The 71,597-nt window shown below is 43.9% G+C and overlaps 4 protein-coding genes across 6 annotated transcripts in view; 1 reads left to right on the top strand and 3 right to left on the bottom strand.

Annotated features, from left to right (window-relative positions):
- Window positions 1-20,631, top strand: part of LOC111965363 (protein FAM13B) — an 83,184-nt gene extending 62,553 nt beyond the window's left edge. The window contains exons 8-21 of one of the 2 annotated variants that reach the window (XM_023989513.2): window positions 7,386-7,427; window positions 8,416-8,511; window positions 8,776-8,929; window positions 9,908-10,017; window positions 10,534-10,585; window positions 10,702-10,816; window positions 12,815-13,031; window positions 13,306-13,447; window positions 13,550-13,631; window positions 14,051-14,203; window positions 14,890-15,095; window positions 15,255-15,793; window positions 16,343-16,444; window positions 16,697-20,631. In XM_023989513.2, the coding sequence (XP_023845281.1) occupies window positions 7,386-7,427; window positions 8,416-8,511; window positions 8,776-8,929; window positions 9,908-10,017; window positions 10,534-10,585; window positions 10,702-10,816; window positions 12,815-13,031; window positions 13,306-13,447; window positions 13,550-13,631; window positions 14,051-14,203; window positions 14,890-15,095; window positions 15,255-15,793; window positions 16,343-16,444; window positions 16,697-16,820 (2,134 nt within the window). In that variant the 3' untranslated portion in view covers window positions 16,821-20,631. The remainder of the gene's footprint in view (window positions 1-7,385; window positions 7,428-8,415; window positions 8,512-8,775; window positions 8,930-9,907; window positions 10,018-10,533; window positions 10,586-10,701; window positions 10,817-12,814; window positions 13,032-13,305; window positions 13,448-13,549; window positions 13,632-14,050; window positions 14,204-14,889; window positions 15,096-15,254; window positions 15,794-16,342; window positions 16,445-16,696) is intronic. The other variant, XM_023989515.2, reaches the window with a different exon arrangement.
- Window positions 20,632-23,169: 2,538 nt separating this feature from the next.
- On the bottom strand, window positions 23,170-51,311 carry klhl3 (kelch-like family member 3). The gene is made up of 15 exons (XM_023989512.1): window positions 50,945-51,311; window positions 46,938-47,060; window positions 45,363-45,469; window positions 45,027-45,148; window positions 43,664-43,826; window positions 42,327-42,436; window positions 41,539-41,655; window positions 41,153-41,302; window positions 40,881-40,998; window positions 31,851-32,048; window positions 31,414-31,515; window positions 31,045-31,173; window positions 25,114-25,254; window positions 24,857-25,000; window positions 23,170-24,745 (listed from the first exon to the last, which is right to left on the bottom strand). Exons 1-15 carry the CDS (start codon window positions 50,962-50,964, stop codon window positions 24,717-24,719), a joined length of 1,773 nt encoding a protein of 590 aa, XP_023845280.1. The 5' UTR covers window positions 50,965-51,311; the 3' UTR covers window positions 23,170-24,716.
- An 8,051-nt stretch (window positions 51,312-59,362) lies between these two features.
- LOC111965361 (heterogeneous nuclear ribonucleoprotein A0) lies at window positions 59,363-60,990 on the bottom strand. Its single transcript, XM_023989511.2, has one exon. It carries the CDS (start codon window positions 60,904-60,906, stop codon window positions 60,007-60,009), a length of 900 nt encoding a protein of 299 aa, XP_023845279.1. The 5' UTR covers window positions 60,907-60,990; the 3' UTR covers window positions 59,363-60,006.
- A 1,637-nt stretch (window positions 60,991-62,627) lies between these two features.
- Window positions 62,628-65,635, bottom strand: LOC111965360 (heterogeneous nuclear ribonucleoprotein A0). Of its 2 annotated transcripts, none has more exons than XM_023989508.2 (2): window positions 64,483-65,635; window positions 62,628-63,223 (listed from the first exon to the last, which is right to left on the bottom strand). In XM_023989508.2, exon 1 carries the CDS (start codon window positions 65,557-65,559, stop codon window positions 64,630-64,632), a length of 930 nt encoding a protein of 309 aa, XP_023845276.1. In that variant the 5' UTR covers window positions 65,560-65,635; the 3' UTR covers window positions 62,628-63,223; window positions 64,483-64,629. The 2 variants fall into 2 exon arrangements, with proteins under 2 accessions (XP_023845276.1, XP_070300204.1); XM_070444103.1 differs by having other exon boundaries at window positions 62,628-63,219.
- Between the last annotated feature and the right edge of the window lie 5,962 nt (window positions 65,636-71,597).

The raw sequence follows: 71,597 nt of genomic DNA, 5'->3' as shown, positions 1-71,597 counted from the left end.
TGCTTATTAAATCATGAAGGTAGTCATTGATCAACAATAACACTTGACTGGTCATGTACGATGTGTTTCGGTCATTGATATGGTTGCAAAGTTACCAGAATCTGTTGTAATTTTGGTTTATACTTGAATAAAAGTATTCATATACAGTACCAGTCAAAAGTTTGGACATACCTACTCACTAAGAATCATATAGTAACCAAAAAAGTTTTTTTTGTATTTTTTTTWATCGAAATATATTTGATATTCTTCATAGTAGAATATAGTAGAATCTTCCTTTGCCTTGAAGACAGCTTTGCACACTCTTGGCATTCTCTCAACCAGCTTCACCTGGAATGCTTTTCCAACAGTCTTGAAGGAGTTCCCACATATGCTGAGCACTTGTTGGCTGCTTTTTCTTCACTCCAAGTCATCCCCAACCATCTCAATGGGGTTAAGGTCGGGGGATTGTGATCATCTGGTCATCTGATGCAGCACTTCTTCACTCTCCTTCTTGGTCAAATAGCCCTTATATAGCCTGAAGGTGTGTTAGGTCATTGTCCTGTTGAAAAACAAATGATAGTCCCACTAAGCACAAACCAGATGGGATGGCGTATTGCTGCAGAATGCTGTGGTAGCCATGATGGTTAAGTATGCCGTGAAGTCTCAATAGATCGCTGACGGTGTCACCAGCAAAGCACCGTCACACCACCACCTCCATGCTTCACGGTGGGAACCACACATGCAGCGATCTGTTCAAGCTACTCTGCGTCTCACAAAGACACGGCGGTTGGAACCAAAAATCTCAAATTTGGACTCATCAGACCAAAGGACAGATTTTCACTGGTCTAATGTCCATTGCTCATGTTTCTTGGCCCAAGCAAGTCTCTTATTATTATTGGTGTCCTTTAGTAAGGGTTTCTTTGCAGCAATTCGACCATGAAGGCCTGATTCACACAGTCTCCTCTGAACAGTTGATGTTGAGATGTCTGTTTCTTGAACTCTGTGAAGCATTTATTTGGGTTGCATTTTCTAAGGCTGGTAACGAATTAGCTTATCCTCTGCAGCAGAGGTAAAGTTGGGTCTTCCTTTCCTTTGGCGGTCCTCATGACAGTCAGTTTCATCATGGTGCTTGATGGTTTTTGCAACTGCACTTGAAGAAATGTTCAAAGTTGACTGACCTTCATGTCTTAAAGTAATGGACTGTTGTTTCTCTTTACTTATTTGAGCTATCTTTTGTATACCACCCCTACCTTGTCACAACCCAACTGATTGCATTAAGAAGGAATGGAATTCCACAAATTAGCTTTTAACAAGGCACACCTGTTAATTAAAATACATTCCAGGTGACTACCTCATGAAGCTGGTTGAGAGAATGCCAAGAGTGTGCAAAGCTGTCATCAAGGCCAGGGGTGGCTACTTTGAAGAATCTCAAATATAAAATATATTTTGATTTGTTCAACACTTTTTTGGTTACTAAATGGTTCCATATGTGTTAATTCATATTTTTGATGTCTTCACTATTATTCTACAATGTAGAAAATAGTAAAAATAAAAAAGCATTGAATGAGTAGGTGTGTCAACTTTTGATTGGTACTGTATTTAAGGATAATTTGCTTAAACCCTCATGTTAAACACCAATGCTATTCACTAAGTTGATGGTTTATATTTAGAATAATGTTTTGCAGCTTTTTCATGTTATTTAATTGTAATATATTTTACATAATGCCACACAGGGCTAGAGATAATTAGACACCTGTGATAATCTGAAGTTCCCAAAAGGGCTACTAGATGTAAAATCAAATTGTATTTATCACATGCGCTGAATACAACGGGTGTAGACCTTACCGTGAAATGCTTACTTAAAAGCCCTTACCAACAATGCAGTTCAAGAAATTAAGAAAATATTTACTGAATAAACTAAAGTAAAAAATAAAAAGTAGCACAATAAAGTAACAATAACGAGGCTATACAGAGGGTGTACCGAGTCAATGTGCGGGGGTACAGGTTAGTTGAGGTAATTTGTACATGTAGGTAGGGGTAAAGTGTGACTGCATAGATAATAAACAGCGAGTAGCAGCAGTGTGAAAATGAAAGGAGGGGGGGTGCAATGTAAATTGTCCAGATGGCCATTTAATAATTGTTCAGCAGTCTCGGGGTTAGAAGCTGTTCAGGAGCATTTTGGACCTAGACTTTATTACATAACATCTTTGGAAAGATACTACAATTTTGGTAGTTTACTGGTGAACTTCTAAAGTTTCCAGTAATCGATCCTCCCTTTGCAACCCTAGTCAGAGGGAGAAAGTGCAGGCTTTGCTGACTTGTTTGTGCAGAGCCTTGATAGCCATTAAGCCTGCCAGCGACAGCTCCCATCAAATCTAAATATAAGCCTGTTGGACCGTCCATCATACATCCTGTTCCCTGCTCCATGGAAATTCTCTTTCATGGGGTACAAAAATAAACTCCAGTGATGAAGACTAGCGTCCTAGAGACACGCAGTTTGGCGAGGTTTGAGACAGGGGAATGTGTGAACAGGTGTTTGTGCCATAATGACTGTCTGAGGGAGGTAGCAGGGTCACAGACCTCCCTCCTCCTACCCTCCACCTGTCCTCCTTCTCTCACCCTTTCACCTCTCCAACTCATGAGTGTCAGCCTGCGTGCCTTCCCTCACAACACCACCAGGCAGGCCTGTAAACCTAGCCAGTGGCTATGTCCCAAATGTCACCCTTTTCCCTAGAGTGCACACATTTTGACCAGACCCCGTAAGGACCAGGGACCACTATATAGGGACTAGGGTGCCATTTGGGACTGCGTCAGAACCAGAGGATCAACAGCCCCTGTGTCCAACCTGTTCTCCTTGTCATAGTCCATCTTCTCCAGCCAGACCTGTCCTGAGGAGCCTGTGGACATTATTTATGAGGGCCACTGCATGCCACAGAAACCCGCCGCTCTTATATGTGTCAACGGAACTCTTGCTGTCTCTTTCATGACGGCGGTTGAGTGATAGCCCAGTACTCATCATGGATACACAGCCAGATGTTTACATGGTTAACGGCACCCTACAAGGTGGACACCTGCTCCTGTCGTGGCCTGTGCCCATCAAAACAAGTGCCTCCTACTACTTCTATCCCATATACCCACACCTGGTATTGGGATCTACTCCTTGCTTTATTTTGAGTAGCTGATCATTTTATGTCCACTGCTCTCAGCTACCTTGCATCCCCTTCGCATCTTAGTTACTTCTTATTGCCCCCTCGCGACCTTATTACCTCATCTCACTACCTGATTTGTCAAGGCTATAGGCACTGGCACCATATACTGTATTTAGCATATATTGCTCTGATAGGCAGGTACTACACTGCTTGGAGTATGATGTCCATGCGGCCTAGATAACAAACATAACATATATTAGCAGTACTCAGCCACAGTACATGGACAGGCTTCTCATCTTACATTCCTAGGAGTTCTGACACACTTTCCACCCAGGAAAGATTACTTTTATCGCAACTTAACTGTGGCAATGATAAATGGGTCAAGCGAGATAGGATTAAGAGCAAACCTGACCCGCTTCCTGCTTGTGGACACAGTGAAGCATTCTCAGAACACATGGCACTCACGGAACTGTCATCGTCGGTTCAGACAGTCCTGTGACCTTACTCAGGATGTATGTGATGTGTAAGTGTGTGTGTGTGTGTGTGTGTGTTCACTCAGAGACAAACATAGATATGAGCGAGCAGAAGTAAACTGCTAAAGAGGGCTTGTGATTCAGTGTGTGGGTGTGGCCTGTCCCCCTAGGTGAGCTCCAGTCAGAGCTATTAAAGAGCTAGCCCTGTCAGTGAGCCAGCCCAGCCATTGGGCTATGATTGAATAGGATGTCAGTGGGTACCAAGCGTACATAGGGGTGATGTGCAGGTTATATAAAAGCCAGTGGATGACAGGTGGGTGGGGGGGGCTGCTGTGTTGTAGTCAGTTTTTACTGGCCATTGGTTGGGGAAGCCTGCCCCCCTCGGGTCAGGTGATTGGCCAGCGGTGTTGGTTGCCTGGTTGCGTCAAGCAGCCCTGTATTTGAGCAGGGTTCTGGATTGTTTACTGCAGCACTTTTCAGCAGAGAGTCCCGAGCCCAACACGACGCAGCAAGCCAGCTGAGGACAGAGCTCTCCACAATATGTACCCAGGGAGTCAGGTTTTGCTCTTCGACCTTCTCATACAGACTTTATCGCCAATAAGCGCTCAGTCTGGATAACCAGAGAGCCCACCAAAAAAACGTCAGGCTTGATAAACAGAACAACACGACTAACCAAGCTGAACCGACAACCGGTGAAAATGGCGTGTGAAATTCTGCTGCTCAGGTAAAGCCGTGGGGGGGGGGGGTGAGGGGGATTGTAACAAGTTCGTGTACATTGTCATGTTACATTTTTGAGATGTATTCAGTATGTGGGGATGCGGGGCTATTTGTGGCGTATGATGTTTTATAACTTAATGCGCCCCATGGTCTCTGATGGGTCATGACCAGTTAACCTTTATGGATGAACTGTTAAGGGTTCGTATTACATCGGAGGGGGGGGGGGGGGGGTTTAAGATTGGACTGGACTAATTCTACAAATCTCATGGGAGGATGCTGGTCTGCGTAACCGACACGTGTAGTTTTAATACACAGAGATAGTGTATCAAGGGGAAAACGGGTGTTTACGAGCTGAAGAGTGATGCCTGGTAGAGAGTGTGTGGGCTTTTCTTGAAGTACCTGCTGAAACTGTGATGTATGGCAAGCACACTGCGGCGCTACTCTCTGCCAGAACCAGTACATAACCTACAGACGCAGTGCTGAGCAGAGCAACTCTGCTGAATCACAACTACCTGGCTACCTCTTCTACTGCTGCGACTCAGCCACTCATACTAATAGCAGGACTGTGTGTGTGTGTGTTTACAGTATGTGTTCATATGACAGCTGACTATGGGATGATGAAGCTAAATTGCAGAGTTGGAGGAAGCTCATTGTTTCCTGGAGCTTTGCCTCTGGTGATCTTTTAGTTGGGTAGCAGATCACTCACTGACCTCTCATGAGAACAGCAATAGACATCAGTAGGTCTTCAGCTAGCTACCTTACTGAACTCCTGTCGGTGTTACCAGTCAGGCTGTGGTATCCTAGGACGTCTCCTCATCCGGCACTGTTAAGTAACCTTATTAGTGGAAGGAAATACGGACTGTTAAGTAACCGCCTTAGTCAGTGGACCAGAAGTTCACAATAGGCATCAGCAGTTCCCTTAAGATTCATCTTACTGCAATTCTATTCCTATCTGTCATACCCATGGTTCTCCATGACGTGACTAGGCCAGACGCTGTTAAGCTACCTCTATTTTGAAAGGAAAACACTGGTCTGACCTACCACTAGAGCCCTTTGCCCTGAGGTCAGGTCAACATACTACAAAGAGCTATGTGGCAGATTATATGACATTCCTCCTTATCCAAATCACTTTGGCAAAGCTGGTACGGTTATTCCACCTCATTAGGTTAGCCGATTGCGTGAGGCACTCCAGGGCTTTTTAAAAGCTGGTAAAGCTTTTTTGTCTCTGACTCCAAAAACCTTGGCTGGTGTTCCGTTTAGTCACACAAACTGATTTCTCCACAGCCTGGGAATCAGGCCTGATCTGAGTGAGTCTGATCTGATTCAGAACAAGTAATAGAATAATGCAGAGTGTTTGAGAGGGAGATATGCAGTAACAGATATCTCTGTGCTCTGCTCGCTGGCCTGTGTGTGGCCACATCCAACAGTGCGCTCTCATTCTTTCCAAGGCAGAGCGAGAAGGTTCGATTTACAGAACATTGCTGACTCTAAAATGACTACTACCTTGGAGTCGGTGAGATGGAATGGTGCTACGTCATCTAAGATTGGTAGACAAATAGTCAACTCTCTTTCTCTATTGATTCAATCTGGCAATTTCACTGGCTAAAGTCCAAATGCAGGCATCAATGTGGAGGTGTGCTGGAACTTTTACGTGACTCTTCTCACAGGGTCGAGCTGTATGTTTAACTTAACAGTCAGAACAGGAGGTGTGATGGTGGGCGTCTGGCCTGTGTGTTGTCTGACAGCCTGAGGCTTCAGTGTTTAATGCCTCTTACTGCACTATCTCACTGTACGGCTCTGTACAGCTCTTCAAGGACGCCATGTCAGTCAGTGCGGAATCCGAGCGCTGCCTTTTTCTCAGTAAACAAGAAGAGGGGGAGGGGTGACTGTGTAAATTATTAAGGTGCTATTGATGTGATTTGAGCTGCTGGGCAGATGCAGAGACTGAGGTGTGAGCCAAAGGGATGTATCTTTAACACTAGAGAGAGAGCACTCTGAATCCTATTGGCATATGTAGGTCCTGTTGGGTCTTGGCTGTGAAAAGCGATACTGGAGATGGGCCACACGTTCTAACATTCTGTGGCGGGTCTGAGTCTAAGAATCCCTACTGTCAGTGGTTTCAAAGCTGTAGCCTAACTAAGGGCCCAGTGGGATAGCATAAGATAGGGCAGGCTAGACTGTCTCTAGGTAGCAGCCACCTCCCAGGTTTAGCTTGTTAATAGATAGAATCATCCTAACTATACACTGGTGGATGGAACTGTTGACAGGAATAGGCCAACACCATCCTACAGTTAAACTTTGTGCCTGTTTGTTTGTGTTGCTTGCGTGAGGAGTTGACCCACCTTGTCAATATCAACCTTTAGAGCGCCAGTCCCCCCGAGGTGCCCTGTTAGTTGCCCTCCCCCCCAAAGGAGACCGCTAAACCCAACACGGGCGTTAACAGCGGCGGGATAACCAGCAGGGCCAGTGCGTTATGCAAGCACAGATTCCTGGCATTGTTTATGAGGCGGGCGAGCGCAGACTGCTGAATCAACCGGCCCCTTCTTCCTGTCACAAGCAACGGCACTGCCTGATGAGAGGCAGGCTGTGTCCTGTTTGACATTTGCCCACATCAATGGAATGGTCCCTTTTTATTGTGTGGCGGGTACAGAAAGGGGACGCTATTTACAGTAAATGGGCCTCTGCCTACCCGCCAGCCCATCCTGTGTGCCCGCCCACTGCACACCCTTGGCGGCGCCTGGGAGTAGCTATTGAGAGGCGTGAATTGAATGACATAAGGAAAGAACATGCGTGTGTGCTTGCTCTAATGCAGTGCTCTCCAGAGGTGTGTGAACTCCCTTGATACCCGGCCCTTTGGATGTACTTTCCCTCCCTAGGTAGAACTGCTGCATAACGGGCCCAGATTAGGACCCAGCTGAACTGAGGCCATGACCTGTTGGGTCACTCCACTGCTCACAGAGTTTCCAATGGAATACACTCAGAGAAGGGAAGGTCCTGGTTGAACAGGGAGGACGAAGGCATGTAGGTGGTACATGATGTTCTAATGTTGCTTTCTGTTTCCTCTCAGTTCACACATCTCCCCCATCAGCGTTCTTCCAGGATCTGCAGAGTAAGTACTTCTTCTGAATCACCACGTACCCCTTTTTAACAGCAGGCGCTTCAACCCTATAGCCATTTGAATGATTTAGTGCAAATGTTTTGCTTTTAGCTACAACGTCCCCCAAAAAATACAATTTCTGCCATACCTTAATGCACTAAATCAAGTGTGAAATCAAAGGATCCCAAAAAGTGTAAACCGCTTTCTGGTTAGACTAGGTTTTTCAAAGACATAGATAAAACTGATTGCTAATCCACTGAGAAGGAGTTGAAGGGAACGGGAGGGGGAGGAGCAAGCCATGTCAACCCATCACCAAACCGTTTGCGTCACAAAACATTGATACTTGAGCACATCATCACATGACATGCCTTCTCTGGTTCCTCTGTGGGTGTAGAGAAGGGGCGAGTGATGCTGTTGACTGGTCGCCACTGTACAGTAGCTTCAGGAGGCTTGCGCAATGTGCATCAGCTGGTGGCTAGCTCCAGGAGTAGTAGCCTAATGCTTTAGCTGGTGGCTAACTTCAGGGCTAGTAATCCATTAGCTATAGCTGGTGGCTAGCTTCAGGCATAGTAAACATTATGCATTAGCTATAGCTGGTGGCTAGCTTCAGGGCTAGTAATGCATTCGCTAGGCTATAGCTTCCAGCTAGATTTGACAGACTACACAGTCCCGTGTTTGTTCACTAAAGCTAAGCCTTTATCCGTGGGTTTAAACTTCAGAAGCCAAAGAATACAGTAGAGTTCAGTACAGCTAAATGAGAAGGGAGTTTTGGTGCTTAGTTCAGATAGTGCTGGATTTATGTATCTCAGGACTCTAGAGCACAGGACTGTTCCCTTTTTTAGTCAGAGTTCCCTGCTTGACCTTATTAAATGTGCCAGAGAGCAGGAAATGGGTCGCCGAGCGGTTTAACTCCGCTGCTAATGTTTCTTATTAGATGGATTCAGRGGGTTCTTACTTTGGCAACAGAAGTTAATACGTTCTGCTTGTGTTGTTTCCGCAGCATTATAGAGCGGACCATCCGCGCTGCGGTGGAACAGCACTTCTTTGACCTCAAGAGCTCCATCGACCAGGAGATCAGCAGCTATGAGAGCCAAGGGTGAGCAGTGAACACACACACTTGTGCTCAATCTCACACTACACGCACATAATGCCCATACATGATGCAAATATTTTCACACGTACAGAACGACATGTATCCATGTTCATACGAACATACTCACTTAAGCCACACACTCTAACATGCATTCCCTTGTCGCCCATACTGTTGCCTAACACTGGGTGGCAGGCAGCTCCAGAAATTTCATGTTACAGCGAGCAATGCTGATAGTTGCTTAGTTAATGACTTGTTTGGTTTCCACAGCGCGGGCCCCAGTGAAAAGCAGGTGACGGGGCCAGGGCCATTTGATGGCCATGGAGAGGAGGGCCCGTGTACGAGTAAGGAGGGCCCCGCAAGCAGTCCTGTGTCAGCCCCAGAGACAGAGAGCCACTCTGAACACAGCCCACAGGCCCAACAGGTCCGTTATACAGTCAGTCAGTCAGTCACTCCAGGTCACTGGAGAGCGACACACACACATCCCAGACAAACAACTCCACAAGCGCTGGCCGTAAACAGAATATTGAACATTTACCATACCGAGCCCTGTCGCTGAATAGCGGCTATCACTTTATTACAAGGTTGATGCTTCTTGCTACTGTATCAGCAGCTCCTTTTGTGTGACCCTTAACAAAGATGTCATTCTCCTGGGAGGGCCGAGGTGGTGGGGGACAAGGGAAGCCTTGTCAGATACAGACTGTCTTCTGTTCTCCCCGAGCACAGCCAGTCCTTCTTGATAACATCATCATAGATAAGAGACAATTCCATGAACTTTAGATATCCTACACAGAATCAGATTTAGCCTATATAGCATAAAATTACAGGTCATGGATTGGGGGGGTGGAAGAGAGACATGGAGGTGGGAACCATTTTAGCTCTCCTGGCTAGTAACCTTGGATAGAGGCTGGCTGAACGCTAGATAAAATGGCAGCTAGTTTCCTCTGACATCTGCCCACCCTCCTCCTGTTCTTCACCACCACAGACATGGCTGCTGGCTGGGCACCACAGCCCCTCAGCCCAGAGGTGGGACCCTCTATGAATTGGGTCACCCTCTTTTTAAATAGTCTGYTTGCCCCCAAAGAATGACAGCGACATCTGTTCAGACCTCAAACACTCCTCCGTATGCAGTTCAACCAGGTCCATCTCCACCTACTTTGTAAAAAAGGAGGCCGCCCTCCAGGAATTCAAGCTAGCGTTTCAATATAACTTTTTTTTTTTTWAATGTTTGCTGTTGATGCAGCATCTGTTTGATAGTCTACATGTTGGTCTGTGCTTTCAGGGTACTGTTTCATGTTGGTTTTTATGCTTGGCAAGTGGATGCTCTTCAATGTGTCAATTGTGATCAAGAAATGAGGTCAATCTAATACTTGATATGTTGTTCCTGCGTGTTTTCTCCTAGGAGGTCCAGGATTGTGACTCCCAAGGCGCCACCCTGGAGGAGAGTTCTGGAATGGACCTGGATGCCGCAGAGGCTCTTGTAGATGCAGAGAACAATATCAACACTGCCAGGTTGGCTTTAAACCGTTCAACAGTATTGCTACACAGCACAATTACCTCAACTGCTTCAACGCCAGGCTTTGCTGTCTAGTTTATTTCCTGCCTTCCCAGAGAAGGCTGATGGCTGGCATTCAAAGAAACAAGCTAATCGTACTGTTGTATGCTAATCGGGACTTGGGGATTTTGTTGCTGTTTTGTTTAGTTATGTACAACACAAACAGCAATAGCATGGCTTTGATAAGTTTGACTTTGCTGTGGTGGGGCGTTCTTCTGTTCATGAGACTTTCTTGTGCTGCTGAGTGGAGGACACTTGACACGTTGTCTATTCCGATCAGTCGGGTAGGGTTTTGTCCTCCCTCAGCTCATCATTGGGGTCAACATGAAGCAAGCGTACACGCACAAAAGCCTGTCAGTAGTCGTCAGTCGGCTGATCAATGGTCACTATAATCCGTTGTGTTCAGTAGCCATAGCAAAAACGCATTTCAAACCGGCCAGGACTCATGTCTCTCCCTCTCTCTCTTGTTGCAGGCGAGAAAGCCAATCCTGTGACAAGATGGACCAGGCCGATCTCATCACCTGTGTAAGTGTCTCTGACGACCCCTTTCCTCTCTTCTTCACATGACTAACGTGTATTGAACACCGTCTAACCCTCCGGTCTATCTCTCTCCCTCTCTCACACACTCTTTCTCCATCCAGGACTCTGATGAGTGTGACCAGAACCCCAACACAGAGGCCAGGGGGTACCCCTACCACCCTGCCAGCTCGCACCACCTCCAACTCAGCCGCATCTTCCCCCACAACCAGTGGGAAGGTAACTTTCTTACCGTTGTTGTTTTGTGCTTTATAGACCAATGTTCCACAGGGGACAGTTAGGATAGTGATAGAGTGAAGTTAGTTGAAACGAAACAAAATGCATTTTCGAGTAAACCTGGATGCAAATGATCTGAATGATGGGTTGTGGTAGCTAGGTATGAAAGTGCGTTAGAATGTAGCTTAAGCTCCAGCTGGTTGGCTCAAACCTCGGCTCACGGCGGTGTTCTCTGCTATATCGCTCTCCCTCCCTCCATACTGCATTAGCACCATCCCTAAACCATCTCCCCCTCATAGACTTCATATGTACAGTGCCTTCAGAAAGTATTCAGACCCCTTGAACTGTTCCACGTTTTGGTACGTTACAGCCATATTCTAAAATGTATTCAATAAAACAATTTGCTCAGCAATCTACACACAATACCCCATATTGACAAAGCAAAAACATTTATTTTATTTTTTTGCAAATGTATTAAAAAAGAAAAAACGGATACCTTAATTACATAAGTATTCAGACCCTTTGAGACTCGAAATTGAGCTCAGCAAGGTTCTTTGGTCTGATGAAACCAAGATTGAACTCTTTGGCCTGAATGCTAAGTGTCATGTCTGGAGGAAACCTGGTACCATCCCTACGGTGAAGCATGGTGGTGGCAGCATTATACGGTCGGTATGTTTTTCAGCTGCAGGGACTGGGAGACTAGTCAGGATCGAGGCAAAGAAGAACGGAGCAAAGTACAGAGCGATCCTTGATGAAAACCTGCTCCAGAGCGATCAGGACCTCAGACTGGGGCGAACATTCTCCTTCCAACAGGACAACGACCCTAAGCACACAGCCAAGACAATGCAGGAGTGGCTTCGGGACAAGTCTCTGAATGTCCTTGAGTGGCCCAACCAGAACTCGGACCTGAACCCGATCAAACATCTCTGGAGAGTCCTGAAAATAGCTGTGCAGCGACGCTCCCCATCCAACCTCACCGAGCTTGAGAGGATCTGCCGAGAAGAATGGGGAGTAACTCCCCAAATGCAGGTGTGCCAAGCTTGTAGCGTCATAGCAAAGAAGACTCGAGACTATAATCGCTGCCACAGGTGCTTCAACAAAGTGTTGGGTGAAGGGTCTGAATACTTATGTAAATGTAATATTTCAGTTTGAACTGTTTTATTAATTTGCAGACATTTCTAAAAACCTGTTCTTGCTTTGTCATTATGGAGAATTGTGTGTAATTTGATGAGGGGGGAAAAACTATTTAATCAATTGTAGAATAAGACTGTAACCTAACAAAATGTGGAAAAAGTCTATATACTTTCTGAAGGCACTGTATGCACCTGCAAGGGAGAGGCCATGGTAAGTAGGAGATCTTCATTCATTCATCCTTCCATCCATCCTCCCTCCCTCTTCCTCCCTCATCTTCCCTCTCTTTAGTAATCCAGGCCTTCAGAGAGACTAATCCAGAGAGCTCGCGCTTGCTCTCTCTCTCCCGGGCGACACACTTAGGGCTAGCTGACTCTTTGTTGTTAATCACACAATGAGTCAGTCAAGTTCATCACACCTCACCAGTATCTTAGAGTTCCAGAGAGGAAGGCCACTAGCCCCATAGAGTAAACCTTCTCCCGCCCCACACCTGCTCCAGTGTTGACCCTTCACTGCCCCATGTGTGTCAGTGTACCACTTCCGCGTGCTGAAAATCCCCGAAACACCACCCTCAGTAATTCCATTTATGTGCAAGTTATAAGTGCCACGTGACGCACCAGGCCACAAGTGTTTTGCTGCTGTCTTCCAACTCTCCATCCTTCTCTCTCCTGTCTCTAGATGTGTCCAGAATGACAGTGTGCTTTCCCTGGCCCTATCCCGGGACATTATCTGTATATCTGTGTGTTTGTGTCCTGTCTCTTTAGATCCTGGAGCTACAGTGCTGGCAATGGTATCATTTTTCTCCAACTTATCCAATGACTCATGTTACGTTCCGAGACTCACCTGTGTTTATCTTTGTGTCCCGGCCAGACCCAGTGCCAGCCTACAAGTCATGGCAGGACGAGAGTGACTCTGGCGAGGCCCAGCTGTCCCCCCTGGCGGGGCGCATGGTGCCCTTGCCCCACGAGGAGGACGCTCACCCCCTCATGGCCCGCCGGTTCCTAGACTTTGGCCACAGCCAACGGTTCCTGCAGCACTCCGACCCCGACGCAACCTCGCCCACCAAAGCCCACCACTCCCTGGGGAGGTGAGACCACACACACACTGACAAATCAGGAATGGTAATTTGTACAGACATGACAGGCAGCTTTGATGTTTTCCTGTTTAGTTATTCTAGCTGATGAACAGATTGCCTATGGCTCATTATGATTCTTCGTTATGATTCCTGTATAAGCAGTGTTTCAAGGAGGATATGTGCTTTACGTATGTAGAGCATAGATGGGCTTTTGCATTGAGACTGCAGGTGCAGGTCAACCACCTCCTCTCTCACTTGCCTCCATCGTTGTGTCCCCCTCATCTAGGCCTCGCCGTGCCTCCTTCAGTTCCAAAGAGAGCGGTTTGAGGAACGACTCGGTCTCCCACCAGCTCACCAAAAAACTACAGAGCCTCAAGAAGAAGATCAAACAATTTGAGGAACAGTTTGAGAACGAGAGGAACTACAAGGTAAGAAGGATACTTCAATATGAGGAACAAGTTAGTGTTGCTAGTGTCATACTTCACCATTAGACTCGGATACTTCTATTCACTGTCCTCCACTTCCCCAAGCCGTCTCATGGAGATCGAGCAGCCAACCCAAAGGTCCTCAAGTGGATGACAGACCTCACCAAAATCCGCAAACAGTTGAAAGGTAAGAGTCTCTGTGTCTGTATGGTCACGTTAGGGGGAGTGGGAGGGTGCTTGGTTCCATGACAGGGATGGGGTGGGCTCGGCGGGGCGGGTGAACTTCTGTGTGCCATCCTGTTCCTCCCCTGGGCAGCCTGGTTCTGCCCTGACCCACCTGCCCCCCTGACTGCCCAGTCGTGGCAGAGCTGGGTCAGTCTCACATCACTGCATGCATGCGTGTTAGAGTACACACCAACTGTAGCTCTCACATGTGGCCTTCCTTCACTGTGTTGGTCCATTTGTGAAAGTCCCCCCCCCCCACCCCCCTCCACCCATCTATATCCATTCCATATGAACGCCCCCCCCAATCAGGAGATGCAAAGCCGAATAAGTTTCTCTCTCTTCTTTAAAATAAAAAAAAACACGGACGTCCCTCATCGGCAGGAAGACCGCATCTCTTTCCCAAAGGGTCCCTGAGGCACCAGGCGGTGCTTCAGTCATACAGACGCCACCACACCTCCTCCACCTCCGCCCCGAACACACCCCATTTTACACTTGCACGCCCCCTCACTGCCTGTAGACAGGCACCCTACCTATGTAAGTACACTCTAACAGCAGTAAGTAGAAACCAAAAACACTTCCAACTTGTTAAGTTTGAACTGCAGGTAGACTCTCTTTGCCTCTTCTTTCTCTCTTCTTATAGCTCTTTTCCTCTCGCTTTCTCTTTTTCTCTACCTCTATTACTCCTGTGCGTTCTCTCTCTCTCTCTGTTTGATGCGCTCCACTGGTCATACAGAAGCATATCCCACAGTCTCAGGGGTTTGGCAGTGTGTCATGTACTCTGTAGTGTTGTCATGTACTCTGTAGTGTTGTCATTTGGGTGTGAATTCTGCGGTGAACATCTTTGTGGGTGGGAGTCTAGCCAAAGTGTGGAAGCTGGATTCCTTGAATGGACATGGTCCTTGAGAACATGCCTTTTTATGACATTGCAAAAATACCTCCGTGCAGACAGACTGGTTTGTTTCATTTGCTGCTCATCCATCCTCTCCTGTGGTTTCAGGCAGACCTGTAGTAGTGGGTAGTTTGGCATGTTTGTGTGGGTGTGTGGTTGGTCGTCAGGGCTATCCCCTTTTTCGGTCTCTGGCAGACAGACAGACGTGAGGACTCATGGCAGCTGCAATAACATCCCATCAAGCACCTGCATGCCCACTTTAAACTGTGTGAACTAACCGCTCTGTTCCTCAGTCACCCTCACGTCTCTTCTCTCTCCCCTCCCCCCCCAGATGCCAAACACAAAGAGGCTGAGCTGACTCCTCAGACGCGGCCACGAAGCAACACCTTGCCCAAGAGCTTTGGTTCCACCCTGGCAGTCCACRAGGTTGTTGAAGAAGCCAAGGGCCACCGGCCCACCAAAGAGGAGACCCTGGACCTCATCCAGCGCCGCGTCAAGGGCAAGAGAGAGGAGGACGGCTGGCCAGAGGACATCAAGGTGAGACCGGTGAAAATACTCAGTCTTAGAGAGGCCGTAGAGACACTTGGAATAGAACCCGACAGCTATACAATCCAATGAGTCCTGTCCTCAGACATACATTTACAAGCGTCAATCAATATTGTGTCAATCGCTTATGTTTCCTTTCTCTCCATGTAGAAAATGACCAAGGAGGAGCTGTCGTGTGAGAAGACGGTCCTACAGAAGAACCTCCTGCACTACGAGGGACTGCACGGCCGACCTGTGACCAGAGAGGAGAGGCTGGTGGTCAAACCGCTGTACGACCGCTACCGTCTGGTCAAGCAGATGCTCACCCGCATCAGCATCACCCCCATCATCGCTTCCCCCTCCAGCAAGCGTCGCAACCACACCCTGAAGCCCATCATCGAGGGAGAGACTGCCCACTTCTGTGACGAGATCGAGGAGGAGGAGGAGGAGGGCGAGGAGGAGGTCCAGAGCTCAGGGTCGGAGGTCCAGAGCTCAGGGTCGGAGGTCCAGAGCTCAGGGTCGGAGGTCCAGAGCTCAGGGTCGGAGGTCCAGAGCTCAGGGTCGGAGGTGATCATGGCTCTAGACCCAGTGTGCCAGCCCCAGACCAGCTCCCAGAGAGACAGAGACAGCCTGCTCAGGCCCAAGATGGAGGAGACCTCAGGGAAACTGGCCCTGGACCTGCGCCTGTCCAGCTCCAACGCCTCGTCCATGTGAGCACAGACACACTCGCAAACATCCACTACACTCAATTCACAACAGCCTTCTCAATAATCTTAATACAGTAACCAGTGTAACTCTGCCATGTTTGCTACACATTAACACAACTGAACATCCACACAAACGCGTTTGGCCGTGGAGGTTAAATGGGCTTTGGCCGTCATATGATGTCTATTTAAAGCACCTGGAACAGGGTTCATATCTACTACAGTCGCTGGTCTTAGGAGCTCAAGCAGGATAAAGCAGTAATCTGGTTAGGGGCGTAAGCCAGCTCATAGCCCCGGGCAAGCAGCAGAGAGAGCTGCCAGGCCAGCTCTAAGCCCAGGCAGCAGGGCTGGTTCAGGTGCCATGACCCTAGGTCCTAACCTAACCTGACCTCTGTAATCTGGTCTCGGTATGCCATGGCCACAGCTTGACCTGCTTCCATGCCCACACAGGGCCACTGCCAGGTCATTTCCTGTCCCTGAACTCACACTGACTTCCTGTTTTGATATGAGGCCCCCTCACTTAGTGCGCTGATGTAGACCTTCTGTATCCCATAGGCCCGAGCTCCTGGAGCAGCTGTGGAAGACCCGGGCAGAGAAGAAGAAGTTGAGGAAGACTATCCGCGAGTTTGAAGACGAGTTCTACCAGCAGAACGGCAGGTCGGTACACACGCACACAAACACAGTCCTACAAACAGTGGTGCTGAAGCTTTAGCACCCGCGTCAACAACAGTCTTGGTGACAGAGGAAGCGCTTGAGACGATTGGTTGAGTGGTCTCAGACAGGGAGCCCTGTTTGATCCTAACTTATTTACAACTGCTTGTCTTGTTTCTGGTTGTGCAACCCCTTGGGATGCAGTGAACGGGCCCGTATCCAACTGGTGTCTCAGACCTTCTCGCTCTCCCTCTACAGGAATGTCCAGAAGGAGGACAGGCTCCCCATGATGGATGAATACAAAGAGTATAAACGGATCAAGGCCAAACTGCGTCTGCTGGAGGTGCTCATCAGCAAGCAGGACTCGTCCAAGTCCATCTAGAGACGGAGCGGCCACCCTGCTTCCCTCCCTTCATCCCACCGGACACAGAGGGTCAACCGCCTCACCCCAGGCATACATGTCACCCCTACATGGCCCATACCCCTCCCCATCCCTTATCAACCATCCCCCCTACCTGCACCCCTGAGGGAAGGCATGGCAGCCACCATATCCCGCTGCTGTCTCACCACCACAACCCATCTGTTTCTACCACCGCCAGCTCATGTACAGTCAAGGGGTCCTCACTGGGGACTCTGAGGGAGAAGTCACATCTTCATTCCACCAGTCAAGACTTAACACACCCCTTTTTACTTATTTCTGTCAGTTCATTCGGAGGAGTTCCCCCTTTCCTCATTAGTTTTGTTTTTGTTGTAGCTTTTTTTTTGTTGAACTTTTCACGTCCGGTAGTTTCTCATACTGAGAAATCATATTGGAGAGAACAGGAGCTCTGTTTTGTAGCGCATTTTAGTCACCTGGTCACCTGTTTAGACGTAACAAACTGAACTCTCCCTCCCTTGGAGCGAGGAGACTGGTCATCCTATTTCAGACATTCAGACTCGCATGGATTCAGTTGCCGAACTCGGTCTTCATCCTTCAACACTGGGACGCTTTTGTGTCGTCTGCGGGAGTTTTTGGGGGAGAGAAAAAGTCATTACTGTGTATGTATTCTTGTAAATCAATATGTACACATAAATGTTTCTGTTACAGTATGTTATTTTTCTTGAATGAAGAGTAATTCCTTCTTGGGTTTGAAAAGAAACTTACTGCGTTAATGTGTTGTTCCATTCCCTTTGCCACTATGGAAACTGGAGTGAGTTTTATCAGCTGGGACTGGTTGTGCTGTTCCTTTAGATTTTTTTTTAAATATTTGGATCATCAGTCGTCACTGAAAGGAGTTTTGGCACACACCAGGTGTGCAGGACAGCCAGTTAGGTGTATCACTTAGTGTTCCTGTACCTTAACCGTCTCCATTTTCCGGCAATAAAGCTAGACAGCTTGACTTATTTTCTATATATATTTTTGTTTCATACGCGTTAAAGTTCAGTTGCGGAGTGGATCTTTGTGGGAGGTGTCCAGAATGGGGGGGGGGGGGTTGTTAGATTAAAGCTAGTGTAGTTTCAACCTCATCAGTATTATGCTAAATACAGCATATGGCAATGTTAGGGCGTGATGGACGGTTCCTAGCCCTGTTCGATGGACTTTAACCTAGCGTTCCATCCTACAGTCAGTAACCACCTTTTAGTATGGCAGACAGACGCTCCATATCACTCCCAGGTGCCCAGTTACACAACCAGGTGTGTTGACCAACACCCTACGGCCACACAGCCAGTATTTAACCCCCAGTTGTGTGTGTGTGCTGATGGACAGTGGTCAGGCGGACCATCCGGCTTCTTGAGGACAGCCGTAGATAAGTTATCACCATTTGGCTGCCAGTCAGTCTGGAGGTCCGGTCAGCCCTGTGCCCAGGTTAAGATGACAAACAGTCCTCATGTCATAATCTCCTTTTAGTCACTGGGGAATGTGAACACCAGCTAAAAGAGTTCTCCTGCATCCCATATCCAGTGTGAGGTGAACTAGGCGTCTTCGTCTAAGGTTTCACTTATTACGCAGGACGGCGTCTCAAAGGGAAGTTCCCAAATCGAGCCGAGAACAGGATCAGCTGACTTCCTGGCTTGTAAACGACTTGTCACAACATCTAGCTACTGTATGTTGTTGCGCCAAAAGTTCAACGTGTCCTTGGTTAGCGATCACTGACCCACTGCAAAAGAGCTACATTCCTTCAATCCAGAGTCACACAATGTCAGGCTATTGCTGTACATGTTTTCTCTGGTGCGGAGGTCTCTCTCTCGCTGGGTGTTGGTTGGTTGGTGAAGTCTATTTTTCATTATGGGATATGTCCCATAGTGAGCCGGAGTGTTTGGCCAGGCAATGTAGAGCCAGGTCATTGTCAGGTCCTGGGGAGTTGTCTGACCACAGGGCTCTGAGAAGGCGTTACCACGGCCAAGCAGAACCAACAGCACCTTGACCCCTGACAGACAATTTACGTCAAGGGTCAACTTATTGATGTCTCTGGAGCCCGAAAGCTCTTCTGGGCTTCAATATAAAGGTCACATACAACAACAACAGAGTCCAAGTTATGCATATTTGGAATGAGGTGTGGTCTGGTCTGTCGGCGTGATGCCGCCTCGGAGTGCTGTCTGCCACTCCTTAAAGGTCATTGATCCTAGCCTTTGACCCCTAGCTAAACTAGCAGTCAGCCCAGAGGCAGCATCACATCACTATCCTTCAGAAGCTCTCTGGACTTGACAAAAGCAAGCAGGAGCTTTAGAGTGGAGCAACGACCCTTCGTCTGTTCAGTTGACTAGTTCTAGTCCTGGCAATAGAATACAAAAAACATTTGATGTTGTAGACGAAATGTCTCCGCACATTAGGGTGGGGAGGGGAATTAGTGCTGTTTGCTTGTTGGGAATGGGAAGGCGCCATCAGTGGCACCAACTGTAAGGATCTGCATCTGCTTCAGGAGGTGGAATAATGGAGTACATTGTCAGTCAGACCAACACATCAAGAATATAGGGAATCTAATTTTGCCTGAAGGATGTTTGCGCTGAACCAAGAGGTTTGCCTTGGTCCCTCACTGGGTCAAAACCAAGTCATGTAACCTTTGTTTGAGTTGGCAGGGTGTGGTGTATGTATGGGTGGACAGTGTGGGGAGGTTCTAGAAGTTATTTGCACAGCATTCTGAGAATGCAGCCCTTGTTTTGTTTGTCAATTTGTTCCTTGTTTTAGAAGCACTACTTATATCTGAAGGATGAATGTCAGAATTTAAATTATTTCTAACACATTTGGCCCCTTGTTTCAATTTCTGTGATGTTCAAACTTGAGAATGTTTTTTTTATTACCATTATTTTGTATTTAAAAAAATTAAAAAAATGTGCCCCTCACTAATACATCTATACAGTGTAGTACCTCTGTATTGGCTAATAATCTGCTATGTTTTTGTTTTGTATAAGCTAGTCTCAGTAGTTTGCTTGCATGGCAAAGATTTGTATTGTTTCTATTTTTGTGCCATGAAGATTAAGCAATAAATTAGCATCAATGGAATGTGGGGCCTTGTTAACCCACTGTGTGCATTTTCTGAGTATATGGCTGATTAATGTTTAATCTATATTAATGGGACTAACTTGGTCTGCTGTTTTTTACCTTGCAGGCCAACCCATGAAACTGTCACTTGACTAACTGCTGTGAGAGTTCCAACGCAACTCAGTTTTCTGTCTGCTAAACCAGCATTTTTACCACTTGTTGTCAGCATAATGTTTTCTGGGGCACTGCTTTAACCAAATGAGAAGAGATTATCAATGTGGTGACAATGATCGAGGTATATTTGGACCAAACATTCCGATTTGTATTATTTTAAAAGAAAATAAATGTGAAATTGGTCGATCGATTTGTTATTTCCATGTCAAATTTAAGGGCTTTTTTTACTCTCATTTTGTGTTGTGCCTGCAACAAGTGGTAAAAATCATGACGCCCACAGTTTATAAGGATGTACACTGACCCTGTTCATAGCCCCATGCCATCCCCACGCATGTTTGTTTTTCTGGCCCATGGAGCCGGTGGCCGGTTGCATCAACTGACTAGCCGATCAACCACTGGCTCCCAGAGCCTCCCTATCTATATGTGGAGCTGTGTTTTACATCTATATATGTATCTATAAATGTTTTTGTGAATGCTTGTTTTCCTTCATTTACACATTATAATAAAGTACAATCAGTAATAATGTATATTAATAAAATAAAAAATACAAATATTGTAATTTACATGCCTCATGCTGAAGTTGTCTTCAAACTAATGGGAAAGGTTACTTAAACCAGATGCACAATTGAAATACAAGTCAATATAGCTTATCTATGTCAAAGTATACTGCACCCAATATCGCCCAGTATGCATGCAATAACTAGCTAGGTGGTTTGCAGTTGAGTCAGGTGAATGCCATTAAGAGCAGGAATTTGTTTTCATGGAGGACAGAGATGGTTATGAGGGCGGGCTGACCATGACCCGGCAGAATAAGAGTGGAAAAAATCCTGAGTTTGCAAAGAACAGAGGTCAGCACGCGAAGCCGCAGTTGGAACAAACCCAAACAGTGATATATTACACCCTATACACATAAATCCATCTTCATGGGCCCCTGAATTGCCATAGCACATGTTGATCAGCAGACCATCTTTAGGCTTTATCATGTGCATCTTTAACAAGATTTAGTGAATGGTCAATGTATCCCTGAGCCACAAAAAAACATATTTCATTGCCTGGCTTTCACACACTTCTAGAATGAGCATGGCCATGTCTTTTTCTTTTATTTTTGTTACTGCTGCCCTCTAGTGTTCACAGCCAACACTAACACTTAGGTAACACCACACTTTATGAAGAGCTTTGGTAATGCTTAAAACATGCCTTCCAGGAGCTTAAGCGCAATAAATTCATAACATATATGAATTGCAAAAATAAAACATGTAGTACACAAACGGGACCACTTTTGGCTCGTGAGCACCACTTTCAAAACAAAATTATGAAAGTTTGAGAGGGCCTCTTTATTTGAAGTCTGCCTAGGTGGTCAATAGCTGTGGTGTATTCATTACCACTTGCAATGAAAACTGTTAACCATTTAAGAAGCAAATGGAAGCAAACAGCAAATGGAACAAAACAGGGAGGGATTTAGCTGAATTTGCCCAATAGAAAATCGTTTCCCATTTGGAGTAAACGTTTCTGTTGTAAACTTTTTGCAACAGATGAAACTGTTTGCAACAGAATTGACGTAATGAATACACCCCAGTTCAAACTACCAACTGCAAAAGTTAACCCTAACCCAAGTTTCATGTCCTCAACCCTAACCTTAAATTTATGTCCACACAGGATGTCAACCCTGACCCTAAACTTAGCCATAACCCTAACGTCATGTCCACAACCCAGCTCAACCCTCCCTGACCCTAATTTATATGTCCACACTATGGGGTTGAAATAACACTGAAATTGTGCAAACAATGATAATGCCCTTTTTGTGTAAGAGCTGGGTTTTTTTTTTTTAAGCCTGGAATTTCAGCCTGTTCAGGTGTGATGGAACTTTTGGCACACAATCATAACATCACAATGTGATCTGATTATAAAAGAACAATGACGGTTTGTCTGGGTAAGAGGGTGGGTTCTAGACAATCCTACCAGCCAATCAGGGCTGTGTATGTAAATATCTTCACATTTGTTTCCTAACACCCACACAATCAGGCTGAGCATTTTAAGGGGCCAAAGGCTCAGGAAAATACATATAAATAGGAGTTATTTTAATAAACAGTGATTTATTAGATATACAGTGATGATTTTAAAATACAATTACAAAGACTGCATGGCTGCTTTAACCCTAACCCTAGTATGTATATTTGATCCCTGTGGGAATGGAACACACAACTTTGGTGTTTCAACTTGCTAGTGTGCCATGCTCTTTTAATGGTTACATATATTGTTGTTGAATTATATATCATAAAAAGAACGACACCAAATCCATATGTTTTAATTCATATAGCTATTTATACTAACGCACAGTCCCTACCAGTCTTGTGTTATTGTTCAGCACAGACAATGATTCAAGGCCCCACTTAAAATGAAAGGCCATTTTTGTCAGTCAAACTGAGCAGCCAAAGACATATGAAGACTGTCAGGCGGAATGAACACAGTCGGTCCATGCAGGGTTTTGGACACTCATGGTCTGTAGATTAGGCTGGTGTCCTTAGGCTGGCTCAGTGTAGATCCCTGAGTGGTCCAGCTCTGACATGTGACCGCACCTCTCAAGAGGGACCCTGTGACTCAGCTGTGAGAGGTTAAGGAGGATGCAGTCTGGGATTGTCAGTGATGTGTGGCTAGCTAGTAGAAATGTTTTAAGTTTTACCATTACCACCAATGGAGAGATTATCCCTACATTCCGTGTCACAAGTGGCCTGAAATCTAATGTACAAGGCCACGAACATGGCTGCTAATAGTATTCCCTGACAACAGATATCATTGTAAATGAGAATTTGTTCTGAACTGACTTGCCTGGTTAAATTTAAAAAATGTTATCCTCATACACATCTTCTCTCATCCACCCTCTTAACGCCATCTTACAATGGTGGCTCACATAGTCAGCTGCATAGTCCAAGTTAATTAAAAAGCCAGGTTAGGTTATACGTTATGATGAGAGACAGATGTTCTATACATTATAATGATCAATGTACCCACGGTAACCATGTATCCACTTCTTGAACATACGAGAAGAAGAATGCTCAAAGGGATTCTAGGTGGCCATAGTACACACAACAAATGCTCATTAAAAATGATATTTACTTTAATTTAAATATTGACAATAAAAGAAACTTTAGAAAATATTTCACCGATCTTGATATAATATACAAGTTGCCTATGTCCTGCATATTTCAACATCGCTCTGGGGTGGCTAAGTACAACCATAGTAAACCCATGGATTGTGCAGTAAATTGAAATGATTCTATCAGAAATACAAGAATCTCTGAACAAAATGACAGTATAGGCGAGGAGTAGAACAAGACAGTAGGGGTCAATTCCATTTCAAGTCAAGAGATTCATTGAGAAGTGCCTTAGTTTATTCTAATTTAAAATTTAAAATTCACTTCCTGAATTAATGAGAGCTGAAATGAAATTGAACCCAACCCTGGTAAAAGATGTGTTGAGTTTGGAATAATGTTAACAATAATTACCGTGCCTGATGCAGAAGTTGTAAAGTAGTCTTTTGGTTATGTTACAGGAAATTAGCTTTATACAAAACAAAACAAAAGTGCTAATGCATTCATTCTTTGACATGATGTCCATTGTCTAAAGTTTTTGCATCAATTTGGCACATATCCTTCAGATACAAAGGTTTGCAAACAAACACTCAAATACAGTATGAGAGAGCATTATGGCACATCAAGTAAGCCAAGTCAAGACTGACAGCATATTGGTTATCACTTTGAAAATATGTATCTACAGTGCATTTAAAACACCACATTAACATGGTCCCCCATAGTGCCCAATTCTAATATGAGTGAAAAAAAAACATGATCGATTCCAAATTGGAAATTGTATGCAATTGAGGCATGTGGCTCCCGGTGAATGCTGGTCCAGGTTGGTCCTCCAGTCTGCCTTGAGTTCCTCCGACAATTATCTCAGGTGGTATTTAAAAGAGAGGACCCACCTCAGGCTGCAGACAGTGAGAGAGCCTGTGGGCATCACCTTGGAGTCTGCAGTCCACCCATGGCTCTCCAGTAGAGAACAGACAGACTGACTGACCTGATGATCACCCGTGCATTTCTACAGCAGTAACACGACATGGCATAGCAAGAGCCCATGGTTGGTTTGAGAGGCCTCTGTTGGCCACAGTGTAGTTTCCTAGGCCAATCAACAACCTTCTTCTTGGTCATAGCTCATTTAGTCTATCCCTTTAAAAAAAGCCAGTTTATTCTCCCTCTCTGTTCAGTAAATGAGTATGAGTATGAGGAGAGTGTGGCCCTCCTAATACTAATATAGCTAAATGGCCCCCTATGAGTCTGTAGGACAACAGTCTCCCTCCAGCCCTGCTTGGCCCAACACATTGGCAGCCAGACTTAAGACACTCTGCTTCAGGCAGCATTGTTGAGTCTTGGGGTCACTTTGACCATGGAAGCCAATGTTCCCCCCACTCTCTTTCTCCCTCTCCTCCTCTCTCTCTCTATGGCAGCCCAGACCCATGCTCAGAGCCACCTATCAAGCTAGTGTTGCTTCAAGGAGTTGACTGTGAAATCAGACGTCTGTGTGTGCATCAGAGTGGCTCCCTTTGGCTGCTGCGTGTGGCTGTGGGGTCCTGCAGTCGGGGGCTGATAGTCATAAAGGCTTGTCTATGACGGATACACCTGTAGGGGAGATAACAGAGGACTTTATTCTTCAGACCAGAAGGTCCCGAGTTTGGATGCACGGACAAGCATTTGAATAGGGGGTATGAAAGGTCAAAGGTGAAGGGTTACCTGCATAGCTTCGACCGTTGCTCATGTTGGTGGGGATGAGACTCCACTTGTCTGTGGCAGGGTTGTAATACTCCACTGAGGAGAGGTTACACGAGCCGTCGTCTCCTCCGATCACATACAGCAGTCCGTTTATGGCACACACTCCTGCACGAACACGGGGGAGAGGTTAGAGACACGCGCACACACACTATGCCCAAATGTTCTGCATTTCATGGTTTCTAGTGTGTGTGTGTGTGTGTGTGTGTTAGGCTACTTGCCGGCGTTCCTCCGACACATGTTCATGTCGCACACTTGTTTCCAGGTGTTACTAGGGGGATCGTACACCTCCACACTCTTCCTCACCAGGGGCCCGTCGTGGCCCCCCGCCGCATACAGCTGCCCGCTCAGCACCCCAACACCTACAAACACCACCGCACACACGTCTACTTACATCTCTTCACACATAAACACGCTACAGATGTTCACCAGCCATAACTGCCGTCCATTAATAACCAGCAAGCTGGAGCTAAGTATCAGCTCCAGTAGTTCTCTTGTGAACAGTAGTTCCCTCTACGGCAGTAATCTAATTTCAGTGCTCATTCGGTTTAGATCGCGGTATACTAGGGTCGGGTGATGTTAACCTTTGTCCTATCGTGATTATGTACCCATAAAACATTGTGATGCATACGAATGCAACTGGACGAATCGTGACAACAGTTTATGATGAAAGCCAGGGCAGAGGCGAAGCGCTGGCAAATCTTGCCTAACATTCCTTTCTGGTGGAGGAGAAGAACAGAGGTGTGTGTGTGTGTGTGTGTGTGTGTGTGTGTGTGTGTGTGTGGGGCGCACCTGATGGAGTAGTGACTATCTGATAAGGCCTTACCGTAGTGAGCTAGGTTATAGGCCTCCACCTTGGGCTGAATAGAAGTAGTCTACCTTCTTCAGAACTGGATAAAAATTGCTTTATTTGCCTCAGAACAAACCATATCATTCATTTTTCTATCTCTCATAAAAGGTGTGATTGAGAATAGCCCACGCTATAGAGACTTTCATTCTTGTTACTCTTGAAAGCCACAACTTTAGGACAACACCTTCGTAGGTTAGAATATTTGGGCTATAAGCTACTGTTCATAACTGTAACTTACTTGCATGATAGGCCTAGTAGGAGGATCATTTATTGACCATTTTGTTTTCAACCTCACATGGCGGGTTTTCCCCGGGCCCGCACGGATCTTTTCTTTCCTAATAAGCTTCAATTTGATTGAACTTGTCATTCGGTTTTTCTACAGGCTACTGATCTAGTTTTTTTCTCTCTCATTATTCGTCCCCTGGCTACCTTGTGTTTTGAGGCTATTCAAATAACTGTTTGAGATGGAACTCCGTTAGATTCATTGTTTGATCGGGAGAAATCCACGCATAAAACGATGAAGTGTGGCCTTCACAGTCATATTCATAGCCTATCGAATTGAGAGAGAAGGGAATATAGGCTACATTTTTCATTAAGCATCAATATAGTTAAGGAGTGTCTGTTAATAAAAATAAAAAATGCTTTAAATTGTTTAGGCTATAGCCTAATGCCCATGCATCCAACAGAGATACAATATTTTCTGACTAGACATTTGGCGCTGCTTTGGTGGAATTCTTCGCTCTGTCTGGCCTACATTCCTCTCTTGCGTTCTGTAGGCTATATAACGTATTTATTGAACACAACGATGTTGTCACCATCGAAGATGGCTGTCAATTATCGTCGATATTGTAATATCGCCYAACCCTAACATGTGCTCATGCAGGGAAAACATTGCTTGTAGCGCATTAAAACCATATTGGGTGAATATTGAGTTGAAGGTATTGATATGGTTGTGCTGTTCCCTCACTGCTGCCAGCTAATTAGTTAGCAGTGTAGTCCTGGATGAACCCAGGCAGCATCACCAGGAATTAAGGGGCTGCATTGTGTTGGTGCTACTTCCTCTGCCCAGCTGAGCAGACTGCACAATGAGCACAGGAGACTCATTCACAACAACATTGACTGAGAGACACTCACAATACCAAAGTTAACAGAATGGGAGTGAAAATACACAACGGCACCCTTGAAAAAGAGAGAGACGCATAGCTACCATCCCAATAGAAAATGATTTACAAGACATTTCCTATTTCCAGGAATCTCTGTAGGCAGTAAAATGTTACTGACTACCTCATGAAGCGGGTTGAGAGAATGCCAAGAGTGTGCAAAGCTGTCAACAGGGCAGCTACTTTGAAGAATCTCAAATATATTTTGATTTGTTTAACACTTATTTGGTTACTACATGATTCCATATGTGTTAGTTCATAGTGTTGATGTCTTCACTATTATTCTACAATGTAGAAAATAGAAAAAATAAAGAAAAGCCCTTGAATGAGTAGAGAGAGAGCGAGAGTGAGAGAATATACAGTTGAAGTCAGTTTACATACACTTATGTTGGAGTCATTAAAACTGGTTTTTCAACCACCACAAATGTCTTGTTAACAAACTATAGTTTTGGTAAGTCAGAATAATAGTAGAGAGAATTATTTATTTCAGCTTTTATTTCTTTCATCACATTCCCAGTGGGTCAGAAGTTTACATACACTCAATTAGTATTTGGTAGCATTGCCTTTAAATTGTTTAACTTGGGTCAAACGTTTCGGGTAGCCTTCCACAAGCTTCCCACAGTAAGTTGGGTGAATTTGGGCAGAATCCTCCTGACAGAGCTGGTGTAACTGAGTCAGATTTGTAGGCCTCCTTGCTCGCACATGCTTTTTCAGTTCTGCCCACACATTTTCTATAGGATTGAGGTCAGGGCTTTGTGATGACTATTCCAATACCTTGACTTCGTTGTCCTTAAGCCATTTTGCCACAACTTTGGAAGTATGCTTGGGGTCATTGTCCATTTGGAAGACCCTTTTGCGACCAAGCTTTAACTTCCTGACTGATGTCTTGAGATGTTGCTTCAATATATCCACATAATCTTCCGTCCTCATGATGCCATCTATTTTGTGAAGTGCATCAGTCCCTCCTGCAGCAAAGCACCCCGCAACATGATGCTGCCACCCCCATGCTTCACGGTCAGGATGGTGTTCTTCGGCTTGCAAGCCTCTCCCTTTTTCTGCAAACATAACAATGGTCATTATGGCCATTTTTGTTTCGTCAGACCAGAGGACATTTCCCCAAAAAGTACGATCTTTGCCCCCATGTGCAGTTGCAAACCATAGTCTGGCTTTTTAATGCAGGTTTTGGAGCAGTGGCTTCTTCCTTGCTGAGCCGCCTTTCAGGTTATGTCGATATAGGACTCGTTTTACTGTGGATATAGATACCTTTGTACCTGTTTCCTCCAGCATCTTCACAGGGTCCTTTCCTGTTGTTCTGGGATTGATTTGCACTTTTCACACCAAAGTACGTTCATCTCTAGGAGAAAGAACGCGTCTCCTTCCTGAGCGGTATGGCGGCTGCGTGGTCCCATGGTGTTTATACTTGCGTACTATTGTTTGTACAGATGAACGTGGTACCTTCAGGCGTTTGGAAATTGCTCCCAAGGATGAACCAGACTTGTGGAGGTCTACAATTTATTTTCTGAGGTCTTGGCTGATTTCTTTAGATTTTCCCATGATGTCAAGCAAAGGGGCACTGCGTTTGAAGGTTGGTCTTGAAATACATCCACAGGTACACCTCCAATTGACTCAAATTATGTCAATTAGCCTATCAGAAGCTTCTAAAGCCATGACATCATTTTAATGGAATTTTCCAAGCTGTTTGAAGGCACAGTCAACTTAGTGTATGTAAACTTCTGACCCACTGGAATTGTGATAAAGTGAATTATAAGTGAAAAAATCTGTAACAATAACAATCGGTAATCGGCATTTTTAGACGCCAATTACATTGCACTCCACGAGGAGACTGCGTGGCAGGCTGACCACCTGTTACGCGAGTGCAGCAAGAAGCCAAGGTAAGTTGCTAGCTAGCATTAACTTAACTTACAAAAAACAATCAAATCTTAACATAATCTCTAGTTAACTACACATGGTTGATGATATTACTAGTTTATCTAGCTTGTCCTGCGTTGGATATAATCAATGCGGTGCATGTTAATTTATCATTGAATCACAGCCTACTTCGCCAAACGGATGAAGATTTAACAAACGCATTCTTGAAAAAAAGCACTGTCGTTGCACCAATGTGTACCTAACCATAAACACCAATGCCTTTTTTTAAATCAATAAGTATATATTTTTAAACCTGCATATTTTGTCAAAATTGCCTGCTTAAAATAAATTAATGTAACTAGGGAAATTGTGTCACTTCTCTTGTGTTCTGTGCAAGTGTAGCAGTGTGATGTTGTTCCCCTAGATTTTGCACCAAGTTGCACACAAGGACCAATTCAAATAGGCCATGTCAMGAGGGGATGTTAATAATTTGATAATAATAATAATAATTCCGTGTTTAAAAAAAAACATTATTACAGCTGCATAGCTAATGTTATTTTTTGGTGTACAAACACTTTTTCATATCAATATTGTACATACACGTGATTGTAAAAGTTGTGTATATTTTGGTTTGGCCCATCGCGGGTTATCTGTATTTCCGTACCCCCTTATTGTTCTCTTTTGCCTGACCTTCGGCTAGCAAGGTATGTTGTCCTTGGCTCCGAAATTGTTCAATATAAAACCGTGGTAATGTTACACAATGTACTGTTATGCAACCATAAGTTTTGTTACAATGTGGACAATATAAAGATTTATGTTAACAAGTTTCACCCAGCTCGCTAACTAGGGTACCTATGTTGACTTGTGAGTACTTGGGACAGTGTTTGAGTGAGTGTCCATGTGCTTGCACAGGTGCCTGAGAGCTAGGACTGCGCCAAGGGCTTAAATATTGTGTGTTGTCTCTTCGTGTGCAGGGCAAATAAAAATAATCCAACCAGCAGACCTCCAGTTGTGGCAGTGTCATAATTAAAAGTACACAACGCAGAATGAACCACGCTACACAAGCAGAGTCTTAGGGATGCCATCTGTTAGATAAAATACGKAAAGGTTCCGTATTTCACTGAAAGAATAGTCGTTTTGTTTTCGAAATGATCATTTCCGGATTTGACCATATTAATGACCTAAGGCTCGTATTTCTGTCTGTTTATTATATTATAATTAAGTCTATGATTTGATATTTGATAGAGCAGTCTGACTGAACGGTGGAAGGCAGCAGCAGGCTCGTAAGCATTCATTCAAACAGCACTTTCCTGCGTTTGCCAGCAGCTCTTCCCTGTGCTTCAAGCATTGCRCTGTTTATGACTTCAAGCCTATCAACTCCCGAGATTAGGCTGGCAATACTAAAGTGCCTATAAGAACATCCAATAGTCAAGGGTATATGAAATACAAATGGTATAGAGAGAAATAGTCCTATAATTCCTATAATAACTACAATCTAAAACTTTGTAACTGGGAATATTGAAGACTCATGTTAAAAGGAACCACCAGCTTTCATATGTTCTCATGTTCTGAGCAAGAAACTTAAACGTTAGCCTTTTTTTTTTTACATGGCTCATATTGCACTTTTACTTTCTTCTCCAACACTGTGTTTTTGCATTATTTCAACCAAAATTGAACATGTTTTATTATTTATTTGAGACTAAATATAATTTATTTAGGTATTATATTAAGTTAAAATAAAAATGTTCATCCAGTATTGTTGTAATTGTCATTAGTACAAATATATATATATAAAAACCTGCCGATTAATCGGTACYAGCTTTTTTTGGTCCTCCAATAGTCGGTATCGGCGTTGAAAAATCATAAAAATCGGTCTACCTCTAATACGTACAACCCTATATCACATATCGTACAGCTCCATTACACATTCCATAGATTCCCTGGACTTAAAGCCACAACACTCCCACGGCTTATGTTTTCTCTGTGGACACTGACGATGTGAGTGCGGCACAGGAGGTTGGTGGCACCTTAATTGGGGAGGATGGGCTCATGGTAATGACTTGAGCAGAATTGTATCAAATACATCAAAACACATGTGTTTGATGTCAATCCATTAGCTCCCTTCCAGCCATTAATATGAGCTGCCTCCTGTGGAGTGCAGTGTGTATGTAGGCCACTGAGAGGTGGCACTGCATACTTCTCGAGACAGAAGCTACTGTTGTGTCTGTGAAGAGGACAAGAGAGGGTTGTTGATGCTGAGGTCTGGTCTGTACCTGCTCCGCTACGTCTGGTGCTCATGTCAGCCATGTAGCCCCACTGGTTACTGACTGGGTTGTACTCCTCCACCGTGCTGAGACACTGGCGCGACGCCCCATCGTAGCCGCCCACCGCATACAGCTTCCCTGTACAACACAACACACACCCACTGAGGAATACAACAAGGAACACGTACAAAGAGATGCTGAATGGACACCCACAGCCAGAAACACAACACCCCCACTGATAAATACACAAGCACAGATACACACAGAAGCTCTATTTAGACACTGAAGCACTCACACACACTGATATACTGTAGACAGACAAAATGAGAAGTTCACAAATAGCACTGTTGACACACAAACACACTGTTCTTCTCTTACCATCTACCACTCCCACTCCGACGCTGCTGCGTCTCGTGTTCATGGGAGCAACAAACATCCACTCATTGGTCTTGTAGTTGTAGACCTCCACTGACGACAGGCCTGAGATAGAGGGAGGGAAGGAGGGAAAAGGGAGAGGAGAAAGCTCTAATGTACTGAAAGCAGGACACAATACTCAAATGAAATGAGGCCCAACACTAATGCTCTCTCCTCTCTGCTCCAGTGTATCAGTATAATCAGATGCTGTTGGGGTGACATCACCACTGTGTCTAACCATACAATCTAGACATTCATTCTGAAGGCACTACTGCTCCCTGCTCCATTTAGTCACACTGTAACACACTCCGCTGCCCCTCAAAGGCCTACTGGAACACTTAGAAAACACACAAATCTTGGACAATGGTGAAAAAAAAGGGGGGGGGAGTAAGAATAGGTACCTGTGCTCCCGTCGAAGCCCCCCACGGCATAGAGCAGGTCCCCCAGCACGGCCGATCCAAGGGTGCTGCGTCGCTCTTGCATGCTGGGAACTGTAGTCCACTGGTCCCTCACCCCGTCATACACATCCACTGTCCTGACTCGCAACGAGCCGTTGAATCCTCCCACCGCGTACACCCTCCCTGCCATGAACACCACACCTGAGAGAGAGAGAGACAGACAGTGAGACAGACAGTGAGAGAGAGAGGGAGGCAGAGAGAGAGATTGGCATAAATCTCTTACCCCTGCCAATGAGTGCACACATTAAAGCAGGCCTATTCAACTGGCGGCCCGTGGGCCAGATCCGGTCCATTTATCAATTTAGAATGGCCCTTTGATCAATTCTGAACATTAATAAAAAGAATCAGCGAGAAAAAGGCCATGTTTAGTTCCAAAAAGAGCCCTAGTTCAATATTCTCCAAATGGGAGAATCTGTTATTCATCACTATATTGGATCACTCTAATATTGTATCCTTCTGCTCGGCAGGATACATTCTGAGTAAGAATTTCAGATTAGTCCCGTGAACCGGGTAGTGCTGCGGGTGACCCCCTTAAATAGCTGCCGCCGCACTACTCCCACCTCTTCCTTTTCTCGCCTCATTCCAAAGAGGATTAGCTTGGTAAGGGCTCTATGTTAGAGTCTATAAGGACAGAAGTATACCCACAGCTATTCAATAAATTGGAGCAGCTAGCTAAGCTAGCCTCTCCATCAGGGTGCTTTGTAGTCCCGCCACTCGGTTTGGCTTGTGCCATCTCGTTTGGGTTTTGTCCTTGTATTTAGCCTCTTAGTGATCCCTTCACGCCGCCAATCCCTTTAGCAGGATCGATTTGACAACATCCAGTGAAATTGCAGAGCGCCAAATTCAAACTACAGGAATATCAATATTCAACATTCACGAAAATATAAGTGTAATACATCAAAATAAAGCTTAACTTCTTGTTAATCCAGCCGCTGTGTCAGATTTCAAAAAAGCTTTACGGCGAAAGCAGACCATGCGATTATCTGAGGACCGCACCCCGCATACAAACACATGAAAATAATTTTTCAACCATGCAGGTGCGACACAAAAGTCAGAAATAACGATATAATAAATGCCTTACCTTTGAAGATCTTCTTTTTGCAATCCCAAATGTCTCAGTGACACAATGAATCTCCCCCGATTGCTCAGTTCGGCCAGGCGACCAGCTCTAGGAAGAGTGTTGGTGGTGCCAAACTTCTTCCATTTAAGAATGATTGAGGCCACTGTTCTTGGGGACCTTCAATGCTGCAGAAATGTTTTGGTACCCTTCCCCAGATCTGTGCCGACACAATCCTGTCTCAGAGCCCCAAGGACAATTCCTTTGACCGCATGGCTTGGTTTTTGCTCTGACGTGCACTCTTAACTGTGGGACAGCCTTTCCAAATCATGTCCAATCAATTGAATTTACCACACGTTGACTCCAATCAAGTTGTTGAAACATCTCAAGGATGATCAATGGAAACAGGATGCACCTGAGCTCAATTTCGAGTCTCAAAGCAAAGGGTCAGAATACCTATGTAAATAAATAAAATTAAATCTAAAACCTGTTTTCGCTTTGTCATTATGGGGTATTGTGTGTGGATTGATCAGGCAAAACATTTATTTAATACATTTTAGAATAWGGCTGTAACGTAATAAAATGTGGAAAAAGTCAAGGGGTCTGAATACTTTCCGAATGCACTGTATAAGCAAAGATTGAGCTAACGTGTGAGTTCGTGTGCTCTGCCCCTCCTCCCACGATCAGGCAGTTCATACCCAATTCACGTCTCCTCTCCTTCAGTCTCATACACTAAGGCTGGTACTGTAGGTCTATAGTATCTGACTTTTACAGTATTGCACAGACATAGTAATATCCCACTGTTGGCTTCACTTTCACAGAGAAACAAAATAACTATTATTGTGTTTCATTGTGAGAGATGTGGGGTACCCCTGCCTGCGGGAGGAAGTGAACACTTTACGGGGGGGGGGGTGATGACGGCGACGATGCCCTCTCTCTCCGCGCTAGAGACGAGTTGGAGTTGGGTGACAGTGCTTCAGTGTTCCGAGCACATCAGGGATCGACCCAGTCCACAGCGCCATCTGTAGCTGGGAACACTGCTACAGAGGCACCCCCTGTGGTGAAGGAAGCAACACGGGAGCTTTAAGCAAGAGTGGCTATCGCCCTTGACATCAAGCTGTAAGAAACACCATCTGAGCAGCTCCTTATCCCCATCTGCCCCCCCCCATCCTCCCTGACAAGGAGATCATTGGCTAGGTGCCTCGCCTCAAACCAGGACCAGACAGAGTAAGGGATGAACKGCTGCAAAGCACTTTCGGTACCCTCTCCATCATGGTGCACCTCGTAAACGCGGCTACGATGCTGCAGTCATACCTCGCCCTGCTGATCCCTCACATCCCAGGGGTTCGTGATGAGCTGAAGGAGGTCACAGAGGTGTCAAGGCTACTCACTATGCTCCAGACAGACATGGTATGTGCCAACGGCAAGGCTTTGGCTTCAGTGATGACTTCACACCGCCATCTTTGGCTGACAGAGTCTAAACTGCCACCGCCAGTTCAGAAAACATTCTTGGAGCTCCCCTTCACGCCAGGTTCCACCTTTGGGCCAGGGGTCAACAACATCCTCCAGCAGACTACAAAACTGCGTAAAAACAGAGAGACTTTGCAGGAGTTCTTGGTAACTGGGCGCCCTACCGCCCCCGCCCCTCGGAGGAGCTGGAAGACAGGGCAGGATGTCCCGAGGGCTCCAGCAACTTCTTGGCCACGCTCCTCMCCCACCGAGACAACAGGGGCAGGGAAATGGGAACCAGCGTTTTACACCCCGACAGCACAAGGACAGGAGTCGTGACCACCCTTACAAGCAGCGGCATGCGGCTAAGAAGGATGGGCCCCAGCACCCCTCCTGAGGTGCTGGCAGTCGGCCTCGGCCGTCTCTCCCAGGCCCAAAGGGTAAACTGGGAGATTTAGGTGGAGTCTCCCTGGGTACTGGGCACAGTCCTGGGGGCATACAAACTCCAGTTCTAATGCCGAACGCCCTCCTACAGGGGCATCTGGGTCACCTCGTGGAAGACGGGGTGAGGAAGGAGGCACTCCGGTTGGAGATAGCCTCGCTTCTGAGCAAGGACACAATCAGGAAGGTAGAGCCACTAGAACGGCTAAGTGGGTTCTACTCCACGTATTTCATAGTGCCGAAAAAGGACGGCAGCTTTCGGACGATCCTGGACCTGCAAATGTTTAAAGGAGCTCAAGTTCAAGATGCTCCCGAGACGACCATGGTTCAGCCTCCTGTTGTCCCTCCTCTCTGGGACCCAATGGCAGCTGCAGCTGAGACCCGACCTGCTCTCTCAGGCTCGAGGGACCCCCTGGCATCCAGACACACGCAGCCTCCAGCTTTGGGCTTGGCCCCTGAGAGGCGTAAATGGGAAAGTCTAGGCATTCAGGACAAAGTGGTTAACATTTACATTTTACATTTAAGTCATTTAGCAGACGCTCTTATCCAGAGCGACTTACAAATTGGTGCATTCACCTTATGATATCCAGTGGAACAACCACTTTACAATAGTGCATCTAACTCTTTTAAAGGGGGGGGGGGGTTAGAAGGATTACTTTATCCTATCCTAGGTATTCCTTAAAGAGGTGGGGTTTCAGGTGTCTCCGGAAGGTGGTGATTGACTCCGCTGACCTGGCGTCGTGAGGGAGTTTGTTCCACCATTGGGGTGCCAGAGCAGCGAACAGTTTTGACTGGGCTGTACTTCCTCAGAGGTAGGGAGGCGAGCAGGCCAGAGGTGGATGAACGCAGTGCCCTTGTTTGGGTGTAGGGCCTGATCAGAGCCTGAAGGTACGGAGGTGCCGTTCCCCTCACAGCTCCGTAGGCAAGCACCATGGTCTTGTAGCGGATGCGAGCTTCAACTGGAAGCCAGTGGAGAGAGCGGAGGAGCGGGGTGACGTGAGAGAACTTGGGAAAGTTGAACACCAGACGGGCTGCGGCGTTCTGGATGAGTTGTAGGGGTTTAATGGCACAGGCAGGGAGCCCAGCCAACAGCGAGTTGCAGTAATCCAGACGGGAGATGACAAGTGCCTGGATTAGGACCTGCGCCGCTTCCTGCGTGAGGCAGGGTCTACTCTGCGAATGTTGTAGAGCATGAACCTACAGGAACGGGTCACCGCCTTGATGTTAGTTGAGAACGACAGGGTGTTGTCCAGGATCACGCAAGGTTCTTAGCACTCTGGGAGGAGGACACAATGGAGTTGTCAACCGTGATGGCGAGATCATGGAACGGGCAGTCCTTCCCCGGGAGGAAGAGCAGCTCCGTCTTGCCGAGGTTCAGCTTGAGGTGGTGATCCGTCATCCACACTGATATGTCTGCCAGACATGCAGAGATGCGATTCACCACCTGGTTATCAGAGGGGGGAAAGGAGAAGATTAATTGTGTGTCGTCTGCATAACAATGATAGGAGAGACCATGTGAGGATATGACAGAGCCAAGTGACTTGGTGTATAGCGAGAATAGGAGAGGGCCTAGAACAGAGCCCTGGGGGACACCAGTGGTGAGAGCACGTGGTGCGGAGACAGATTCTCGCACGCCACCTGGTAGGAGCGACCTGTCAGGTAGGACGCAATCCAAGCGTGGGCCGCGCCGAGATGCCCAGCTCGGAGAGGGTGGAGAGGAGGATATGATGGTTCACAGTATCAAAGGCAGCCGATAGGTCTAGAAGGGTGAGAGCAGAGGAGAGAGAGTTAGCTTTAGCAGGCGAGCGCCTCCGTGACACAAGAGAGAGCAGTCTCAGTTGAATGACTAGTCTTGAAACCTGACTGATTTGGATCAAGAAGGTCATTCTGAGAGAGATAGCAGGAGAGCTGGCCAAGGACGGCACGTTCAAGAGTTTTGGAGAGAAAAAGAAGAAGGGATACTGGTCTGTAGTTGTTGACATCGGAGGGATCGAGTGTAGGTTTTTTCAGAAGGGGTGCAACTCTCGCTCTCTTGAAGACGGAAGGGACGTAGCCAGCGGTCAAGGATGAGTTGATGAGCGAGGTGAGGTAAGGGAGAAGGTCTCCGGAAATGGTCTGGAGAGAAGGAGGGGATAGGGTCAAGCGGGCAGGTTGTTGGGCGGCGCCGTCACAAGACGCGAGATTTCATCTGGAGAGAGAGGGGAGAAAAGAGGTCAAAGCACAGGGTAGGGCAGTGTGAGCAGAAACAGCGGTGTCGTTTGACTTAGCAAACGAGGATCGGATGTCGTCGACCTTCTTTTCAAAATGGTTGACTAAGTCATCAGCAGAGAGGGAGGAGGGGGGAGGAGGATTCAGGAGGGAGGAGAAGGTGGCAAAGAGCTTCCTAGGGTTAGAGGCAGATGCTTGGAATTTAGAGTAGTAGAAATTGGCTTTAGAAGCAGGACAGAAGAGGAGAATGTAGAGAGGAGGGAGTGAAAGGATGCCAGGTCCGCAGGGAGGCGAGTTTTCCTCCATTTCCGCTCGGCTGCCCGGAGCCCTTTTCTGTGAGCTCGCAATGAGTCGTCGAGCCACGGAGCAGGAGGGGAGGACCGAGCCGGCCTGGAGGATAGGGGACATAGAGAGTCAAAGGATGCAGAAAGGGAGGAGAGGAGGGTTGAGGAGGCAGAATCAGGAGATAGGTTGGAGAAGGTTTGAGCAGAGGGAAGAGATGATAGGATGGAAGGGAGAGAGTAGCGGGGAGAAGAGCGAAGGTTGGGACGGCGCGATACCATCCGAGTAGGGGCAGTGTGGGAAGTGTTGGATGAGAGCGAGAGGGAAAAGGATACAAGGTAGTGGTCGGAGACTTGGAGGGGAGTTGCAATGAGATTATGGAAGAACAGCATCTAGTAAAGATGAGGTCAAGCGTATTGCCTGCCTTGTGAGTAGGGGGGGAAGGTGAGAGGGTGAGGTCAAAAGAGGAGAGGAGTGGAAAGAAGGAGGCAGAGAGGAATGAGTCAAAGGTAGACGTGGGGGAGGTAAAGTCACCCAGAACTGTGAGAGGTGAGCCATCCTCAGGAAAGGAACTTATCAGGGCGTCAAGCTCATTGATGAACTCTCCAAGGGAACCTGGAGGGCGATAAATGATAAGGTGTTAAGCTTGAAAGGGCTGGTAACTGTGACAGCATGGAATTCAAAGGAGGCGATAGACAGATGGGTCAGGAGAAAAGAGAGATGTCCACTTGGGAGAGATGAGGATCCCAGTGCCACCCACCCGCTGACCAGAAGCTCTCGGGGTGTGCGAGAAACGTGGGCAGACGAGGAGAGAGCAGTAGGAGTAGCAGTGTTATCAGTGGTAATCCATGTTTCCGTCAGTTCCAAGAAGTCGAGGACTGGAGGGAAGCATAGGCTGAGATGAACTCTGCCTTGTTGGCCCCAGATCGGCAGTTCAAGAGGCTGCCTGAGACCTGGAACTCCACGTGGGTCGTGCGCGGTGGGACCACCAGTTAGAGTAGCAGCGGCCACGCGGTGTGAAGCGTTTGTATGGTCTGTGCAGAGAGAGAGAACAGGGATAGACAGACACATAGTTGACAGGCTACAGAAGAGGCTACGCTAATGCAAAGGAGATTTGGAATGACAAGTGGACTACACGTCTCGAATGTTCAGAAAGTTAAGCTTACGTTGCAAAAAATCTTATTGACTAAAATGATATAGTACTGCTGGCTGGTGAAATAGGCTAGCTAGCAGTGGCTGCGTTGTTGACTTTGTTTGAAAGTGTAGCTGGCTAGGTAACCTCTAACTGGCTAGGTAACCTCGACAATTACTCTAGACTACACAATTATCTTGGATACAAAGACGGCTATGTAGCCAGCTAAGATCAAACAAGTTAACAAGTTGCAGAATGCCAGGGCTTCCTCCACCAACGCGTCATATCAAATGCGGTGGCGCATATTCTGTACTTGGTGTGAGGGTCATAATGTTACCCTCAAGTCGTGTGATGTACAAACGGTTTTACACTTTTTACAATCACTGCTTGATGCAGGCCGAGCGTCATCTACTTTCAGAGTGTCTTTGGCCAGATGGGCATCCAGCACTTTTGCTAGGTACTATCAAGTCAATGTTGCTGCCGCAACCAGGTCGGGATGGACGTGTTGGGTGTTGCCTCCACTTCGCTGAAGGGGGATAGAGGCACACAGCAACCATTACTGCCCTGAGCTCAGTCCTACGGGATTTCGCTCGTCTGGCCATGCCTAGTTCACCGATTAATATGGTATTGTGATACCAGATTGGAGTGATCCAATATAGTGCTACATAACGAAGGTTACATATCTAACCACGGATATGCGAGCTATTGGATCACTCTAATCCTCTTGTCGGTGATCTACGGCGTCTAGAAAAGGACACAAGGAGGGAGTAGTGCGGCGGCAGCTGTTTAAGGGGGCCAGCCACAGCACTACCCAGTACATGTGACTAATCTGAAATTCTTAAATCAGAATGTATCCTGCCGAGCGGAAGGATACCATATTGGAGTGATCTAATAGCTCACATAACCGTAATTACATACGTAACCTTTGTTTTCCTGTAGTTCCGCCCATTAAGTGCTGTCAATCAATATCATCCAACATAGCAGTTACAGCCAATTAGAACTGCTAACAGGGGCACTGCCCGCCTATCTGCTCTTTCACCGCAGATGAGATCACTACACTGCCTGATACACCAGAACGTGCTTTGCACTTAAATCAGCAGTGAGTTATAAAATACATATGGACACAGTTATGGCCAATGTTCCCTCTAAACTGCGGGCGTGCGCGCAGCTCCCCTCGGATTGCCGCACAGAAGAAATATGAGCCTGAGCAGAGAAGTATGAGATTGAACTTCATTCAACGTTCGACAGTTTTTCCCTTTAGTTAACACTATGAATGTTTCGCTCTACTGTGGGGGGAAAAAGTGGTTTCTTGCATCAAAGGGTAATAATGCTCTCAAGAGAGCAGCCTATGAGAGCAGCCTAACCAGGCTGTATCACATCCGGCCGTGATTGGGGGTCCCATAGGGCGGCGCACAATTGGCCCAGCGTCGTCCGGGTTTGGCCGGAGTAGGCCGTCATTGTAAATAAGAATTTGTTCTTAACTGACTTGCTTAGTTAAACAAAGGTTCGATTCTTTTTTTAATTACAAAAAATGTGAGCTTAGGGAGGAGATATTTGCTTTTCTCCATGATTCCCGCCACAAGAAAGCCAACACATATCTAGCAAATGATTGATGAGGAGTTCGTATCAGATGTTTGTTTTTTTCAGTGACATCTTCATTCAATTGAATGGACTTAATTTGGGACTACAGGGGAGGGATAAAACAGTTATTCACATGATTGAAAAACGAATGTATTTTCTAAATAAAGTAGTTTATTTTTGCCTCTGATTTTAGCCCCCCAAAAAAACACTACATTTCTCTACACTGCGCAACTATATTCAGTCATCATCAGTACAGATCAATGTCAACGTTTTTAGTCAAACTGAAAGCTAACTTTGCAATGAGATTTGATGAGTTGAAGTCCCCATTGAGCTGGTGCAGTTTGTTACAGGGACCTGTTCTCTACTGATGCGCGCGGAGAGAGGTTTCTATGTGTAAATGAAAACAAAAGATGAAGCTATGTATGTAAAACRAACAGGAAAGTAAAAAAGAATTCATGTGATGCAGGTCAACTGTGTTATAAGTACAAATGTGTTCCATTATTTAAACAATTTGATGCACTGAATTAGGCTAATCTTGAAGCACTTAAAATTCACTCTTTAAGTGATTTTTTTTTTTTTTTTTATAAAAGTGCTTTATAAGATTATAATCCATAATTATAATGCATTGTTTTTATACCGGTTTTAGGAAGAGTAATCCCATGTAGAAAATGTCCCTGTAAATAACCTTCTTCCAATCTGGCCACCGTAATACAATAGTTGAATAGCCTTGCAAAAAAAAGGCTTTTAGGTTTCCCCAGCAGAACAGAAAAGTCAGGAGGGGAGTGTGTGATTTCAGAGGTAGTAGCRAGCAGAGTGTGTTTACCTGCTCGACAGCGTCTGGATGGCAGGTCAGCAACCTGGTACCAGCGGTCCTCCTTGAAGTCATAGCACTCCACACTGCGGATGGCTTTAGGAGCCTGACCACCCACCACTATCATCACCTAACACACACACACACACACACACACACACAACAAGAGGGCTCCTATTTAGCTACATGTAACAGTCTCAGGGTATAAATAACAGTGTGTGTGTGTGTCTGTACGTGTGTGCTTTTGTGTATGTGCACATGCGTGCATATGTGTGTTGTCTGACCTTGGGCAGGCTGATAGGCGTGCGTGGGCGTGTACGGTCAGTCTTGATCAGGTGGCGCTGATCAGAGGGCAGGAGGTGGTACTTCATGGCCTCTATCAGGAAGTCCTTGCAGATGTTGTTGTTTTTGATCAAGGCCTCCTCCTCCACTATCTACTCCACGGACACAGCACGGTGAGCACACACAAAGTGCAGACAGGAACACAATAGAGCCACATGAAACAAGCACAATATGTACAATATTTTCAAGTTCACCATCTGGAATAAAACATATACACAGTTTTTCACATCTCACAGTATGATTTCTATGCTGGAGAATTCGGGAGCTTGATTCATTATTAATACTACGTGAAAAAACAAGATGAATGGTGGTGATGAGTGTGACCCACCTGCACCAGGTAATCTCTGGACAGTAGTGGCAAACGAACGTGCTCCATCAGCTTTGGCATGTGCTCCAGACGAGCTTCCTTGTTGTGTTTTATCCATGCAACCATGGCCTCAAACACCTGAGAGAGAGAACACAGAGTTAATTACATTTACGGGGGGAGAACAAGAACTGGATCTAACCGGTGCTGTGACTCCCCTCTATCTGAACACACAGATAGACAGCCATCTGCCATATCTCTCTCTCTCTCTAGCTCATCCAACCTGCTCCGTTCCCTGAAGATAGATAGGATCAGAACCGTGATTGAAGAGACAGGAGACGGGGGCAGAGACACTAGAAACAGGGCTGGTGTCACGTTGGTGTGTACATGTGGGTTGGCTTTGCTTTGTATGCACATTAGCGAGTGGAGCATGAGGCCTGGAGTGGGTTGGTCAGCACTGGCAGCAGCAGCTCTCTCTCCCTCTGTGGTAAGTCACTCTGGGACGGGGATCAGGCCGTTTGTGACACGGCTGTCCTCTACTACAGCAGGAGTGAGTCATGAGGAGTCTGTTGTTATGGTGAGTGTCGTCTGAATAAGACCAGGAGGAGAGAGCTTGAGAGCCTGAGCTCTACTGAGCTAATTCATAGCACAGAGAGTGGAGTTCCTGGAATGCACTTGTCTTGCATAGTAATTGGAAGTGAAGTACTCTTCATAGGATAGGATAGTATAGGATAGGAGCCTGCAGTGTGTGACTGAACAGAACAGAAGCAGAGGGAAGTTTGGGGTTGGTTTGGGATGTTCTGGTGGCTGACCTTCTCCTCTGTGGACACGGTGAGTTTGTCGCTGGAGATTAGACTGCACACCTGCTGTAGAGACAGGCCCATGAACTCCTCTCCCAGCATCACCTCTGAGAAATGCTGCTCTGTTAAACAAACACAAGCACATGGTTAAGCAACAGAACGTTACACCCCTGAGAAATGACAAAGGTCATCAGCATACGGCCAGCAAGCTCCAGTAGTTTACCACGTCTCCACAATGTAAGGTCAAATTTGATATACTCAGTCTTGACAGCTAGCTGGGATACTGGGCTTTGGCAGAAGAATGTCCATGCAAAACAGGACAAGGGTAATATCTTCTAACAGTAGTCTTAATCAAGAACTTCCAATGTTTTTTTCCTGGATAAAAAAATGGGTGTGGTGGTGGGCGTGGCAGAGGGCGTGGTAGGGGGACATGGCAATGAGCGCGGTCGGCAAAAAAATTTGCGCCCCCCCCCTCTTGGAGCTGTAGAGAATTTTTTGAAATTCCACAAATTTCTCCATGGAGCTGAGAATGTATTTAGCAGTTTTAAAGCGAATTGCAGTTTTAAAGTGAATTTCCTACAAGTCTACACATTTTGCCATGCAGCCGAGAGAAAATGTTGCAGTTTTAAAGCTAGTTTCCTGCAATTCTATGCATTTTGCCATGGATAATGCTATGTTCTTCTGCTCAAACATAATAACAAAATGAATACTGCCAAATTAATTGTTTTGGGAATTTACAGTTCTCCCTGTCTAGCTTTTATTTTGGTGATTGTTGGTTCTCAAAGATTATATTATTTAAAAAAAAAAATATATATATATAGGTCCATTATCTGGTTTTAGTCCTTTGAGGCCTCTGAAACCATTTTTCCATCCCGAAAATATATATTTTTAAATTATAAAAATAAATGTAAAAAAGCTTAGGCGGCCCGCCAAAGGATTAGATTAGTGGTAGAAAGTAGCCTATCATAAATGCCAACTTTGTACAGTATAAGGTTACGACGAAACCAGTATCACAATACAATAAAAGTAGTATGGCAAGGAAAGAAAACCTGAAGCGGAAACAAACATCATTATGCTGTCATCCAGAGTTACATTTGTTTAGTTTTTAAGCTACAGCACACAATATTTGACATAAAGCAGGTTTTTAAATATCCAAAGAGTTTGGTCTGCGCCACGTTTTCATTTTTGCCATGGAAAATCGAGTATTGAGATTCTGGTTGTCACAACCCTTCTGCAGTTTGCTTTTTAACTGCCTTCTGACAAAGACAGGGGCCAGTTTCTCCATCCCCTCCCCTATTCCCACACACTCTGCCTGGTGAATCCTAGAAGTGAGGTGGGAGTCCACTCACCAGCATAGGCATGGGACTGGTTGAGGAGCTGTGTGCATGTGTGGAGGTCAGCAAAGGCTCGGATGCCCAGACAGTTGGTGGAGTGCAGCTGGCTCTGCAGGAACTCACAGCACACCTGCCTCACGTCCATCAGCTGCAGGAGACTGGCTGCAGGCAGGAGTACCTACAGAGACACACCGTAGGTCAGAACACACAGGAGACACTATAAACATAACAGACATCTAAGCAACCCACAAAAGGGAGAGAGAGAAAAGAGAGAGCAGGCCCCATAAAAGACACAGCCCACTATATCATCAGGACAACTAATAGAATACACAGTAGCAGGGAACAAATCTCATTGTGCTTGTTTTTCTAATGCCAAGCAAATCTCCATGTTTTCATTTAGAACTCAGAGGATTTGAATATTATTGAATGGTTTGAAGAATCTTTTGGAGGCAGACTCATTCCAATTTAATTCCAGAGTTAGAGTTAATACCAAAGTAGAAGCCAACCGAAACAGAGGCCAGACTCAGAATGGACAAAGGGCCGGAAACAGCCAAATATTTACTAGGATAAGAGCTTAAACTSGGAAAACCACAAAACAAGGACAGCAGGGATTACAGGGGAACTCTACATCCCTGGCTGTTTCTCAGACTTTAACCGGACAACTGGAATAATACATACTGGTGGTATATGTTGGTCAATTCTAAAGGAGCCATTTGGCTTCTCTTGTTTATTAGCCTCCATCCTGCCAGTCTGTTGGTACTATGGTGTGCTTTAACAGGCAGCCCAGTGCTCCCATTTGCCCACATCCCCACGCAGTGCAGACACATAGAAACTAGGTCACTTAGCTAGGCTCTCCTTTGAAAAGCCCTGTGATTATTCATGTTTTTGCCTGTTGCCCTTAGGTCTGAACAGGGAGCTACAGGCTGACTAAACACATAGTGGGTGTTTTCTGCAGCTGTGGTCCACACATTCTGAGAGAGCCCACACAGAAAGTACTGTAGCGCCACACACACAATGAAAGATTATCCAGTCTTATGACGAGACTTGGATGCCATTCTAAAACACACACACATCTAAGCAGGCATGTTGCAAACACAGAGGATTTCCCCTCGCTCCATGCACATTTCCTGAGCTAATAATAACAGGAAATACCCTGCCTGCTGAAACCCTGGCCTCACCAGCAAGGAAGGCGCAGACTGTCAACGCAGGAGAAAGGGAAAGGCCCGGGTAGGTGGAGACAATTCTATGCCACTTAAACAGCCAGTAAAATTGAAGAGTCCAATGAAGGAATACCAAAGCAACATGAAAGGACCCATGGAATCCAATGCTGTACTCAGTTTAACTTGGTTGAGACACCGATGGGGACGCTGTAGCTCACCTGAACGTTGTTCTCTGTTACTTCAATCTCAGCTGTATAGATATAGTCCACCAGCTTCCTAAGTGTCTGGCCATCCACATCCCTGATCTCCACCTGCTGGGCTTTGCTCTCACTCATGTCCCCTGTCCACCACACACACACAGTGAGAGAAACCACTTGAGATAGTTTTATGTGACAAGAGGAAAACAATMATCTCACTGTTGCAATAAAGCGGGCCTCACTTTCACAACATTTTTCACTTGACCCATTACTTTCATAATGATGACAAATGTAATCTATACACACAAATGTATACACGACACTATTTACCTTGAACTATATGAAGTGTAATAATACCTGTGAACATGGCACAGAAGTAGGGGCTGCAGGAGGCTAGCACCAACTTGTGAGCTGGCACCTCTATGTTTCCCGCCACCAACAGAACGTCGCACAGCATTTTCTTACTGTAAACACAAAAGATCCGAAAGGTTGGCTGTTGATGAACGGTGTTTTCAACAATCATCATACTGATGATTTCTTAATAACTCAAATGGATGTATAAATGCTCCCGCTGTGTGCCAAGGTCATTGTATTAGGTAATTGCACAGTAGGCTACTCGGTGCCAAGAATAGGCTGTTATGTATAATGTGTAGGCTATTAATGTGTATAATGAGTTATATTATCGACACATTACAAGACTTATTTTCAATGATGGACAAAGGGGATACTATGGAACTAGATAAAACAAAAGAACACCACGCGTTGCAANAAGCCATGACACCCACCATCTGAAATTGTTCTGAAATCGATTCTGTACTTAGAAACGGATAGGACCCCACGCCAATCCCACCCCAACAACATCCAGCCGTGATTGGGAGTCCCATAGTGCGGCGCACAATTGGCCCAGCATCGTCCAGGTTCGGCCGTCATTGTAAATAAGAATTTGTTCATAACTGACTTGCCTAGTTAAATAAAGTGGAGGTTCCGTGGGTGGGTTTTAACAATGTCTTTGGATTACTTGTGTCTTACTCACTAACCAGGTTTCCATCCAACATTTTTATGCGAGTAAAGTACGTGTCAGATCAAAAATGTCATGACAAGCCTGATGGAAACAGAAAATGTTTTGGTAAACTTTCCAAATGTTGACAAAACAAAATAAGCTAGAGAAGGTGGGAAATGTAGGTGGAAGCGCTTTTATGAGCAAAATATTGATATAATAACCATCATATCAAAGTATGATGGTTTACTTTGATATGATGGTTATTATATCAATATTTTGCTCATAAAAGCGCTTCCACCTACATTTCCCACCTTCTCTAGCTTATTTTGTTTTGTCAACATTTGGAAAGTTTACCAAAACATTTTCTGTTTCCATCAGGCTTGTCATGACATTTTTGATCTGACACGTACTTTACTCGCATAAAAATGCGTAATGACATGTTGTGTGGTCCTCACACTATGACTTGTTGGGAAGGAAAGCATCCAGTTTCTTAGGCTACAGATGAAATAAATTATGAYTACTTCATTGTTGGTTTTAGAGCTTGCAAGAAAAGCTTTTCACTGTACTTTTGCATGTGACATTAAAACTTGAAGATGAAATAAGTCATGATGAACTTCAAAGGGTGGTGAAAGTGCAAGGTGATGAGCTTGATGCTCTTTTCCAAAAAGTATTGAGGGTCTTTTTCTGGTGACATGATCATCGATGCTTGGCTGCCATTTGACAAATAAAAATTCTCGCTCTTTTGGTCATAATAATCTCATCATGTAGGCTATAGGTGTGCTCTAGCCAACAGCGCTATCCGCTCACACGGTATCAAATCTAATTGTATTCAACATTCTGGCTTGAAGAGGATTAGAGAGGTCCATTTCCAGACTTTAGTGTATTTAAGAAATGTACTCGTCTGTGTCCTGGCAAGGGTGAAACCAACCCACCTCCTTAAGTCATTCATCAGCTGAAAAGCCTTTCTCATATGGGTGTGGTTGAAGGTGTGCATCCCTGCATCCACTGCATCCTCCTCGGAGTCACAGGTCGGCTGCTGGACACTAGATTCTTGACTGGTCAGGGATAAACTGGACATAAATAGACTTACCTAGCTAGGATAGCTCAAAGATCATTAACCTCAGTCATAACCCTAGCGGACTAAACTCCACACCATGGTGAAGGAGTGGAGCACAGTCCTGGCTATGTGGAATCTAGCTCCGACTACATCGATTCGCCCAAATTCAACACACACACACAGTGGGGCAAAAAAGTATTTAGTCAGCCACCAATTGTGCAAGTTCTCCCACTTAAAAAGATGAGAGGCCTGTAATTTTCATCATAGGTACACTTCAACTATGACAGACAAAATGAGAAGAAAAAAAATCCAGAAAATCACATTGTAGGATTTTTTATTTATTTATTTGCAAATTATGGTGGAAAATAAGTATTTGGTCAATAACAAAAGTTTCTCAATACTTTGTTATATACCCTTTGTTGGCAATGACAGAGGTCAAACGTTTTCTGTAAGTCTTCACAAGGTTCACACACTGTTGTGGTATTTTGGCCCATTCCGTCATGCAGATCTCCTCTAAGCAGTGGATGTTTTGGGGCTGTTGCTGGGCAACACGGACTTCCAACTCCCTCAAAGATTTTCTATGGGGTTGAGATCTGGAGACTGGCTAGGCCACTCCAGGATCTTGAAATCTTCTTACGAGCCACTCCTTCGTTGCCCGGCGGTGTGTTTGGGATCATTGTCATGCTGAAGACCAGCCACGTTTCATCTTCAATGCCCTTGCTGATGGAAGGAGGTTTTCACTCAAAATCTCACGATACATGGCCATCATTCTTTTCCTTTACACGGATCAGTCGTCCTGGTCCCTTTGCAAGAAAAACAGCCCAAAGCATGATGTTTCCACCCCATGCTTCACAGTAGGTATGGTGTTCTTTGGATGCAACTCTGCATTCTTTGTCCTCCAACACGACGAGTTGAGTTTTTACCAAAAAGTTATATTTGTGTTTCATCTGACATATGACATTCTCCCAATCTTCTTCTGGATCATCCAAATGCTCTCTAGCAACTTCAGACGGGCCTGGACATGTTACTGGCTTAAGCAGGGGGACACGTCTGGCACTGCAGGATTTGAGTCCTGGCGCGCGTAGTGTGTTACTGATGGTAGGCTTTTTACTTTGGTCCCAGCTCTCTGCAGGTCATTCACTAGGTCCCCCGTGTGGTTCTGGGATTTTTGCTCACCGTTCTTGTGATCATTTTGACCCCACGGGGTGAGATCTTGCGTGGAGCCCAGATCGAGGGAGATTATCAGTGGTCTTTGTATGTCTTCCATTTCCTAATAATTGCTCCCACAGTTGATTTCTTCAAACCAAGCTGCTTACCTATTGCAGATTCAGTCTTCCCAGCCTGGTGCAGGTCTACAATTTTGTTTCTGGTGTCCTTTGACAGCTCTTTGGTCTTGGCCATAGTGGAGTTTGGAGTGTGACTGTTTGAGGTTGTGGACAGGTGTCTTTTATACTGATAACAAGTTCAAACAGGTGCCATTAATACAGGTAACGAGTGGAGGACAGAGGAGCCTCTTAAAGAAGAAGTGACATGTCTGTGAGAGCCAGAAATCTTGCTTGTTTGTAGGTGACCAAATACTTATTTTCCACCATAATTTGCAAATAAATTCATTAAAAATCCTACATACATTTTCTCATTTGTCTGTCATAGTGAAGTGTACCTATGATGAACAGGCCTTCTCATCTTTTTAAGTGGGAGAACTTGCACAATTGGTGGCTGACTAAATACTTTTTTATATATATATATATATATATACACATACACCCACCGTTCAAAAGTTTGGGGTCAATTGGAAATGTCCTTGTTTTTGAAAGAAAAGCACATTTTTGTCCATTAAAATAACAAATTGATCAGAAATACAGTGTAGAACATTGTTAATGTTCTAATGACTACTGTAGCCGTAAACGGCAGATTTTTTATGGAATATCTACATAGGCGGTTACAGAGGCCCATTATCAGCAACTATCACTCTCTCTTCATGGCACTTGTGTTAGCTAATCCAAGTTTATCATTTTAAAAGGGGTAATTGTCATTAGAAACCATTTTGCAATATGTTAGCACAGCTGAAAACTGTTGTTCTGATTAAAGAAGCAATAAAACTGGCCTTCTTTAGACTAGTTGAGTATCTTGGAGCATCAGATTTGTGGGTTCGATTACAGGCTCAAAATGGCCAGAAACAAAGTACCTTCTTCTGAAACTCGTCAGTCTAGTTCTTGTTCTGAGAATTAAGGCTATTTCATGCGAGAAATTTCCAAGAAAACTGAAGATCTTGTACATGCTGTTGTGTACGTACTCCTTACAGAACAGCACCAACTGGCTCTAACCAGAATAGAAGAGGAGAGGGAGGCCCCGGTGCACAACTGAGCAAGAGGACAAAGTATTAGAGTGTCTGTTTGAGAAACAGACACCTCAATTCTCAACTGGCAGCCTTCATTTAAATAGTACCCGCATAACACCAGTTTCAACATCAACAGTGAAGCGGCGACTCCGGGATGCTGGCCATCTAGGCAGAGTTCGCTGTCTGTGTTTCTTTTACCCATCTTAATATTTTATTTTTATTGGCCAGTCTGAGATATGGCTTTTTCTTTGCACTCTGCCTAGAGGCTAGCATCCGGAGTCGACTCTTCACTTTGATGTTGAAACTGGTGTTTTTGCGGTACTATTTAATCAAGCTGCCAGTGAGGCAAAAGGGTGGCTATTTTAAGATCTCAATATAAAAATATTCTTTTTTGTAAACACTTTTTTGGTTACTACATGATTCCGTATGTGTTATTTCATAGTTTTGATGTATTCACTATTATTCTACAGTTGTAGAAAATAGTACAAATAAAAACAACCCTTGAATGAATAGGGTGTTCTAAAACTTTTGACCGTTGTGTGTGTGTGTGTGTGTGTGTGTGTGTGTGTGTGTGTGTGTGTGTGTTGGTGTTGTGTGTGTGTGTGTAACGCCTACCTTTGTTTGTACTCTGTAGTTGTGTTACTTTCGTTGTTTCCTGAAATCCACACTTTTCAATAAACGTGAATCAAATACACCCACCGACTGTTTGCTCATTGCTGTAAAATGGCAACTCCGCGCAAATTCCAGTTTAATCTCAACAAGGAAACAGTCGGTAGTTGTATTTGTTTAAGGTTTATTGAAAAGTATAGATTTCAGCAAACAAAAAGGCTCACAACTACAGAGCACAAACCTATGTACACGGTAGTCGTTTCATAATTTAAATATTTTGAAGTATTGACTTTGGGCGAATCGATGTGGTCGGAGCTAGTCATCAGAAACTTCCTTCACCGTGGAGTTAAATCAACTATCGTCACCCCAGCTTGTACAAAGATAGCATTAACAAAATACAACTGTAATTTCAAAAGACAATGCTGGGTTCTCACTGCTCAATAACTGAACAAAATATATTTTAAAGGACAACGTATAGTAACATATGCTTCAGTACAGTGGCTACAGTTTCTAGGTGGCTAACGCCTGTGCTGTGTGCTAACACAGAGAGTACAGTAACGTTACTAGCAGCTGATGTGTTGGTTGTTAAATAGTTACCTAACTAGTAAGGTAGTAATTTGGCAGTTATCTTTARCTATGACTTGGTTACTAGTACCACGATATAATAAGTATGTGTTACCCTTATTGACAAACTAGAAGATAAATACAGCTGTCCTGGGCTTGCTTTTTGTTCACGCTGTTCGCTTAGCTTGCTAATGTTAGCTAGCTACATCGGCATAAAAATGCGTGCAGTACAGTAGTTAGCTAGCAAGTTAGCCAGCTATTCATGGAAAATGCCAAATCTCTATAAATCAACTGGCAAGTTATATCCGACAACAGCTGTACAGTATTCATCGGAAGACTACACTTTCATCACGAGCCCTCTGACAACTTACCCCAACGTTGCACAGTCCATGATATCAGATATGCTGCATGAGTTGTACCGGGGTTGGCTACGGGCCCATGCACAAAATGAATCGTTCAAAGTCCAACACAACACTCACTGCATGAGGTGGCTTATCGAATCTACACTTATTAATTAGCTGACAAATAAACCTAGCTAATAAGCAGACATCTTGTCATGGTTACTGCTTATTTCCTTTCTACCCTAAACTATTACAAAATGTGTTATTTTCTGACTGAGCAAGAAACGCTAGAGAATGTCTTTCCCAGACACTGCTGCTTCATCCTGCCCCATTTCCAATCCGCAAAGCTTTGTTCCACCCGAGGAAAATCTTGGTTCTGCTTGCTCCCGCGTTGCTAGGTTACGGCGTGTCAGGACGATGAAGAAAGATCCAATCAAGAAATTGTCGTTGTCGAGTACAAACTAGCAAGCCATCAATTAGGTAATCAGATCAATTAGAATACTGATGTATGAACTAATTACATTTGAGTTAACTATTTTGAATAGCCTAATGTAATCACCCAAAGTTTTAGCTAGCAAAAATGTGTGGAAGCTTATTTAGGGCTAGCAGTGTGAGGACTATGACAGTGAATTTGAAATGTGAGAATGTAGGCCTAATGTGTTTCACTTTTTTTTTAGAAAGTCATCATTGTTTCAAGGTTGCTTACGATTCAGATAAAACAGCATGCATCCTACATTACATCCAAATTAGTTCACACACAAACATAGCTTTACATTTGAAAAGAATGAAGCTATAGGTTTAAAACAAATAAATATTTACTGCATCCACAAACAAATATCACAGTACAGAACAAGCAGTATGTGATTCCACATACTGGAATACAAAACAAGGATACATATCTTAATGATTCATTGAAAGTTTCAACCTTCCTAACAGGTGGATATTAGGCCAAAGAGGTCCTTCAAAAGCCCCACATTTTTCACAGACATTCTTCATCCTGTAATGACAGGACCACTGGAGCAGCACAGTCTGGGGTCACACCTGTCAAAATACATTAGAATAGATCACCATTAAAACAATTTCTAAAAGCCATGCAGTATCCAGTTACTATCCACTGGCAATTTAACATTTTAAACCAGATAGTCGTTTATCAGCAAAGAAATGCTGCCCTCCTTAGGCTAAAGACAAAAACATACAGAGGTTCCTTGACTGAAAATAAACACTGAATTAATTAAATTGTGTAGGTCATATCAAATTACATATATGTAAACAGAATGCCTCTAATAAGTAAATGAGTACAAAAAGTAAAATCACCATAGTCGCTCCAGTGCCATAAACAGGGTTTCCCTCCTTATAGGAACTTTTCCGCATCTTGGTCCAATCAATCCCTTGAGATCCTCATCAACCAGCAGGATTTATGAGGAAGAATGTGTCATCTATTCWTTCTGTGGAAGAAAATAACATCTTAGAAATTGTCATCCAGACAGGCAAAAATGTGTTTCTCAGTGAAGTGAAATAGGCCCAGGACTATTTCAATGACGCATATTTGAACAAGGACCATGTGGTTGGAATTACTATCACAACTTGTCATGGAAGGGGGGTAGAATGCAGGACAAGTACCTGTCAAGTGTGTGATGTATTATGTACAGCCAATCCTTCAAAATATATCGAACCAATCATTTAACCAAATGAACCTAAGCTACTATGGAAAAGACTTTTAGATGCAAGACTAGGCCTAGGGCAAAACTATAGAAGCTGTTAGAACAGGACTAAATTACTTTACAATGTAAAATGGTTGATAACAAAAGCAGAACCCACAGGCAAAACACTGAGTTGATGAGGGAAGGGATACTTTATGTACGGCAAATAACTGAAGCGAACAAACCTTGCAAATAATACGGAGGTTCTCCTTGCTTTTTTGGAAAAAGAACATCTGGACTAATGTGTCAGGAACACAGGAACTCCAAGCTCCTGTCTAAAATGTCTATGGGTTATAATTATCAAACAAAAAAGGTCCAGAATCACATCCAAGCTTGACTTTTTAGGTTGTTGTATTTACACTGTTAAGATAAGAGCTGAAGACACCAATTTCCAGAAAGTACAAATATAATGGATTTACTTATTTATCTGGAATTAGTGACGGACTGTTGAGCTATAATTCAGATGCATGCATGTTTGACCAACATGTGAAAACCTGACTGTAGTACAGAGGTTAACCCCTCAATGGGACTCCATGTTAAAGATTAAATATTAAATATTGATATTATGTAATAATGTCTTGTGTATAAAGTATTGTAACAAACCTGATGTCTTATGGAAGCATATCCTATGGACTTTCAGCTGGAATTCTACAGCTCGGAGTACCATGGAGATTCCCATGACGTAGAGGATACAGTTTAGGTATCTCCAGCCTATTTGTTCACTAAGGGTGTTGGAACAGAGCTCTAGAATTCATTTTAGGAAGAAATAGACATTCTGGAGGTAATACGTATATGTTGAAAGATATACAAAATAGTCTATTCATTACTCTACCAAATCTGATTGATTGAATAGAAAATAGTTTTCCTTGAATAGCTATCAAAACAAGAGTGGGTAGAAAATAAGTATGGAGAATACATTCAGTAAAATCTAGGGATTMATTTCAAGGTGCTTAAAAGCACAAACCCTGATTACGTTTTCCGTACCACAGCAGGTTACTTACTGTTGTTTCATACCCTAAGTTATACTTGATTTAATTCAAAGTACCAAATTAGGTCTTTTTTGGACCATTCCTCTTTACAAAATTGTTTCATTTCAGCAATATTCTTGGGATGTCTGCCGTGAACTGCTCTCGAGGTCATGTGTAACGGATGTGAACTAGCTAGCCATTTCACATCCGTTACACATGCCACAGCATCTCAATCGGGTTGAGGTCAGGACTCTGACTGGGCCACTCCAGAAGGCATATTTTCTTCTGTTGAAGCCATTCTGTTGTTGATTTACTTCTGTGTTTTGGGTCATTGTCCTGTTGCATCACCCAACTTCTGTTGAGCTTTAATTGGCGGAGAGAAAGCCTAACATTCACCTGAAAAATGTCTTGATAAACTTGGGAATTCATCCTTCCGTTGATGATGGCAAGCTGTCCAGGCCCTGAGGCAGCAAAGCAGCCGCAAACCATGGTGCTCCCTCCACCATACTTTACAGTTGGGAGTAGGTTATGTTGGTGTGCTGTGCCTTTTTTTCTCCATACATAGTGTTGTGTGTTCCTTCCAAACAGCTCAACTGTAGTTTCAGCTGTCCACAGAACATTTCACCAGTAGCGCTGTGGAACATCCAGGTGCACTTTTGCTAACTTCAGACGTGCAGCAATGGGTTTTTTTGGACAGCAGTGGCTTCTTCCGTGGTGTCCTCCCATGAACACCATTCTTGTTTAGTGTTTTAGACTCGTCAAAAGAGATGTTAGCATGTTCCAGAGATTTCTGTAAGTCTTTAGCTGACACTATAGGATTCTTCTTAACCTCCTTGAGCATTCTGCGCTGTGCTCTTGCAGTCATCTTTGCAGGATGGCCACTCCTAGGGAGAGTAGCAACAGTGCTGAACTTTCTCCATTTATAGACAATTTGTCTTACCGTGGACTGATGAACATCAAAGGCTTTTAGAGATACTTTTGTAACCCTTTCCAGCTTTATGCAAGTCAACAATTCTTAATCTTAGGTCTTCTGAGATCTCTTTTGTTCGAGACATGGTTCACATCAGGCAATGCTTCTTGTGAATAGCAAACTCAAATTTTGTGAGTTTTTTATAGGGCAAGGCAGCTCTAACCAGCATCTCCAATCTCATCTCATTAATTGGACTCCAGGATAGCTGACTCCTGACTCCAATTAGCATTTGGAGACACTATGTGTGTTTATTGTTGTGACTTAGATGAAGATCAGATCAAATTTGATGATCAATTTATGCAGAAATCCAGGTAATTCCAAAGGGTTCACATACTATTTCTTGCCTTATTACTGAATTCCTTTGTAGTTCTACTGTCAAATAGAAAAACTGGAAAGCTTAGATAAAATCTGTTTTCAGAATTTGAAGTAGTTGAGAAGTGAGACAATGTTCATGGTAACAACTATAGCATAAATAGTAATGATACAATTATTTATTAACATTAAAACTAAATGGGAATCACAAATCAAACTAAAACAAATAGCCTACATTTCGGGAACAGCAGCAGTGAACCTAGAATTCTTAAGAAGTGTGACCTAGTCCTTATAGCCTAAATACTGCATGGAGATTTTCCTTTGAGACCAAACGCTATTGGGCAGATTTTATCATATACTTTGGTATAGTGCCGGGGCAAGTAATAATATATTTTATGGCCAATATAACTTCAGTTGCCTTTTAACTAATTAGATTCAGAAAATGACTAAAATCAAGTTCACTGCAATTGACTACATGGCTAGTCAGTCAAACATGGGGTTCCATATAAATAATACGCCAACTTAAATCCAAATATTTAAAACAAAATGCAATTGACTTACAACACATTACCTAAAGAAAGAAAAGCACTAACAAGCAAAGAGACTTAGCTATTAACTTAATTTCAATAACATCTGGGCAAAATACAAAACCGCAGTCCTCCACTGCTCAAAACAAAATAATCCAAAGGAGTAGTCCTTGTGGACAATGGACAGTTAGACCTAAGTTATTTGAGACCTTTTGGAGTGAAGACATCTGCCTTCTAGTGCTCTGTAGTTGCTATGGGCATGAAGACCGCTGTCTAGAAATTTACAGGGCATTCGGAAGGTATTCAGACCCTGTGACTTTTTCCACATTTTGTTTTGTTACAGCCTTATTCTAAAATTGATTAAATTGTTTTGTCCCTCCATCAGTCTACACACACTACCCCATATTGACGAAGCAAAACCGGTTTGACATTTTTGCAACTGTATAAAAAATACTGAAATATCACATTTACCTAAGTATTCAGACCCTTTACTCAGTACTTTGTTGTAGCACCTTCGGCAGCGATTACAGCCTCAAGTATTTTGGGGTATGATGCTTCAAGCTTGGCACACCAGTATTTGGGGAGTTTCTCCCATTCTTCTCTGCAGATCCTCTCAAGCTCGGTCAGGTTGGATGGGGAGCGTCGCTACACAGCTATTTTCAGGTCCCTCCAGAGATGTTCGATCAGGTTCAAGTCCGGGCTCTGGCTGGGCAACTCAATGATATTCAGAGACTCGTCTCGAAGCCACTCTTGCGTTGTCTTAGCTGTGTGATTAGGGTCGTTGACCTGTTGGAACGTGAACCTTCGCCCCAGTCTGAGGTCCTGAGCTCTCTGGAGTAGATTTCATTAAGGATCTCTCTGTACTTTGCTCTGTTCATCTTTCCCTTGAGCCTGAATAGTAAGGATTGTGCCAAGTTTCCTCCAAACATGACGCTTGGCATTGAGGCCAAAGAGTTCAATATTGGTTTCATCAGACCAGAGAATCTTGTTTCTCATGGTCTGAGTCCTTTAGGTGCCTTTTGGCAAACTCTAAGCGGGTGGACATGTGCCTTTTACTGAGGAGTGGCTTCCATCTGGCCAATCTACCATAAAGCCTGATTGGTGGAGTACTGCATAGGTTGTCCTTCTGGAAGGTTCTCCCATCTCCACAGAGGAACTCTGGAACTCTGTCAGAGTGATCGGGTTCTTGGTCACCTCCCTAACAAAGCTCTTCTCCCTGATTGCTCAGTTTGGCCTGGCGGACAGCTCTAGGAAGATTCTTGATGGTTCCAAACATCTTCCATGTGTTTTTGGGGACCTTCAATACTGCTGAAATGTTTTGATACCCTTCCCCAGATCTGTGCCTCAACACAATCCTGTCTCGGAGCTCTACGGACAATTCCTTCAACCTCGTGGCTTGGTTTTTGCTCTGACATGCACTCTCAACTGTGGGACCTTTTATAGACAGGTATGTGCCTTTCCAAATCATGTCCAATCAATTGAATTTACCACAGGTGGACTCCAATCAAGTTGTAGAAACATCAAGGATAACAGGATGCACCTGAGATCAATAACAAAGGGTCTGAATACTAAAATTTGCTAACATTTCTTAAAAACCTGTTTTCGCTTTGTCATTATGGCATATTGTTGGTAGATTGATGACAAAATATATATATTTTATCCATTTTAGAATAGGACTAATGTAACAATGTGGAAAAAGTCAAGGTGTCAGAATGCACTGTAGTTATGAAGGTAGAGACATCTGTCTCCAAGAGTATCTGTAGTTAGTTGCTAGATGGCCAAAGTAACTCTGGCTAGATGGCAAGGAACTCTTGCTACCTATTTAGGCCAGCTTTAAATAGTGAATACTGTAGTAACTTTCCTGTCTGAAACACTTGGGCTCAGTATTCAGTCACTCTTGTGCCATTATAGAATGTTTGGTCGGAACAGCGTTATTAAGAGTTCATAATTTTTACTAGTCAGAGGTGTAAAGTACTTAAGTAAAAATACTTTAAAGCACTACAAAAGTCGTTTTTGGGGGTATCTGTACCTTACTATTTATTTGACAACTTTTACTCCACTACATTCCTAAAGAAAATTATGTACTTTTTGCTCCTTACATTTTCCCTGACACCCAAAAGTAGTCGTTACATTTTGAATGCTTAGCAGGACAGGAAAATTATCTAATTCACACACTTATCAAGAGAAAATCCAAGGTCATCCTTACTGCCTCATCTGACAGACTCACTAAACACAAATGTTTCGTTTATAAAATATGTCTGAGTGTTGAAGTGTGCCCCTGGCTATCCATAATTATTTAATTTTTTTATAAATTAAGAAAACAACGCTGTCTGGTTTGCTTAATATAAGAAAYTTGAAATGATTTATACTTTTACTTAAGTACATTTAAAACCAAATACTTTKACTTTTACTCAAGTAGTATTTTACTCAGTGACTTTCACTTGAGTCATTTTCTTTTAAGGTAACTTCACTTTTACTCAAGTATGACAATTGGGTACTTTTCCCACCACTGTTACTATGGGGGATGGGACTGCTTTGAGTGAGATTTGATGGGGCTCCCCCCCACTAGTTGCCATGGCCACCAACATATCCATTTTGAGACATTGCTTCCCTCCTGCCACGGGGTTCCAGCAGCCTGCATTTCTTGCTTGGTGAGGGATTTTTCACCTCAACTTTATGGCCATTAATGGTGTGGAACTAAAGAACATCTGCTTAGTCGGCATAATCATTATCTTCGAAAAACAAAATCCTCTTCTTACCAGTTTGATTATTGCTAATAACCTCGGCCTTCTCGATAGCACCGAACTGAAAGAAGTACTCGTTCAGAAGTTCATCCTCTGTAGCTTCCACCGATAGTTTGCCAGGGCCTCCCGCATCTTCACGTGCCACTGTACTTTTCTGTTCAACATTGTTGCCACCCAGGGGATGAGCCCGCGCGGACATTGCAGCGTCTGCCTCCACAGCACTAGCAGTTACAAAACCAGACCGCAGTAGTTGCAGGTTCTGAATAACTACGCAATCGGCTTGCTCACCATACTTTTCAAATGGTTTACGAAGGTCATCATCAGTGGTGTAAACATTTAGTCCACCAACAGAGCTTGCAGAGTTGATTTTACAGCTCTAGAATCTTGCTTTGATTATGCTATGTCAACACTGACTTGACGGTGCTTCTCCAGGTGTCTAAAATGGCAGATGTAGAGATCACCGAGGGAGACAGATGGTTGGGGGTTGACGTAATGAGTCTCCTACTGGCAAAATATTGTAAATTGTTGGCATATTTGGCCTATTATAGTACAAAATTATCATTTTGACAGCAAAAAGGGTAAATGCTGTCATTTTGTATATTTCCATAACCACAGACCTAATATTTGTGCACATTGGTAAATTGGAATAATAATCTAAATAAAAATCAGGCCTGTCATGTAATTTGAACAGGACAACCTATAATTATATGTAGTGGTATGAGTAGCTTATTTTTGGCTACCTGTGCAGCAAAGAAATTGGGAGTGTTGATAGGCTGTAAAGCAGATAGATGTACTGGAGAAAAATCACAATACAGTATTCACTGCCATTATCAAAACAAACTAGTGTCAGACAAATGTGTCTATTGACATGGAATATGTTACCTGCAAAATCCTTGTCCCGTTAAAAAATAAAATCTGATTATAAACCAAGAATCCCCTTCATTGAAAATGTGATTAAAAAAAGGCTTACAATATTAGCAAGAATGCTTTTTGGTATTAGCGTAACACAGGAAATGGTAGAGGGCCTTAAAAAAAAAAGCATGCCTGTTGGCCAGTTAGCAGTCCCAGATTAGTCCATTCCTGAACAAGAAAGTTACCAGTGATAGTATGTCAGTAGGGTGTGCAACTACCTCATGATAGATCATTCAGGATCACAGTTCTAAAGGCTTAACTTGATTCTCTTTTGAAACAAGAGGTCAGAATGGTTAAATTGACAATAAGCACTGATTGCTTTCAAACATTAAAAACTTTAATACAGCCAAAAGAGTTAGGCTCAATAGCCAACTAATATTTAAGTAACATTCCACAAAACTGCATTGCTTTGCAAGGTATTGAACAGCACATCTTGGATGGAGAAAAGCATTTGGAGGTAACCATAAAAAAAGTATAATAATACAATAACCATAAGTACTTAATACTTTGACACGAAATATTATGATCTTAAAAACACTCAAGCATACACTAAGACTGCTTTCAACTCCATTAATACCCCTGAGTTTCATGTTGCTAAAGCAATATGTCTTGTTATTAACCTGGCTGGTACTAATGACATACAGTATCATACCAAAGCCTTGGAAGCAGCGACGTTAACTACAATTAAATAAAAAATATTGAAAGGAATCACTACATTGACAAGTCAGAAAGTTGAATTGGTAACAAAGTGTCCATCGTGTCTTTAGTAGCGCCGCCTAGGGACAATGGTGTAGTCCGGATGGAGGGGGAGGGTACATCAGGGTGGGCGAGGGGCACGAGTACTTTAAAATAGTAGCAACAAAGAAATGGGCAACTCCGACCCGTGTGTGTAAATGCAGGTCATTGAATCAGAAATTCAGAACATTTCAAAATATTGGGTCAAATGTGGCCAACGGTGTCTAATAACCACCATATCCACCCCTGCCATAACCACTGGCGCCTCCACGGGAGTACGGTGCTGCGCTCCTGCCTGAATAATTACCCCCTTTCATTGCACCATAGCCGGAGGACTGCTGTCCRTAATCTTCGCCAAAGTCATTATAACCGTTCCCACCATAACTGCTCCCCATTTGATCTCCATAACCTCCTCCGTATCCCCCTTGGTTACCGTAACCACCTCCATTGCCGTATCCGCCACCGTACCCGCCATCGTTTCCTCCATAATTACCGCCATAGTTGCCGTAGCCGCCACCTCTTCCGCCGTCGTAACCATTTTGAGACCCCCTCATTCCTCGCCCGCCTCTTCCCCGACCACCGGCTGACTGCATCTCTTGCTTGGTGAGGGCCTTCTTCACCTCCACTTTGTGCCCATTGATTGTGTGGAACTTCAGCACCACTGCTTTGTCGGCAGAGTCATTATCTTCAAAATAGACAAAGCCGAATCCTCTTTTTTTGAGAGTCTGTTTGTCACTGATTACTTCGGCCTTCTCAATTGCCCCGAATTGAGAGAAATAATCATTCAAATGGTCGTCTTCTATGTCGTCTTTCAACCCACCGATAAATATTTTTTTAACTTTGGCGAGTGCCTCTGGCCTACCGGCATCTTCCCGTGCAACGGCCCTTTTTAACTCCACGTTGGTACCATCGACGACATGTGGCCTAGCGGCCATGGCTGCGTCGGCCTCCTCCGCGCTTGAGTAGGTTACAAAGCCGAAACACCGGGACCTTTGTAGCTGCTGGTTCTGGACCACTACGCAGTCGGTTAACTGGCCGTACTGCTCGAAATGTTGCCGAAGTCCATCGTCTGTAGTCTCGACGTTCAATCCACCGACAAACAGTTTACAAAGTTGGTTCGTCATGATTACTAGCCGAGTTGTTATGGAGCAAATACAATTGAACCTGGCAAAATCGTATCCCTCTTTGAAAGCAGCGACCGCTGACGCAATGACGTCTGACGTAGGATTGGTAAAATAAATCACCAGTCCTGATTGGTTGTTCCACTCAAATAGCAGTTTTTCTAATTTGTCAATTGACTTGTTTGTTGAATCAAAATGACAAAGCCTATTCCAAGCACATTTTTAATTCGTCTAGTTAGCTGGCTATGTTCTTGATCCTGCTTTGTAGTATCCCCCAACACTTCGTTCCTGTATCCACGCATTGCACATTCAATCGTCAGAAAGTGGGCACTTCTGAATAAATGTTGTGGAACACACTGATTTCTATATGCAATCTTGCCATACAACCTTGACGTGGACACACGTCATTCGTTTTTTTTATTACTATTTTCTACATTGTAGAATAAAGACATCAAAACTGAACATGGAATCATGTAACCAAAAAAGCATTAACCAAAAATCTAAATACATTTTAGATTCTAAGAAACCAACCTTGGCCATGACAGCTTYGCACACTTGGCATTCTCTCAAACAGCTTGAGGTGTCACCTGGAATGCATTTCAATTAACAGGTGGAATTTATTTCCTTAATGCATTTGAGCCAATCAGTTGTGTAGTGACAAGATMGGGCTTTTTTTCTGTATRCCACCCCTATTTAGTAAGACCAAGACCATGTTACTGTAACAGCTCACATTTGCAAAAAAAAWTGTCCATGAGTACTTTACCATGGTCAATCCAGAAAATATGAACTTTAGTTTCTTCCAGTGCAGTCGTAAAAACCAAGCACTATGATGAAACTGGCTCTGGGGACCGCCACGGGAAAGACCGAGTTACCTTTGCTKCAGATATGTTCATTAGTTACCAGCCTCAAATGCAGCCCAAATAAATGCTTCAGAGTTCAGACACAACAGCAACTACTGTTGCTGCAAAGAAAGAAAAACCACCAATAAGAGATTTGCTTGGAAGATCAATGGACCAATGGAAACCTGTCCTTTGGTCTGTGTAGTCCAAATTGCCAACTGCGGTACGCATGTGGTTTCCACCATGAAGCATGGTGGTGTGATGCTTTGCTGGGGATTTAATTAGAATTAAAGTCACACTTAACCAGCATGGCTACCACAGCATTCTGCAGCAATACACCATCACATCTAGTTTGTGCTTAGTGGGACTATCAACTGTTTTTCAACAGGACAATGACCAACACACCTCCAGTCTGTAAGGGCCATTTGACCAAGGAGTGAAAGAGTGCTGCATCAGATGACCTGGCCTCCACAATCACCCGACCTCAAACCAATTGAGATGGTTTGGGATGAGTTGGACTGCAGAGTGAAGCGCAGCCAACAAGTGCTCAGCATATGTGCAAACTMCTTCAAGACTGAAGGAAAGCGTTCATGAAGCTTGTTGAATGCCTGGAGTACACAAATCTGTCAAGGCAAAAGATGGCTACTTTGAAGCTAAAATATATATTGAGTCAATATACACTTTTAATATGACACTGTTATGTCATAGTTTGTCAACACCATTATTCTACAATATGGAAAACAGTAAAATTAAAGAAACCTTGAATGAGTATGTGTCCAAACTTGCCTGGTACTGTACATTAGAAAATCAGAACCTGCTCCATTAATGGCATATCTGCATTAGGGCTGAGAATTGTCAGAGACTACACAATATCACACTATGTACTGTGATTTGATAGTCATTTTATTGCAAACATTACTAAACATGGTCAGCTGCAAAGGGAAAATACATGTAAAGAAATGCTCAAAACAAATTGGCTAGCTTCTAAAATATGGAGAAGCTAATTTGAATTAACAGGTTAATATGAGTAACTAATTACTAACTAACTAGTTATTTACAAACATTTGAGTAAAGAGTGCAAGCCATAGGCTATGACTCCCATTCAACACAATGTTAAACATTGTCCAATTTAGAACAATGATTGTTTTTTTTAATATTCAATTGTAGCAAATGATGAAAACATAGCATGGCAAGGCCAACAATGCAGTGTCCATTGTTCCATAGTACACGATCTAACATTCACACCCAGTCTTCCTACAAAGGGTAAGAGAACAGAAGTAGTCAAATACACCAACCACCTAGATCGACTTGACACAAGCTGCTGGCCGTCATTGCAACCCGATTTTATATGAGCAGAAGGTCCTGGTATTCCAATCACCTGCGGCAGTGGGACAGCTTTAGCTGTGCCCCCCTACCACCAGTCTTGATGTAGCCAAGTTGTTGCCAGATTGGTTTCCTGGCAGCCAGGTCACCATGGCTACCTGGCAGAGAGGGAAAGAGTAAAGAATGAGACACTGCAGTTAAACCATCATGCCATGACAGAAGGTATGCCTAACGTGCCAGTTTAAGTGCGCATTCTACATTAATGAATCTATAATCTCTTCAGCCTCATTTTAGATTTAGGACCAAATACGTAGTAAACACTTAAACTAAGATGCATAGGGCAAAATAAGAGCGACTATGGATAAATGCAAGAACTATAAAGTGACATCGAGTACATTTCAGTACCATATCTGAATACTTGACCAACACAGTAAAGACAGGTTGATTTACATACCTAGTTTGCTGGATGTGATCCTAAAGAGATATTTCAGAATCCTATGACAATCGACCCCAGGTATTGCACAGGGTCCCTGTATAAAGTCAAACTGATACTGCTATTTTGGCGTACTTGGATAACAGTATGAACACCTAAATGTAGGAATCAAAGATAAAATGAGCCCTCGGGTCCACAATATTCAAAAGCCTGGTAACTTCATGGAACAATGTTATTGCCAACCTACAATGCCTTCATGCATTGGCCATGGGCGAACTGCAATCCTTCACCCAGGAAGTGTAATGGAAGAAATGCCATGAAGCTACTACCAAAGGTCAAATATATCACATAATATAACCAATCAGAAGTGGACTTAAGGCATCCTAGTGAAATAAGTAAAAACTAGCTAAATTTGTTTAACTTTTTATTTAAAATGAACATACATATGCATACCAATGCTTAACAATTGTAGTTTGATGTTCAGACAGATTATACAATATACATGAGATTTATGTAGTAAATTAAAGGAACATTAAGCTCATAGCTGAACGCTGTGTGTTGGGAAATTACTGACGTACTTCGTTGATTTACAAAACATTTTGGCAAGAAAATTAAACGTTTAAACTGGATCCGGCCCACCAAATACGCGTACCCAACAACCTATAGGCTAGTGGACAGAATACACATTTACATAGTCAGCTAATAAATCCAATTATATATCACATGCGTCCCAATACTCTGTAGACTAGATCCATGGGAATTTCCTTACTACTTGCTAAAATGTAGATAAGAGAAAGTATAGTATCAAAACAAAAGACTAACCTAAACACGAATGTACGCATACGTAAAATAAAAAGCAGGTCAACTACCGACAGCTACACGCCCTCATCTTGGAACATAAATGATAAATGAATTTAGCAATCGAACGTGTCCTATAGCAAGAGCTGGACGTGCAAATCAGGTTCTGGGAAGTGATCTTCCTACCTGTTTGGTTTTGAGGTCTTCTTAAATGATTTGGTTTCAGTGTCCGCATTTTGCCAAATGCCCGAGGACTGAATTTTGAGTACGGTTTGATGATCAGACGGGTATGTGTGGAGATTTATTTTCAAATAGTCTGTCGTAGCCACCGGTTTAGTAGCCGCCATACGCCCCTCTGCTGTAGCCACCTGCACCGCCTCGGGGGGCGTACGGAGCAGGGCTCCTACCAGCGTAGGTGGTGGCGCCTTTCATGGGCCCATAACCGGAGGACTGCTGGGTGTACCCACTGCCAAAGTCACTGTAGCCATTGCCGCCACCATAACCTCCCATCTGGTCGCCGTAGCCACCWCCGTAGCTTGCGCCTCCCCCATAGGCTCCGCTGTAGCCTCCACTTCCGTAGCCACCGCCATAGCCGCCAGCACTGCTCCCGTAGCCCCCACCGAAACCACCCCCGTAGCTGTCGTAACCACCTCTGCCGCCGCCGAAGTCATTTTGTCCTCCTCTCATGCCTCTTCCTCCCCTACCGCCACGGCCTGTAGCTTGCATCTCCTGCTTTGTGAGGGCTTTCTTCACCTCCACCTTGTGCCCATTGATGTTGTGGAACTTAAGGACCACTGCCTTATCGGCCGAATCGTTATCTGTGAAGTGAACAAAGCCGAACCCTCTTTTCTTTCCGGTTTCCTTCTCTGCGATAACTTCGGCCTTCTCGATCTCGCCGAACTGGGAAAAATACTCATTCAGATGTTCATCTTCGATGTCGTCTTTCAGTCCCCCGATGAATATTTTCTTGACCTTGGCGAGTGCCTCGGGTTTACCGGCATCTTCACGAGCGACCGCTCTTTTCAACTCCACGTTGGTGCCATCAACGACATGTGGCCTTGCCGCCATTGCTGCATCTGCCTCCTCAGCGCTCGAGTAGGTTACAAAGCCAAAACAGCGGGATCTCTGTAGTTGCTTATTCACAACCACAACGCAGTCGGTCAGTTGTCCGTACTGCTCAAAATGCTTGCGGAGCCCGTCATCGTCGGTATCTACGTTCAACCCACCGACAAAAAGTTTGCAAAGTTGAGAGGAGTTATCCATCTTCGACAGGAACGACCGCGTTGCTCGACAGAAACAAAAAAAAGTACAAGCAATGCTTAGAGGTGGAGTCAAGAAAAAGAATCCAGGCCCTATTTATACCGAACGTAGTGACGTCATACTACAGCAACACTGTTACGCCCCCTTACATTGGGTTTGTTCAGGAGGGTCAGTATGTAGTAAACGCGGCGCAGAGATTATGTGATCTGTAGATCACCTCAACCGCCAAAGTACTAGCGCCAAAGTAATTTATCTGCATGACAGATTAGCGAATTTCCCGCAGCTCCTAGTCCCCAATTGACCCTCGTGAATAAACAGATGATCTTTTGTTCTTGTGTGGGTTGGAAAGTCGTTTTGAAAATGAAGTGTATATTTATGTTGTAGTTAGTATCCTTTTTTTATGTGTGACTAACTTCATTCACTTTATTGTGATTTTGCGAATTTATACCCACCATTCAATGGAATCAAATCACGTTTTATTTGTCACATTCGCCAAATACAGCAGGTGTAGTAGACCTTACAGTGAAGTGCTTACTTACAAGCCCTTAACCAACAATGATTTAAGCAAAAAATAAGTGTTAAGTAAAAAATAGATAAGTAAAAAATAGAAAATAAAAGTAACAAATAATTAAACAGCAGCAGTAAAATAACAAGCAAGGCTATATACAGGGGGTACCAGTACAGAGTCAATGTGCGGGGTCACCGGTTAGTCGAGGTAATTGAGGTAATATGTACATGTAGGTAGAGTTAAAGTGACTATGCATAGATTATAAACAAAGAGTAGCCGCAGCGTAAAAGAGGGGCCTGGGTAGCCCTTTGATTAGCTGTTCAGGAGTCTTATGGCTTTGGGGTAGAAGCTGTTAAGAAGCCTTTTGGACCTAGACTTGGCGCTCCGGTACCACTTGCCGTGCAGTAACAGAGAGAACAGTCTATGACTAGGGTGGCTGGAGTCTTTGACAATTTTTAGGGCCATTCCCCTCCATGTTTCTGTCCYTTAAAATTGCCTGTATTAATTGCATCATAAAATGATACCTCAAGCCAGTTTCCAACAAGCTGTATGGAGGGGTTGGTTGTTTAGCAACAAAACTGATGTGTGCGCCACTATGGGGCAAAACAGACAGGGTTGGCTTACATTGTTGACAATGTAAACTATATTTTGTCTCCAATGTTTATTGAAAACAGAAATAAATGTGCACAATGAGCACTTGTTGTCTCTCAAATACATCAGTAATGTTGTTGGTTAGCTAGCTAGTGATTTTTGCCATATTAGCATAGACGACATCAGTCAAAACATCTCAAAACAAGACATAGTATCAACAACAAGATAAAACTAGCTGACATGAGACACCTATGCTTCGTGAAGTTGTCAGTGGACAGGTTGACTGACAACGTCACAAAAAATTATGCGCACGCATTGATGTGGCCAGAAGCTGTGCCTTGTTATGATTCTGAACCTTTCTGAACGGTCAAATCACTAGCAACAAGGACATCTTTACTGTTGCCCTGTTTTATCTTGTTCTTACCATTTCTTGTTTTGAGGTGTTTTGACTGATGTCATGTCAATGCTAATATGGCAAAAATTCGCTAGCTAGCTAACAACAACTGTCATTATATATTTGAGAGACAACAAGTGCTAATTGTTCAAATGTATTTATGTTTTCAATAAACATTTGTAGACTAAATATAGCTTACATATTGTCAACAACCTAAGCCAAGCCCATCGGTTTTGCCCCATAGTTCCGCACGTRTGGATTTTGTTGCTAAACAACCAACCCACCTATGGTGAAAGAAAATCTGTTAAGAGTGCCTTAATTTCCAGTTCAGACTTGAAAATGTAGAAATAAAAATAACAACAGATATTTAGGTCTCAGCTTTTTTTCTGAAGTTAGTGAAAAACAGTAGCCTTTTAAGGGCCAGTCTGCAGTTGCTACATCCATTTTTGGACTTATACATTAATGATATGTACCATTGATTCTTTTAGAATATAATTATAAATGCTTCATAAGCTTAGTTCAACTGTCGCAGCCCCATCAGAACCCAAAATATACGCTTGTTTTACTCCAAAGTTTGTAAACAAAGTAAATTAATACAAACACTGTATACCCTCAAAGCATGCATAAAACTATAATTTTGATATCATGTATGGTCAGTCCTTGCATCCATAGCTCTGTCTATGAATTTGAGAGTGGTTACATTTCTCYAGCCCCATCCCTCAGCAGTGGCAGGGAAAACAATTTGTTATTGTTTCAACTACAAATTGCCACTTTAACCTTCACATAATCTAAACTGCAATTGGGATAAATAATAATAACAGGCAAAGGCTATAAATTGTTTTATTTTAAGGTCCACTATGGAGCTAGTTCATAAAGCAAAAGTCATATAATTGAATTGCATGTAACATTTACATAATCTAAAACTGCAATGATGCTGTTCCTGATGTAAATTGATAAGCCTGATGTATTTACACAACAACAGAGGTATCGTCTGTGATCAGCACCTCAGACAATGGCACGGTATCACCCTATGCTGCTGCTCATTTGTGTYTGAATGGAGGAGGACCCCACTCTCTGGAGATGTGAAAATGTCTTTACCCGGGCAATCAAGACTTGTTGTGCCACCAGTGTTCAAACCATTATTTTCACTGATCACAGGTAAGCAGCCTTCATCATGTACATTGTTGTCTTCAGGTTTATTGGCCAGAATTGTTATCCAATGAATGTCCCTGCTGGTCCCATATTCCTGAAAAAAACAGGCCTCTRGCAAACAAGTCTTTGGCCAATTTGGCCAACTCAAGTGCAAATTAGTTTTGTGGCAAATAAATTGCAGCAACTTATGAACTCCTGGCAAACAATTCTGCAAAACTTGAGGCAGACATTGTACTGTTTGCTGCAAATTTGCTGCAGACTCATTATGAATATGCAAATTACATCAGGTTTTTGTTTACTTTGTATATTAACTTGCTTCTCACAAAGTACACTAAACTAAATGTACTAAATATGTACTAAATGTACTAAATAAACTAAACAGCATGTATTAAATCTCTTAACAGATCAAAATAAATCCAATACAATTTGAAATTAAAAGAGCAAAGACTGAATATTTCTCAGCTAAATTGTTTATTTAATATTTTTATGTATACTGAACAATAATATAAACACAACATGTAAATTGTTGGTCCCATGTTTCATGACATTAAATAAAATATCCCAGAAATGTTCCATATGCAGGAAAAAGCTTATTTCTCTCAAATGTTGTGAACAAATGTGTTTTCATCCCTGTTAGTGAGCATTTCTCCTTTGCCAAGACAATCCATCCACCTGACAGGTGTGGCATATCAAGAAGCTGATTAAACAGAATGATCATTACACAGGTGCACCTTGTGCTGGGGACAATAAAAGGCCACTCTAAAATGTGCAGTTTTGACACACAACACAATGCCACAGATGTCTCAAGTTTTGAGGGAGGAATGTCAACCAGAATTGTTGCAGGAATGTCCACAAGAGCTGTTGCCAGATAATTTAATGTGATTTTCTATACCATGAAGCCGCCTCCAACTTCATTTTTGAGAATTTGGGAGTATGTCCAACCAGCCTCACAACCACAGACCATGTGTATGGCGACGTGTGGGCGAGCGGTTTGCTGATATCAACGTTGTGAACCGGGTGCCCCATGGTGGCGGTGGGCTATGGGATGGGCAGGTATAATCTAGGGACAATGARCACAATTGCATTTTATCAATGGCAATTTGAATGCACAGAGATACCGTGATGAGATCCTGAGGCCCATTGTTGTGCCATTCATCCGCCACCATCACCTCATGTTTCAGCATGATATTGCATGGCCCCATGTCGCAAGGATCTGTACACAATTCCTGGAAGCTGAAAATATCCCAGTTTTTCCATGGCCTGCATACTCACCAGACATGTCACCTATTGAGCATGTTTGGGATGCTCTGGGTCAACATGTATGACATGTCCAGCAACTTCACACAGCCATTGAAGAGGAGTGGGACAACATTCCACAGGTCACAATCAACAGCCTGATCAACTATGCGAAAGAGATGTGTCACGCTGCATGAAGCAAATGGTGGTCACACCAGATACTGACTGCCTTTATTTAAAGGTATCTGTGACCAACAGATGCATATCTGTAGGGCCTAATTAATTTATTTGAATTAACTGATTTGCTTTTATTAACTGTAACTCGGTAAAATATTTGAAAATGTTGTATGTTAGATTTATATTTTAGTTCAGTGTAGCTACAACATTTACAGTGCCTCCGGAAAGTATTCACACCCTTTGACTTTTTCCACATTTTGTTGTGTTACAGCCTGAACTAAAAATGTATTAAATTTWGATTTGTTTTTGTCACTGGCCTACACACAATACCCCATAATATCAAAGTGGAATTATGTTTCTAAACATTTTTACAAATTAATTTAAAAGAAAAAGCTGAAATGTCTTGGGTCAATAAGTATTCAACCCCTTTTTTATGGCAAGCCTAAATTAGTTCAGGAGTAAAAACGTGCTCATAAGGGAATTTCACCCAGTGGGAATCTGGGCTTGTTTTCATCATGTCTGAGGCATTTCTAGGACAGTGTCATGTGTTTTACACATAATTGCCCAAGAGGAAGTTTCATGGACTCATTCTGTGTGCAATAATAGTGTTTAGCATGATTTTTAAATGACCATCTTGTACCGCACACATACAATTATCTGTAAGGACCCTCAGTCGAGCAGTGGATTTTATTCACAGATTCGTCCACAAAGAAAAGGGAGGTTTTCCAATGCCTCTCAAAGAAGGGCACCTACAGTATAGGTGGATCGGTAAAAAAAAACAGATCTTGAATATCCCTTTGAGCATGGTGAAGTTATTAATTACACTTTGGATGGTGTATCAATACACCCAGTCACTACAAAGAACACTCAGTTGCCGGAGAGGAAGGAAACTGCTCAGGGATTTCACCATGAGGCCAATGGTGACTTTAAAACAGTTACAGAGTTTAATGGCTGTGATAGGAGAAAACTGAGGATAAACCAACAACATTGCAGTTACTCCACAATACTAACCTAAATGACAGAGTGAAAAGAAGAAAGCCTGTACAGAATACAAATATTCCAAAACATGCATCCTGTTTGCAAAAAGGCACTAAAGTAATACTGCAAACAATGTGTCAAATCAATTAACTTTTGGTCCTGAATACAAAGTGTTATGTTTGGGGCAAATCCAATACTGTGAGGGCAGACGCTGGGAGATGAGAAGCAAGTACAGGGAGTGCAGATTTAATGGATAAACAGACATATAACAAAACAAGAACAGCGTCTGAACAGGGGGAACAAAACAACATTAATGCATACACAGGGAAGAAATTGAGGAAGTGACATATAAAGGGGAGGCAATCAATAAAGTAATAGAGTCCAGGTGAGTCCCATGAAGCGCTGATGCGCGTAACGATGGTGACAGGTGTGCGTAATGATGGGCCGCCTGGTGCCCTCGAGCGCCAGAGAGGGGGAGTGGGAGCAGGCGTGACAAATACAGCACATTATTGAGTACCACTCTCCACATTTTCAAGCATAGTGGTGGCTGCATCATGTTATGAAATATGCTTGTAATTGTTAAGGACTGGGGTGTTTTTCAGGATTAAAAAAAAGGAATGGAGCTAAGCACAGGCAAAATCCTAGAGGAAAACCTGGTTCAGTCTGTTTTCCACCAGACACTAGGAGATGAGTTCACCTTTCAGCAGGACAATAACCTAAAACACAAGGCCAAATCTACACTGGAGTTGCTTACCAAGAAGACAGTGAATGTTCCTGAGTGGCCGAGATACAGTTTTGACTTAAATCTACTTGAAAATCTATGGTAAGACCTGAAAATGGTTGTCTAGGAATGATCAACAATCAATTTCAGAGCTTGAAGAATGTTCAAAAGAAAAATTGGCAAATGTTGTACAATCCAGATGTGGAAAGCTCTTAGAGATTTACCGAGAAAGACTCACAGCTGTATTCACTGCCAGAGGTTCTGACCCAGGGGTGTGAATACTT

This window comes from Salvelinus sp. IW2-2015, linkage group LG6.1 (genome assembly GCF_002910315.2).
Source record: "Salvelinus sp. IW2-2015 linkage group LG6.1, ASM291031v2, whole genome shotgun sequence".
Taxonomy (NCBI): domain Eukaryota; kingdom Metazoa; phylum Chordata; class Actinopteri; order Salmoniformes; family Salmonidae; genus Salvelinus; species Salvelinus sp. IW2-2015.
Note: the sequence above shows the minus strand (reverse complement) of the source record. Positions and strands in the feature narration are given on the sequence as shown.

Excerpts from the sequence above, each read along its gene's own strand:
- klhl3 (XM_023989512.1), bottom strand. The coding sequence starts at position 50,964 with ATGGACTGTGCAACGTTGGG. Across the intron at positions 47,061-50,944 it reads ATGGACTGTGCAACGTTGGG|TCAAGAATCTAGTGTCCAGC; the intron begins GTAAGTTGTCAG and ends ATCCCTGACCAG. Across the intron at positions 45,470-46,937 it reads CTGATGAATGACTTAAGGAG|TAAGAAAATGCTGTGCGACG; the intron begins GTGGGTTGGTTT and ends TTGTGTTTACAG.